A 72,089-nucleotide genomic window follows, 5' to 3' on the forward strand; every position below is an offset into this window, starting at 1 on the left:
ATCGATCAGAAATAATAACTTTGAGGTGGTTCCGTATCCTACAATAATATCTTCGTTTGTTCTCCGCTATCAGTGACTTTGGAGTGACTCTTTGTTGCATGTTGAGGGATTGTTATATGATCTAATTATGTTATTATTGTTGAGAGAACTTGCACTAGTGAAAGTATGAACCTTAGGCCTTGTTTCCTAGCATTGCAATACCGTTTGTGCTCACTTTTACCACTTTCTACCTTGCTGTTTTTATATTTTCAGATTACAAAAACCTATATCTACCATCCATATTGCACTTGTATCACCATCTCTTCGCTGAACTAGTGCACCTATACAATTTACCATTGTATTGGGTGTGTTGGGGACACAAGAGACTCTTTGTTATTTGGTTGCAGGGTTGCTTGAAAGAGACCATCTTCATCCTACGCCTCCCACGGATTGATAAACCTTAGGTCATCCACTTGAGGGAAATTTTCTACTGTCCTACAAACCTCTGCACTTGGAGGCCCAACAACGTCTACAAGAAGAAGGTTGTGTAGTAGACATCAAGCTCTTTTCTAGCGCTGTTGCCGGGGAGGTGAGTGCTTGAAGGTATATCTTTATATCTTGCAATCGAATCTTTTAGTTTCTTGTTTTATCACTAGTTTAGTTTATAAAAGAAAACTACAAAAAAATGGAATTAAGGTTGCCTCATATGCTTCATCTTTTTAATGTCTTTCGTGAAAATAAGGATTCCGATAATTGTGCCAAAGTGTTAGAAGAAGAATGTATTAAAATGTTTGGCACTAAATCTTTGGATGACGAGCATGATTGCAATGTTTTTAGTATGAATTCTTTGAATACCCATGATGCTAATGATATGCAAAACCACAAGCTTGGGGATGCTATGTTTGATGAAGATGATATTTTTTGTCCCCCAAGTTTTGATGAGAAAATTTATTATGATAGCATGCCTCCTATTTATGATGATTATATTGGTGAAAGTGGGTTTGGAAGAGTGTCAACTTTAGGAAGTAATGATCCCACTATTTTGGAGGGTGTTGAATCTTATTGTGATAATTATGAAAGTGGATTTGGAGAGGTCATGGCTTTATTTAGTGATGAATCCACTATTTTGGAAGAGGTTCCAATTGATTATGTGAACAAAGTTGCTATCTATGATGATTATTGTGATGACATGTATGCTATAAAGAATAAGGATAACCATGAAACTTATCATCTTGATTTTAATTCTCAATTGGATTATGCATTACATGATAGTTATTTTGTTGAGTTTGCTCCCACTATTATCCATGACAATAAATTTGCTTATGTGGAGAGTAATAAAATTTCTATGCTTATGCATCATGAAAATAATGATTTATGTGATAGTTATATTGTTGAATTCATTCATGATGCTACTGAAAATTATTATGAAGGAGGAATATATGCTTGTAGGAGTTGCAATAATATCAAGTTTCCTCTATGTGTTGAAAATCTTGGAGATCTGCTTATTTTACCTTCCTATGCAAGTTGATTCTTGTTCCCACAAGTTGTTTGCTCACAAAATCCCTATGAATAGGAAGTGGGTTAGACTTAAATGTGCTAGTAATATTTTTCATGATGCTCTCTTTATGTTTCAATTCTTATCCTTTATGTGAGCATCATTGAAATCATCATGCCTAGCTAGGGGCGTTAAACGATAGTGCTTGTTGGGAGGCAACCCAATTTTATTTTTGTTCCTTGCTTTTGGTTATGTTTAGTAATAAATAATTCATATAGCCTCTGTTTATATGTGGCTTTATGCTTTTAATTAGTGTTTGTGCCAAGTAGAACCTTTGGGAAGACTTGGGGGAAGTTTTAGCGATCTTGCTGTAAAAAACAGAAAATTTAGCGCTCACGAGATTTGCTGCCATTTTTTACTGGAGAGTGAGATTAGGTTGATTATTTTTTCAGATGATTAATAGAAAAATTACTCACGTCCACCATTTTATTTCAGAATTTTTGGGGTTACCGAAGTATTTGAAACCTACAGATTACTATAGACTGTTCTGTTTTTGACAGATTCTGTTTTTCGTGTGTTGTTTGCTTATTTTGATGCATCTATGGCTAGTATCGGAGGGTATGAACCATAGAGAAGTTGGAATAAAGTATTTTTAACACCAACATAAATAAATAATGAGTTCATTACAGTAACTTAAGTGGAGGTTTGTTTTCTTATACTAACGGAGCTCATGAGATTTTCTGTTGAGTTTTGTGTTGTGAAGTTTTCAAGTTTTGGGTAAAGATTTGATGGATTTTGGAATAAGAAGTGGCAAGAGCCTAAGCTTGGGGATGCCCAAGGCACCCCAAGTTAAAATACAAGGACAACCAAAAGCCTAAGCTTGGGGATGCCCCAGAAGGCATCCCCTCTTTTGTCTTCTTCTATCGGTAACTTTACTTGAGGCTATATTTTTATTCACCACATGATATGTGTTTTGCTTGGAGCGTCTTGTATGATTTGAGTCTTTGATTTTTAGTTTACCACAATCATCCTTGCTGTACACACCTTTTGGGATAGACACACATGAATTGGAATTTATTAGAATACTATATGTGCTTCACTTATATCTTTTGAGCTAGATAATTTTGCTCTAGTGCTTCACTTATATGTTTTAGAGCACGGTGGTGGTTTTATTTTATAGAAATTATTGATCTCTCATGATTCACTTATATTATTTTGGGAGTCTTAGAACAGCATGGTAATTTGCTTTGGTTATAAAATTAGTCCTAATATGATAGGCATCCAAGATGGATATAATAAAAACTTTCATATAAGTGCATTGAATACTAAGAGAAGTTTGATACTTGATGATTGTTTTGAGATATGGAGATGGTGATATTAGAGTCATTCTAGTTGATTAGTTGTGAATTTGAGAAATACTTGTTCTAAAGTTTATGATTCCCGTAGCATGCACGTATGGTGAACCGTTATGTGATGAAGTCCGAGCATGATTTATTTATTTATTGTCTTCCTTATGAGTGGCGGTCGGGGACGAGCGATGATATTTTCCTACCAATCTATCCCCTAGGAGCATGCGCGTAGTACTTTGTTTCGATAACTAATAGATTTTTGCAATAAGTATGTGAGTTCTTTATGACTAATGTTGAGTCCATGGATTATACGCACTCTCACCCTTCCACCATTTCTAGCCTCTCTAATACCGCGCACCTTTCGCCGGTATCATACACCCACCATATACCTTCCTCAAAACAGCCACCATACCTACCTATTATGGCATTTCCATAGCCATTCCGAGATATATTGCCATGCAACTTTCCATCGTTCCATTTATTATGACACGTTCCATCATTGCCATGTTGCCTTGAATGATCATGTAGTTGACATCGTATTTGTGGCAAAGCCACCTTTCATAATTCTTTCATACATGTCACTCTTGATTCATTGCATATCCCGATACACCACCTGAGGCATTCACATAGAGTCATATTTTGTTCTAAGTATTGAGTTGCAATCTTTAAGTAGTAAATAAATAAAAGTGTGATGATCATCATTATTAGAGCATTGTCCCAAGTGAGGAAAGGATGATGGAGACTATGATTCCCCCACAAGTCGGGATGAGACTCCGGACGAAAAGAAAAAGAAAGAAAGAAAAGAGGCCAAAAAAAGAAGAAGACCCAAATAAAAAAAATGAAAAAATAAGAGAAAAAGAGAGAAGGGACAATTCTACTATCCTTTTACCACACTTGTGCTTCAAAGTAGCACCATGATCTTCATGATAGAGAGTCTCCTATGTTGTCACTTTCATATAATAGTGGGAATATTTCATTGTAGAACTTGGCTTGTATATTCCAATGATGGGCTTCCTCAAAATGCCCTAGGTCTTCGTGAGCAAGTGAGCTGGATGCACATCCACTTAGTTTCTTTTTGAGCTTTCATACACTTATATCTCTAGTGCATCCGTTGCATGGCAATCCCAACTCACTCACATTGATATCTATTGATGGGCATCTCCATAGCCCATTGATACGCCTAGTTGACGTGAGACTATATTCTCCATTTTGTCTTCTCCACAACCACCATTCTATTCCACCTATAGTGCTATGTCCATGGCTGACGCTCATGTATTACGTGAAGATTGAAAAAGTTTGAGAACATCAAAAGTATGAAACAATTGCTTGGCTTGTCATCGGGGTTGTGCATGATTTAAATATTTTGTGTGATGAAGATAGAGCATAGCCAGACTATATGATTTTATAGGGATAGCTTTCTTTGGCCATGTTATTTTTAGAAGACATGATTACTTTGTTAGTATGCTTGAAGTATTATTATTTTTATGTCAATATTAAACTTTTGTCTTGAATCTTATGGATATGAATATTCTTGCCACAATAAAGAGGATTACATAATAAATATGTTAGGTAGCATTCCACATCAAAAATTCTGTTTTTATCATTTACCTACTCGAGGACGAGCAAGAATTAAGCTTGGGGATGCTTGATACGTCTCCAACATATCTATACTTTTTGATTGTTCCATGCTATTATATTATCAACCTTGGATGTTTTATATGCAATTGTATATGATTTTTGGGACTAACCTATTAACCTAGAGCCCAGTGCCACTTTATGTTTTTTCCTTGTTTTTGAGTATCGCAGAAAAGGAAAATAATACGGAGTCCAATTGACCTGAAATTTCACGGAGATCATTTTTGGACCAGAAGAAGCCCATGGAGTACCAGAGATGGGCCAGAAGAGTCCCGAGGCCACCACGAGGGTGGGGGGCGCGCCCTACCCCCTGGGCGCGCCCCCTACCTCGTGGCCGCCTCGGGGACCCCCCGACTTGTTCCTGACTCCAACACCTCTTATATAACCCCAAACTTCCAGAAAGAAACCTAGATCGGGAGTTCCGCCGCCGCAAGTCTCTGTAACCACCGAAAACCAGTCTAGACCTGTTCCGGCACCCTGCCGGAGGGGGGAATCCCTCTCCGGTGGCCATCTTCATCATCCCGGCGCTCTCCATGATGAGGAGGGATTAGTTCACCCTCAGGGCTGAGGGTATGTACCAGTAGCTATGTGTTTGATCTCTCTCTCTCTCTCTCTCTCTCGTGTTCTTGATTTGGCACGATCTTGATGTATCGCGAGCTTTGCTATTATAGTTGGATCTTATGATGCTTCTCCCCCTCTACTCTCTTGTAATCGATTGAGTTTTCCCTTTGAAGTTATCTTATCGATTGGGTCTTTAAGGATTTGAGAACACTTGATGTATGTCTTGCATGTGCTTATCTATGGTGACAATGGGGTATCACGTGATCCACTTGATGTATGTTTTGGTGATCAACTTGCGAGTTCCGTGACCTCGTGAACTTATGCATAGGGGTTGGCACACATTTTCGTCTTGACTCTCGGGTAGAAACTTTGGGGCACTCTTTGAAGTTCTTTGTGTTGGTTGAATAGATGAATCTGAGATTGTGTGATGCATATCGTATAATCATACCCACGGATACTTGAGGTGACATTGGAGTATCTAGGTGACATTAGGGTTTTGGTTGATTTGTGTCTTAAGGTGTTATTCTAGTATGAACTCTATGATAGATTGAACGGAAAGAATAGCTTCGTGTTATTTTACTACGGACTCTTGAATAGATCGATCAAAAATAATAACTTTGAGGTGGTTTCATACCCTACATTAATCTCTTCGTTTGTTCTCTGCTATTAGTGACTTTGGAGTGACTCTTTGTTGCATGTTGATGGATTGTTATATGATCTAATTATGTTATTATTGTTGAGAGAACATGCACTAGTGAAAGTATGAACCTTAGGCCTTGTTTCCTAGCATTGCAATACCGTTTGTGCTCACTTTTACCACTTGCTACCTTGCTGTTTTTATATTTTCAGATTACAAAAACCTATAACTACCATCCATATTGCACTTGTATCACCATCTCTTCGCCGAACTAGTGCACCTATACAATTTACCATTGTATTGGGTGTGTTGGGGACACAAGAGACTCTTTGTTATTTGGTTGCAGGGTTGCTTGAGAGAGACCATCTTCATCCTACACCTCCCACAGGTTGATAAACCTTAGGTCATCCACTTGAGGGAAATTTGCTACTGTCCTAGAAACCTCTGCACTTGGAGGCCCAATAACGTCTACAAGAAGAAGGTTGTGTAGTAGACATCATCTGCCAAGTTTACTGAACATGATAGAGCAGAATGTGCGGTGAACGTCAATATTTGCATAGATAAAACTCAACAGCCAGACTGATGATAATAATACTTCAACTCTGCATATTTAGCCCCCAAGGGTCGGTTTAACAATTTATGTTAAGCCAGGACTTTTGAATATTAGAGATAAACATTGCATCCCTGACCAGACTTTTGATGGACCGGAGGGGAGAGTGTGTCCACGTACCCTCGTAGACCGAAAGCGGAAGCGTTAAGTAACGGGGTTGATGTAGTCAAACATTTTTGCGATCCAACCGATCAAGTACCGAACACACGACACCTTCGTGATGTGCACACGTTCAGCTCGATGACGTCCCTCAAACTCTAGATCCAGCTGAGGCCAAGGGAGAGTTTCGTCAGCACGATGGCGTGTTGACGGTGATGATGAAGTTATCGACGCAGGGCTTCGCCTAAGCACTACGACAATATGATCGAGGTGGAAATCTGTGGAGGGGGGCACCGCACATGGCTAATATCAACTTGTGTGTCTATGGGGTGCCCCCTCCCCCATATATAAAGGAGTGGAGGAGGGGGAGGGCCGGCCTCCTAGGGCGCACCCCAAGGGGGTATTCCTACTCCCACTAGGAGTAGGTTTCCCCCTTTTCCTAGTCTAACTAGGAGGGGGAAGGAAGGGAAGAGGGAGAGAAGGAAAGGGGGGGGGGCGCCCCCCAAACCCTACCCCAATTCGGTTTGGGCCTAGGGAGGGCACGTGCCACACCTGGCCGCCTCCTCCTCTCTTCCACTATGGCCCATCAAGGCCCATTAACTCCCCGGGGGGTTCCGGTAACCCCCCGGTACTCCGGAAAATACTCGATACACCTCAAAACCATTCCAGTATCCGAATATAGTCATCCAATATATCACTCTTCATGTATTGACCATTTTGAGACTCCTCGTCATGTCCGTGATCTCATCCAGGACTCCGAACTAACTTTGGTACATCAAAACACATAAACTCATAATACCGATCGTCATCGAACATTAAGCGTGCGGAACCTACGGGTTCGAGAACTATGTAGACATGACCGAGACTCATCTCCGGTCAATAACCAATAGCGAAACCTGGATGCTCATATTGGTTCCTACATATACTATGAAGATCTTTATCGGTCAAACCGTATAACAACATACGTTGTTCCCTTTGTCATCGGTATGTTACTTGCCCGAGATTCGATCGTCGGTATCATCATACCTAGTTCAATATCGTTACTAGCAAGTATCTTTACTCGTTCCGTAATGCATCACCCCGCAACTAACTCATTAGTCACATTGCTTGCAAGGCTTATAGTGATGTGCATTACCGAGAGGGCCCAGAGACACCTCTCCGACAATCGGAGTGACAAATCCTAATCTCGATCTATGCCAACTCAACAAACACCATCGGAGACACATGTAGAGCATATTTATAATCACCCAGTTACGTTGTGACATTAGATAGCACACTAAGTGTTCCTCCGGTATTCGGGAGTTGCATAATCTCATAGTCATAGGAACATGTATAAGTTAAGTAGAAAGCAATAGCAATAAACTAAATGATCATAGTGCTAAGCTAACGGATGAGTCAAGTCAATCACATCATTCTCTAATGATGTGATCCCATTCATCAAATGACAACTCATGTCTATGGCTAGGAAACTTAACCATCTTTGATTAACGAGCTAGTCAAGTAGATGTATACTAGTGATAGTTTCTTTGTCTATGTATTCACACATGTACTAAGTTTCCGGTTTATACAATTCTAGCATGAATAATAAAAATTTATCATGATATAAGGAAATATAAATAACAACTTTATTATTTCCTCTAGGGCATATTTCCTTTAGTCTCCCACTTGCACTAGAGTCAACAATCTAGATTACATTGTAATGATTCTAACACCCATGGAGTCTTGGTGCTGATCATGTTTTGCTCGTGAGAGAGGCTTAGTCAACGGGTCGGCAACATTCAGATCCATATGTATCTTGCAAATCTCTATGTCTCACTCCTTGACTTGATCGCGGATGGAATTGAAGCGTCTCTTGATGTGCTTGGTTCTCTTGTGAAATCTGGATTCTTTTGCCAAGGCAATTGCACCAGTATTGTCACAACAGATTTTCATTGGACCCGATGCACTAGGTATGACACCTAGATCGGATATGAACTCCTTCATCCAGACTCCTTCATTTGCTGCTTCCGAAGCAGCTGTGTATTCCGCTTCGTAGTAGATCCTGCCACGATGCTTTGCTTAGAACTGCACCAATTGATAGCTCCACCATTCAATAAAAATACGTATCCGGTTTGTGACTTAGAGTCATCCGGATCAGTGTCAAAGCTTGCATCGACGTAACCATTTACGACAAGCTCTTTGTCACCTCCATAAACGAGAAACATATCCTTAGTCCTTTTCAGGTATTTCAGGATATTCTTGACCGCTGTCCAGTGATCCACTCCTAGATTACTTTGGTACCTCCTTGCTAAACTAATAGCAAGGCACACATCAAGTCTGGTACACAACATTGCATACATAATAGAACCTATGGCTGAAGCATAGGGAAATACTTTCATTTTCTCTCTATCTTCTGAAGTGGTCGGGCATTGAGTCTGACTCAACTTCACACCATGTAACACAGACAAGAACCCTTTCTTCACTTGATCCATTTTGAACTTCTTCAAAACTTTATCAAGGTATGTGCTTTGTGAAAGTCCAATTAAGCGTCTTGATCTATCTCTATAGATCTTGATGCCCAATATATAAGCAGCTTCACCGAGGTCTTTCATTGAAAAATTCTTATTCAAGTATCCTTCTATGCTATTCAGAAATTCAGTATCATTTCCAATCAACAATATGTCATCCACATATAATATTAGAAATGCTACAGAGCTCCCACTCACTTTCTTGTAAATACAGGATTCTCCAAAAGCCTGTATAAAACCATATGCTTTGATCACACTATCAAAGCGTATATTCAAACTCCGAGATGCCTGCACCACTCCATAAATGGATCGCTGGAGCTTACACACTTTTTTAGCACCTTTTGGATCGACAAAACCTTTTGGTTGCATCATATTCAACTCATTCTTTAAGATATCCATTAAGGAATGCAGTTTTGACATCCATTTGCCAAATTTCATAATCATAAAATGCGGCAATTGCTAACATGATTCAGACAGACTTAAGCATCGCTACAGGTGAGAAGGTCTCTTTGTAGTCAACTCCTTGAACTTGTCGAAAACCTTTCGCAACAAGTCGAGCTTTGTAGACAGTAACATTATCGTCAGCATCAGTCTACTTCTAGAAGATCCATTTATTCTCTATGGCTTGCCGATCATTGGGCAAGTCAACCAAAGCCCACACTTTGTTCTCATACATGGATCCCATCTCAGATTTCATGGCGTCAAGCCATTTTGCGGAATCTGGGCTCATCATCGCTTCCTCATAGTTCGTAGGTTCATCATGGTCAAGTAACATGACTTCCAGAACAAGATTACCGTACCACTCTGGTGCGGATCTTATTCTGGTTGACCTACGAGGTTCGTTAGTAACTTGATCAGAAGTTTCATGATCATCATCATTAGCTTCCTCACTAATTGGTGTAGGGATCACTGGAACTGATTTCTGTGATGAACTACTTTCCAATAAGGGAGCAGGTACAATTACCTCATCAAGTTCTACTTTCCTCCCACTCACTTCTTTCGAGAGAAACTCCTTCTATAGAAAGGATTCATTCTTAGCAACGAATATCTTGCCTTCGGATCTGTGATAGAAGGTGTACCCAACAGTCTCCTTTGGGTATCCTATGAAGACACATTTCTCCGATTTGAGTCCGAGCTTATCAGGTTGAAGCTTTTTCACATAAGCATCGCAGCCCCAAACTTTAAGAAACGACAACTTGGGTTTCTTGCCAAACCACAGTTCATATGGTGTCGTCTCAATGGATTTCAATGGTGCCCTATTTAACGTGAATGCAACCGTCTCTAAAGCATAACCCCAAAACGATAGCGGTAAATTAGTAAGAGACATCATAGATCGCACCATATCTAATAAAGTGCGGATACGACATGCAGACACACCATTACGCTGTGGTGTTCCAGGTGGCGTGAGTTGCGAAACTATTACGCATTGTTTCAAATGAAGACCAAACTCAAATATTCTCCTCCACGATCAGATCGTAGAAACTTTATTTTCTTGTTATGATGATTTTCCACTTCACTCTGAAATTCTTTGAACTTTTCAAATGTTTCAGACTTATGTTTCATTAAGTAGATATACCCATATTTGCTCAAATCATCTGCGAAGGTAAAAAAATAATGATACCCGCCACGAGCATCTACACTCATCAGACTGCATACATCGGTATGTATTATTTCCAATAAGTCTGTTGCTCGTTCCATTGTTCCGGAGAACGGATTCTTTGTCATCTTGCCCATGAGGCATGGTTCGCAAGCATCAAGTGATTCATAATCAGGTGATTCCAAAAGCCCATCAGCATGGAGTTTCTTCATGAGCTTTACACCAATATGACCTAAAAGGCAGCGCCACAAATAAGTTGCACTATTATTATTAAACTTATATCTTTTGGCTTCAATATTATGAATATGTGAATCACTACTATCAAGATTTAGTAAAAATAGACCACTCATCAAGGGTGCATGACCATAAAAGATATTACTCATATAAATAGAACAACCATTATTCTCTGATTTAAATGAATAACCGTCTCGCATCAAACAAGATCCAGATATAATGTTCATGCTTAACGCTGGCACCAAATAACAATTATTCAGGTCTAAAACTAATCCTGAAGGTAGATGTAGAGGTAGCATGCCGACGGCAATCACATCGACTTTGGAACCATTTCCCACGCGCATCGTCACCTCGTCCTTAGCTAATCTTAGCTTAATCCGTAGCCCATGTTTCGAGTTGCAAATATTAGCAACAGAACCAGTATCAAATACCCAGGCGCTACTGCGAGCATTAGTAAGGTACACATCAATAACATGTATATCAAATATACCTTACACTTTGCCATCCTTCTTATCCGCCAAATACTCGGGGCAGTTCCGCTTCCAGTGACCAGTCCCTTTGCAGTAGAAGCACTCAGTCTCAGGCTTAGGTCTAGACTTGGGCTTCTTCACTTGAGCAGCAACTTGCTTTTCTTCTTGAAGTTCCCCTTCTTCCCTTTGCCCTTCTTCTTGAAACTGGTGGTCTTGTTGACCATCAACACTTGATGCTCCTTCTTGATTTCCACCTCCACAGCTTTTAGCATCGCGAAGAGTTCGGGAATTGTCTTATCCATCTCTTGCATATTATAGTTCATCATGAAGCTTTTCTAGCTTGGTGGCAGTGATTGAAGAACTCTGTCAATGACACTATCAATTGGAAGATTAGCTCCCAGCTGAGTCAAGTGATTGTGGTACCTAGACATTCTGAGTATGTGTTCACTGACATAACTATTCTCCTCCATCTTGCAGCTATAGAACTTATTGGAGACTTCATATCTCTCAATCCAGGCATTTGCTTGAAATATTAACTTCAACTCCTGGAACATCTCATATGCTCCATGACGTTCAAAACGTCGTTGAAGTCCCGGTTCTAAGCCGTAAAGCATGACACACTGAACTATCTAGTAGTCATCAGCTTTGCTCTGACAGACGTTCTTAACGTCATCAGTAGCATCTACAGCAGGCCTAGCACCTAGCGGTGCTTCCAGGACGTAATTCTTCTATGCAACAATGAGGATAATCCTCAAGTTACGGACCCAGTCCGTGCAGTTGCTACCATCATCTTTCAACTTATCTTTCTCTAGGAACGCATTAAAATTCAACGGAACAACAGCACAGGCCATTTATCTACAACAACATAGACATGCAAAATACTATCATGTACTAAGTTCATGATAAATTAAAGTTCAATTAATCATATTACTTAAGAACTCCCACTTAGATAGACATCCCTCTAATCATCTAAGTGATCATGTGATCCATATCAACTAAACCATCTCCGATGATCACGTGAGATGGAGTAGTTTTCAATCGTGAACACCACTATGTTGATCATATCTACTATATGATTCACGCTCGACCTTTTGGTCTCAGTGTTCCGAGGCCATATCTGCATATGCTAGGCTCGTCAAGTTTAACCTGAGTATTCTGCTTGTGCAAAACTGGCTTGCACCGTTGTATGTGAATGTAGAGCTTATCACACCCGATCATCACGTGGTGTCTCGGCACGACGAACTGTAGCAACGGTGCATACTCAGGGAGAACACTTATGCCTTGAAATTTAGTGAGAGATCATCTTATAATGCTACCGCCGTACTAAGCAAAATAAGATGCATAAAGGATAAACATCACATGCAATCAATATAAGTGATATGATATGGCCATCATTATCTTGTGCCTTTGATCTCCATCTCCAAAGCACCGTCATGATCACCATCGTCACCGGCTTGACACCTTGATCTCCATCGTAGCATCGTTGTCGTCTCGCCAACTATTACTTCTACGACTATCGCTACCGCTTAGTGATAAAGCAAAGCAATTACATGGTGATACATCCCCGTCGTATCTACTTTTCCAAACACTTTTGCCCTTGTTTTGGACTCTAACTTGCATGATTTGGATGGAACTAACCCAGACTGACGCTGTTTTCAGCAGAATTACCATGGTGTTATTTATGTGCAGAAACAAAAGTTCTCGGAATGACCTGAAACTTCACGGAACACCTTTTCGAAAAATATAAAAAATCCTTGCAAAAGATGAAGGCCAGGGGCCCACCACCTGTCCACGAGGGTGGGGGGCGCGCCCCCTACCTCGTGGGTCCCCTGGAGCTCCTCCGACCTCAAGTCCAACTCTATATATTTGGTTTCGGGGAGAAAAAAAATCAGAGAGAAGAAATCATCATGTTTTACGATACGGAGCCACCGCCAAGCCCTAAAACCTCTCGGGAGGGCTGATCTGGAGTCCGTTCGGGGCTCCGAAGAGGAGAATCCGTCGCCATCGTCATCATCAACCATCCTCCATCACCAATTTCATGATGCTCACCGTCGTGCGTGAGTAATTCCATCATAGGCTTGCTGGACGGTGATGGGTTGGATGGGATCTATCATGTAATCGAGTTAGTTTTGTTAGGGTTTGATCCCTAGTATCCACTGTGTTCTGAGATTGATGTTGCTATGACTTTGCTATGCTTAATGCTTGTCACTAGGGCCCGAGTGCCATGATTTCAGATCTGAACCTATTATGTTTTCATCAATATATGAGAGTTCTTGATCCTATCTTGCAAGTCTATAGTCACCTACTATGTGTTATGATCCGTTAACCCCGAAGTGACAATAATCGGGATACTTACCGGCGATGAACGTAGTTTAAGGAGTTCATGTATTCAGTATGTGTTAATGCTTTGTTCCGGTACTCTATTAAAAGGAGGCCTTAATATCCCTTAGTTTCCGTAAGGACCCCGCTGCCACGGGAGGGTAGGACAAAAGATGTCATGCAAGTTCTTTTCCATAAGCACGTATGACTATATTTGGAATACATGCCTACATTATATTTGGAATACATGCCTACATTATATCAATTAGAGAGAAGAAACCATAGACCAACTTAGGCCAAAAGCCTAAGCTTGGGGGAGTACGTATTTCCCACCGACATTACATTTATGTTCACACACTCATTGCTAGATGTCGGTGCTCATACTTTTTCATTGTATCATCCATGCTAGTTTACTTTCCTTTTTGTAGCGACCAGACCTCAAACAGTCTGATCTCTGTGCTCCGGTGTCATCCCTGGATCAGTAATGCTGACACCACACAGTACTCGAAGGATTTATAGCAGAGTAGCAATCACACACTTATTACATCGAGTGCCTCAAAAGAGAACTTATTACAATAAATATGGCTTAAGGCCATCTAATAACGATAACAGCGGAAGGCTTGGAAGATAAGTGAGTCCATCAACTCCAACGGCATCACTGAGTATAGAAACACGACCTAAAAACTCCTTAATCGTCGTCTGAAAAGTCTGCAACATTAACGTTGCAGCCCGAAAACGGGTCAGCACATGGAATATGCTGGCAAGGTAACACATAGAGAGTAATGGAATGCAACAACTATACTATATGCATATTTGGCTGGTGGAAAGCTCTATGGTTACAGTTTTTGCGTAAAGCCAATTTTTCCCTACTTCAAAGGAATAAATTTAATTACTATCATGGTGGTTGTTAAACATTGAGAATGGTTGATAGCATTCTCAATCCCAATTAAAGTAACATCATTAAACCCAACAAAATTTACTTTAGAGTAACATGTTGGGATTCACATGATAATCCAGGTACTAGATACTCAAGATGTCCATAACCGGGGACACGGCTAACCATGATTAGTTTGTTACACTCTGCAGAGGTTTGCGCACTTTTCCCCACAAGACTCGATCGCCTCTGTTGGATTTCTCGCACTACATGGTGTTTGAGAAACGGATGACCGAGACATAGTCTTTCAGAAGCACTAGCACCTTACGATCGGGTAGACCGTACCACCTACATCCCCTACATCTGCTAGCCTACCCTGTAAGAGTTCGCACGACTTAATCAACTATGCCAGAGCCCATAATGGCTTGTGGCTGCACACGGAAGTTTCTAGTATGAATAATCTCATGATCCCTTTGAGTCTGGGTGGCGGTCCAAAAGAAAAACTGGCAAGTCCTGGAATACCCAGGTGCCTCAATCCACCCAGATGTGTGTTTAAGTTGCCACCTTAGATAAACCATTAATTAACCATCTCACATCTGTCATGGATATCACTCACCCAATCCACGTCTACTAGCATAGCATGGCATAATAAGCAAATGTAGAAAATAACTCCCAAAGATTTGATAATAAACAGGTAATAGGTACTACCTCATCTACTTCCCATCCCACAATTTAATTAGATCCTAATCATGCAAGGTGTGAGGATTGATCTAATGCAATAAAACTGGGTTGTAGAAAAGGTATGATCAAAGTGTTACTTGACTTGCTGATGATCCGCGAAACCTAGAGATTCAAAGTAACAGGCGGTGCACTCCGGGTATTCTATCGCAGACAAACAAACAAGCATACAATAAGTACTCATCTAATGCACAGGTAAAACTCAAATAGAAGATCTAACCAGAAAGTTCAACTTAAGAACCCTGGTTTGCAAAAAGAATCAAATCGAACGAAGCAAAAGAAATCAAACGGCGAAAGAAAACAACTTCGTTCTAGTAATCTGGATCTAAGTCAAATTTTACAGTAGCAAAAACTTGTTTAAGTTGATTATTCAGAAAGAGGGTTTCGAGACGAAACTCCAGGCGCTTGAATCGCCTGATTCCGATAAACGAGCGAAAAGTTATACTAAAACGAAAATCGGATCAGAAAATAACCGCGGAAAAATTCGAGGAAAAAGAAAAACGACGAACGGAATTTTTTTCCTCAAAAAATGGCACGGATTTCGAGGGCGGCGAACCTCGGGCGACGCGCGGCTCCGTTGGATCGGCGGCGGCGGCGGCTGGCGGCGGCTGGGCTGGCGGCGGCTGGGCCGGCGGCGGCTGGGCCTAGGGTTTCGGGGCGGCTGGCCTTTGGGCTGGCTTGCCCCGGCTTATAAAGGCCCCGGCCAGGGGAGTCCTAGCCGAGTACGGCCCATAGTCGGTTCCGCTCTTTTTTTTTAAATAATTACGCTCGTAAAAAAATAAAAAGAAATACTAAACGGACTCCAAAAATCCTGAAATAAATTTTCCTGGGTTTCTAAAATCAAGCCCGATAAAGTGAACATTTATTTTGGCCCTAAATGAAATTTTGAAAAACGTGCATTTTTCCTAAATTCAAATAAAAAATACCGAAAAACTCCGAAATAAATCTTATTTGATTTTTTTATTAAATCCTCAATATTTCTATATTTTGGGAAAGTCATTTTATTCCCTCTCTCATATTTTTGTAATAGAAATAATTGATGATAAAATAAATAAAATCAAATGATCCAGTTTACAAAATTTGAGAAAACTCAAATATGTAAATAACGAAATCCCCAACTCTCCGTGGGTCCTTGAGTTGCTTAGGATTTTGTAGGATCACAACCAAAAGCAAAAATAAAATATGATATGCATGATGATCTAATGTATAACATTCCAAATTGAAAATTTGGGATGTTACACTTTTTATGCTTTCTTCTTGTGTGTTTAATAAACCTTAAGAAAAAAAAGAAAATTAGTTATAGCTTTTAATTAGTTTACTTTCCATGCTTGTAGTAGTAATTAGAAAGAAAACCCAAAAAGATTTCCTGTTCTTCTTTTTCTTGTTGGGAACTTTCTCGTGTAAATAGTTTTATTTCTTTTCTTTTCTTTAGGGGTCGATAGGAGAAGACCATGATTAAATTGTTGAAGTGACTCTTATTTGCATTATTGTTGATCTGACAAAAAAGCTCATATTGCCTTGTCTTCTCCTGTTTATTGAATGCTTGCAGATTCCAGCTTAGTCCAATGCACGCGCACTATTATTATTATTCACATCGTTCGGCCGTGCAAGTGAAAGGCAATTATGACGATATATGATGGACTGACTGAGATGAGAAAAGCTGGTATGAACTCGACCTCTTTTGTTTTTGTAAATATGATTAGTTCATCGTTCCTGATTCAGCCTATTATGAATAAACATGTTTGCAATGACAACTAGAGATCATAGTTTCTTGTGCCATGCTTGATTAACTATGAGTTGTAATGGTTTACCTTGCATGCCAACATGCTATTAAAATGGTTATGATGTGGTATGATAGGGTGGTATCCTCCTCTAGATGATTTAAGTGACTTGACTTGGCGCATGTTCACGCATGTAGTTGAAACAAAATCAACATAGCCTTCACGATATTTATGTTCATGATGGATTATATCCTACTCATGCTTGCATTTGGTGTTGATTAATTTTAATGCATGTTCATGACTGTTGTCGCTCTCTAGCTGGTCGCTTCCCAGTCTTTTGCTAGCCTTCACCTGTACTAAGCGGGGATACTGCTTGTGCATCCAACTCCATAAACCCCAAAGTTATTCCATATGAGTCCACCATACCTACCTATATACGGTATCTACCTGCCGTTCCAAGTAAATTTGTATATGCCAAACTCTAAACCTTCAAATAAATATCCTGTTTTGTATGCTTGAATAGCTCACTTATCAACTAGGGCTGTCCGTATCTTCCATGTTAGGCGGGTTATTCTCAAGAGGAGTGGACTCCGCTCCTCACTCACGAGAAAGTGGCTGGTCACTGGGATGCCCAGTCCCATGCTTTATGCAAACTAAATCAAAATAATTGCAAACAAAACTCCCCCTGGGACTCTTGTTAGTTGGAGGCACTCGTTGTTTCGAGCAAGCCATGGATTTATGCTTGTTGGTGGAAGGGGGAGTATAAACTTTACCATTCTGTTTGGGAACCGCCTATAATGTGTGTAGCATGGAAGATATCGCCATCTCTTGGTTGTTATGTTGACAATGAAAGTATATCGCTCAAAATATTATTCACCTCTATTTCAAAACCGAGCTCTGGCACCTCTACAAATCCCTGCTTCCCTTTGCGAAGGGCCTATCTATTTATTTTATGCTGAGTCATCATCCTCTTATTAAAAAGCACCAGTTGGAGAGCACTGCTGTCATTTGCATTCATTATTGTTAGTTTACATTGAGTATGACTTGACTGGATCTCTTTTACCATGAATTACAATGTCTAGTCGGTCCTTGATCTTTAAAGGTGCCCTGCATTTATGTTTTGCGGTCTCAGAAAGGGCTAGCGAGATGCCATCTTGTTATATCATATTATGATTGTTTTGAGAAAGTGTTGTCATCCGAGATTTATTATTATTGCTCGCTAGTTGATTATGCCATTGATATGAGTAAACTTGAAACCTAAGCGTTATTGTGAATGTGGTTAGTTATAATCTTTGCTGAAAACTTGAATGCTGGCTTTACATATTACAACAACAAGAGCAAACAGAGTTTGTAAAAGTTTTTCTTTATCATTTTCAGTTTGTCAACTGAATTGCTTGAGGACAAGCAAAGGTTTAAGCTTGGGGGAGTTGATACGTCTCCGTCGTATCTACTTTTCCAAACACTTTTTCCCTTGTTTTGGACTCTAACTTGCATGATTTGAATGGAACTAACCCGGACTGATGCTGTTTTCAGCAGAATTACCATGGTGTTATTTATGTGCAGAAACAAAAGTTCTCGGAATGACCTGAAACTTCACGGAACACCTTTTCGGAAAATATAAAAAATCCTTGCAAAAGATGAAGGCCAGGGGCCCACCACCTGTCCACGAGGGTGGGGGGCATGCCTGCCCCCCTAGGGTGCGCCCCCCTACCTCGTGGGCCCCCTAGAGCTCCTCTGACCTCAAGTCCAACTCTATATATTTGGTTTCAGGGAGAAAAAAAACCAGAGAGAAGAAATCATCGCGTTTTACGATACGAAGCCGCCGCCAAGCCCTAAAACCTCTCAGGAGGGCTGATCTGGAGTCCGTTCGGGGCTCCGGAGAGGGGAATCCGTCGCCATCGTCATCATCAATCATCCTCCATCACCAATTTCATGATGCTCACCGCCGTGCGTGAGTAATTCCATCGTAGGCTTGCTGGACGGTGATGGGTTGGATGGGATCTATCATGTAATCGAGTTAGTTTTGTTAGGGTTTGATCCCTAGTATCCACTATGTTCTGAGATTGATGTTGCTATGACTTTGCTATGCTTAATGCTTGTCACTAGGGCCCGAGTGCCATGATTTCAGATCTGAACCTATTGTGTTTTCATCAATATATGAGAGTTCTTGATCCTATCTTCCAAGTCTATAGTCACCTATTATGTGTTATGATCCGTTAACCCCGAAGTGACAATAATCAGGATACTTACCGGTGATGATCGTAGTTTGAGGAGTTCATGTATTCACTATGTGTTAATGCTTTGTTCCGGTACTCTATTAAAAGGATGCCTTAATATCCCTTAGTTTCCGTAAGGACCCCGCTGGCACGGGAGGGTAGGACAAAAGATGTCATGCAAGTTCTTTTCCATAAGCACGTATGACTATATTTGGAATACATGCCTACATTATATCAATGAACTCGAGCTAGTTCTATGTCACCCTAGGTTATGACTGTTACATGATGAACCGCATCCGGCATAATTCTCCATTACTGATCCATTGCCTACGAGGTTTCCACATATTGTTCTTCGCTTATTTACTTTTCCGTTGCTATTGCTATCATCACTACAAAATACTAAAAACATTACTTTTGCTACCGTTACCTTTTGCTACCGCTACCACTACTATCATATTACTTTGCTACTAAATACTTTGCTGCAGATATTAAGTTTCCAGGTGTGGTTGAATTGACAACTCAACTGCTAATACTTGAGAATATTCTTTGGCTCCCCTTGTGTCAAATCAGTAAATTTGGGTTGAATACTCTACCCTCGAAAACTGTTGCGATCCCCTATACTTGTGGGTTATCACATGGCGATTGCATTTCTTACAATAAAGCGACAACCATATGGCTCCTGCCAGTTGCCGATAATTGTGTTACAAAACATGGTCATCTCATACAACAATTTATATAATCACGTCTTGACCATATCACATCACAACATGCCCTGCAAAAACAAGTTAGACGTCCTCTACTTTGTTGTTGCAAGTTTTACGTGGCTGCTACGGGCTTAGCAAGAACCGTTCTTACCTACGCATCAAAAACCACAATGGGGGTATAGTGATTGCTTTTTGATCTTCAGAAAGAACCCCGTTCATTAAATCCGATTCAACTAAACTTGGAGAAACTGACACCCGTCAGCCACCTATGTGCAAAACACGTCGGTAGAACCAGTCTCATGAACGCGGTCATGTAATGTCGGTCCGGGCCGCTTCATCCAACAATACCGCCAAATCAAGAAACAACTAGTGACAACAAGCAATATGTATATACCCATGCCTACAACTCCTTTGTGGTCTACTTGTGTATATAACATCTACGCATAGACCTGGCTCTGATACCAATGTTGGGGAACGCAATATTTCAAAAAAATTCCTACGATAACGCAAGATCTATCTAGGGATGCATAGTAACGAGAGGGGAGAGTGTGTCCACGTACCCTCATAGACCGAAAGCGGAAGCGTTAAGTAAAGCGATTGATGTAGTCAAACGTCTTCGCGATCCAACCGATCAAGTACCGAACGCACGACACCTCCACGATCTACACACGTTCAACTTGATGACGTCCCTCGAACTCTAGATCCAGCTGAGGCCGAGGGAGAGTTTCGTCAGCACGACGACGTGTTGACGGTGATGACGAAGTTACCGATGCAGGGCTTCGCCTAAGCACTAAGACAATATGATCGAGGTGGAAATTTGTGGAGGGGGGCACCGCACACGGCTAAGATCAACTTGTGTGTCTATGGGGTGCCCCCTCCCCCGTATATAAAGGAGTGGAGTAGGGGGAGGGCTGGCCTCCTAGGGCGCGCCCCAAGGGGGGATTCCTAATCCTACTAGGAGTAGGTTTCCCCCCTTTCCTAGTCCAACTAGGAGGGGGAAGGAAGGGAAGAGGGAGAGAAGGAAAGGGGGGGGGGGAGGGGCGGCCCCCCAAACCCTATCCCAATTCAGGTTGGGCCTAGGGGGGGCATGCACCACACCTGGCTGCGTCCTCCTCTCTTCCACCATGGCCCATCAAGGCCCATTAACTCCCCGGGGGGTTCCGGTAACCCCCCGGTACTCCGGAAAATACTCGATACACCTCAGAACCATTCCGGTGTCCGAATATAGTCATCCAATATATCAATCTTCATGTCTCGACCATTTCGAGACTCCTCGTCATTTCCATGATCTCATACGGGACTCGAACTACCTTCGGTACATCAAAGCACATAAACTCATAATACCGATTGTCATCGAACGTTAAGCGTGCGAACCCTACAGGTTCGAGAACTATGTAGACATGACCGAGACTCATCTCTAGTCAATAACCAATAGCGGAACCTGGATGCTCATATTGGTTCCTACATATTCTATGAAGATCTTTATCGGTCAAACCGTATAACAACATACGTTGTTCCCTTTGTCATCGGTATGTTACTTGCCCGAGATTCGATCGTCGGTATCATCATACCTAGTTCAATCTCGTTACCGGCAAGTCTCTTTACTCGTTTCGTAATGCATCATCCCGCAACTAACTCATTAGTCACATTGCTTGCAAGGCTTATAGTGATGTGCATTACCGAGAGGGCCCAGAGATACCTCTCCGACAATCGGAGTGACAAATCCTAATCATGATCTATGCCAACTCAACAAACACCATCAGAGACACCTGTAGAGCATCTTTATAATCACCCAGCTACGTTGTGATGTTTGATAGCACACTAAGTGTTCCTCTGGTATTCGGGAGTTGCATAATCTCATAGTCATAGGAACATGTATAAGTTATGAAGAAAGCAATAGCAATAAACTAAACGATCATAGTGCTAAGCTAACGGATGGGTCAAGTCAATCACATCATTCTCTAATTATGTGATCCCATTCATCAAATGACAACTCATGTCTATGGCTAGGAAACTTAACCATCTTTGAATAACGAGCTAGTCAAGTAGAGGCATACTAATGACAGTCTGTTTGTCTATGTATTCACACATGTACTAAATTTCTGGTTAATAAAATTCTAGCATGAATAATAAACATTTATCATGATATAAGGAAATATAAATAATAACTTTATTATTGCCTCTAGGGCATATTTCTTCACAGCGCCATACAACATCGCGAGTCCAACCGTCATCCTGTAGAACTTGCCTTTTAGCTTTTGTGGCACTCTCTTGTCACAAAGAATGAGAGACACTTGGCGCCACTTCATCCATCCAGCTTTGATTCGATGGTTCACATTTTCATCAATACCCCCATCCTCCTGCAGCATTGACCCCAAATATCCAAAGATGTCCTTCCAAGGCACCACCTGCCCATCAAGGCTAACCTCCTCCTCCTCACACCTAGTAGTACTGAAACCACACATCATGTACTCGGTTTTACTTCTACTTAGCCTAAACCCTTTCAATTCCAAGGTTTGTCTCCATAACTCTAACATCTTATTTACCCCCGTCTGACTATCATCAACTAGCACCACATCATCCGCAAAGAGCATACACCATGGGATATCTCCTTGTATATCCCTTTTTGTGATCTCATCCATCACCAAGGCAAAAAGATAAGGGCTCAAAGTTGACCCTTGATACAGTCCTATCTTAATCGGGAAGTCATCAGTGTCGACATCACTTGTTCGAGCACTTGTCACAACATTATCGTACATGTCCTTGATGAGGGTAATGTACTTTGCTGGGACTTTGTGTTTCTCCAAGGCCCACCACATGACATTCTGCGGTATCTTATCATAGGCTTCCTCCAAGTCAATGAACACCATATTCAAGTCCTTCTTTTGCTCCCTGTATCTCTTCATAAGTTGTCGTACCAAGAAAATGGTTTCCATGGTCGACCTCCCAGGCATGAAGCCAAACTGACCTTTGGTCACGCTTGTCATTCTTCTAGGCATAGTTTCAAGTATTGTAACAAAAATGAGGGAGATCATCCATGCTCATCTCATAATCCCTTCTTTCAGCATCAAGGTTCCTTTGGGTTAAGCAAAAGTAATCAAAAGGACTAAATTTAATAGGGCAAGGATCCGTAAGATCAAGTTTAGAAGGAGGAGGTTCCTCTTTTGGCCCCTTATAAGTGATGACAATTTCTTCGTCTTCATATCCTATATAATCTTTCACTTCTTCAAATACTTGCAAAAATTCCTACCATTTTATATCAATAATCAACTGGCACAACAACGCGTGCCGACATGATCAGTTAGCTATATAAGCAACATTGTTTGGGCTGGGCCAATTGTTACTCACGAGAACACTAACTTATTAGCCTAAATTACAAAAGTATAACATAGACTTACGTGATGGGAAATCATTCTGTTCAATCGACCGATCATGCGGAGCGTTCTGCCACCCACGCAGCCGCTGGATCTCATCTGATCCAACCACACGTTCACATCAGTTTTTGCATCTGCTGCGCGCCTACGCCACAGGGTGATGTTTATGCAATAAGACCTATGTTGCAAAAACAAATCTGCAACAATACTTCTGTTACAAAAGAATCAATAAATAGACTTATGTTATAAAAAATCCTCTAAAAATTTCTGCAACACGACCACTATTGCAAAAAGAAAACTACAATGCAACCTTTGTTGTACATATTTTTGCAATAAGACATATGTTGCAAAAGGGTTCTCGCAACACGAGTTCTGTTGCAAAAGTGAGGACGATGCTCGGTCACAAGATCCTGTAAGATCCGACAGCTCCGTACCCAACGGATTTTTAAAAACATCCACCGGCCGACGCGTAGCAGGCCGCTTACATAATGGCCCATGATTACAAATTCCATGGCCCAACTACGGTTTAGCTGGTTTGCTACAATTCAATACCTTATACGCTCTAGTTTCCTTTCCTAAATATTATTTCTTTAACCTAATTTTCTGCGGCCGCCACCTTCCCGGGCGGCCTCAACCCCACCCAACCCCGTCTTCCGTGGTATATATATATCTCTACCATCTTGAGATTCTTGGCACTTCTGCATCGCAAATGACCCATGTCCTTCATAGGCTTCTGCTAACCTAATTATTTACGGCCGCCACAACCTCCAATTGACCCCATCCACCCAAGCCATATCCTGTAATATACACTGTTCAGCTTGAGATTATTTTCAATAGATAGCTAGCCCATGGCACCTCTACAATGCGATAACTCATATCATTCGGAGGCATTGCACCTCCATTCCAAATATCATTCTAGAATTTGGCACCATCCATGATAACCTCCAGTTGAAATCTCGATATAGGTCATATCGTTGCCCTTGTTTCACCAATTGTTCTTTCAATCAATCATTATACTCTCTAATTCAAGTAGCATGGGTGATGGCATGTCTCGCAGCGAGATCAAAGATCTAGAAAGAATGAGCTGAGATCCAGAAAGAAAGAAGCCACCGGGCCCTTTGGAATTGGTTCTTGATGAACACCATGGAGAGGATTTGATGATGTAAGTCTTAATTTTTCTGAAAGTTATCTATTGCTGTCGATCCCTTGTTACCTCACCTAGATAGTACATTTAGATTATTGTATCGGCAAAAGGCACAATGATCGGAACCGACCCTAGAGAAAACCTCTGGCTGGGCTAATCCTCTCCTTGGGCCCAGGCTTATATACTTTTGAATTTATAGTGAATTATAGATATACACATCTTTGGGTTCGTTTTCCTAGGCCTAGAGTGAAGACCTGCGAGTCGTGGGTTAAGATTCGTACTTGCGCGAGACCACTCATGCGATGCTCGGGAGATGCAAAATATTTGATAACCAAGACTGAGCCATCAACAGAGCCCGCCCAAGGCTAGGCCGACTCTTGTTGGACTTAAGCTTATATACTCTAGAGAGTTCTCTTTGTCAAAATTTATTTGTATACCCGTGTTTCAAATTCATGTAAGCGTCACTAATGAATATATACTTTATTAGAACTCCTATAGAACATTACTATTGTAGAAACATCTATTTTGTGTGTTTGCAATGAGGGCCTCTTGTGTACATACATAAAAAAAGGATCATAATAAGTCTCACACGTGTGCAGGGGCGGACGCAGGATTTGACCAAGCCTAGGGCCCTAGGCTGCTACAGTGGAGCTACGGTGCTGCTACAGTGAACAATATGCCGCAGTCAACAAAACAATTCATGCTCACGCCCCAGGCCCAGCCCCCCCCCCCCCCCCCCCCCTCGGCCTGGGTCCTGGATCCGCCACTGCACTTGTGGCACGAAGCAATTCTGTCTTAACGTTTTTTGATGGCAACTTTAGTTACCCGGAGATGGCAACTTTTTGTTTGGATGGCAAGTTTCAATTTTTTTTTTGGATTTCATTTTTTGGATGATAATTTTAGTTGTAAAAACACCAGGATGATGTTACTTCGTGCCACACGTGTGACACTTATCATTTGAGTAAAAAATATTACATTTTTAAACAAATTAAACCTCAATTTATCCATACAAAATAAAAGCAATTAACTCTTGGACGGAACACATATTTTTTAGGAAAGAAACGCAACACATAACACATATATAATTTGGTCCAATTGATGCACGCATATATACGGAATGCAGTTAAAGACGCCGAATTAGTTAAGGAAACTTGATCTGGGTAATCGATGGAATTAGCTAACATATTAATGCTGAGTCTGGAGTACACTGGATGCAATATACTACGATGAATGCAGTTAAACAAATTCGAAGTACGTCTGGTTTTCCTGCCATAATTAAACAAATAATTAATTGCGGCAATCTATTTGATCTCGAGATGAACTACCACCCGCACATTGTCGATTGCAAATTACACAAGGAATTAATTTTAATCCCGTTGTGGTGATCGGGAAAGATATGCTATAGACGCCATAATCGGCAGGCTTTGACGCCACCGTATCTCTGCTCTGTATGCATGTAAGCAAAACAGCGGCGGCAAGTAGAAACTTCTTTCCAGAAACATGAAGATACTTTGATATATGCATGGGTGGCTCATTTAAATATTTATTTAATCACAAAAGATACGCCAGCCAACACAATATTTGATTTTTTTTCTGGTGGAATTAGAAAGCGGTGCAAGCTCGATATTTGCATGTGTGAAGCAGCACCTGATTACAAATGGACGGTGGAGATCGACCGGCAACCCCTATAAATACCCCTGTACCTTGGCCAGGTACAAGGCGCACACCACCACCAAAGCCTCAAGCTGCAAGCAACAGAGCTAGCTAGATACATCCTCCACCATAAACTAGCTCTAAGGTTCAAAGCTACTCTCCTTCCTCTGTTTCTGCCTTTTTCATTTTTCTCTCGATTGCCATGCATCTTCTACTAGTTGCATGCGCGCACGATTGATCAAGATTTGCTAGAGGCGATATACATGTGAAACTAGTGCACCTTGATAGGTTTTGATCTATGCAGCACAGTTTTTGGTTGTTGTTGGCAGCTATGTATATGCATCCATTTTTGCCATTTCCTTTCTTGCATTCTTCGCTTTTTCGTGCTGTTTTCGGTGCTACGTACATGTGGCAAAAAGAAAACATGGAAATTATCCATCCATGTCCATGTACTGTGCAGCTCTCTGTTACATGCTGTTGCCATCCAAAGTACACCATAGGCTCACATAAGCTATGTTCTTTTGTTCCTTTTCTTTTTTCCATTTTCCTTTTCCAAAGTATCTATGTCTTTCCTTTTTCTCTTATTCTTGATGTTTCTTTTGTCCTCATAGGCTCACATATGCAATCTACAATTTTCTTTTTTCTTGTCCCATCATTTCATAAATTACTAGATACCAATTAAGAAAGTGTTCTTGTTGCACTGGTGGTTGTTAGCCGAAGCCATGAATATGGATCTAACATGACATTGCAGATTTTTTTTTTCTGTGTGGAGAAATTATCCATCCATGTGTGGAACAATCTCTGCCATTGTTGTCATCGATCCAAATTAATTCTTTGTGATTTTTTTTCATGTTCTTTTATCCTCATATGTAATCTAGGTGAAAAATCACCATCTCTTCCCCTCATAAAGGATTCAATAAACTAGTAAATAGAAATAATTTAAAAAGTGTACAGACCTCTGATCTCCGCTTAATCTGCATGCATGCATGATTTTGCAAAACAAATCTTTTACTATATATCATCTGAGATCAATGAAACGTGTGGATCAGAAACAACTAATCTCTTTATAAATTATGTTTTTTTTGCAGTTCTTTTAGCTAGCTGATCATGGCATCCTCCCTCAAGGCATTGCTTGTTGATGATATGTCAGTTGAACGCATGGTTGTCTCCTCCATGCTGCGCAAGTTCCACTGCGAGATCACCCTGGCGAAGAATGGGAAAGAAGCTGTTGATATGTTTCTTGAGGGCAACGAGTTTGATATTGTTGTGTGTGATAAGGACATGCCCATAATGACCGGTCCCGAGGTACGTACTTTAGCTAACTTTTTTGCTTTGACGTAACACATATTGGATGGTCACCTCATCGACACAATATTTCTTGTACATGTGCTTAACAGGCCATTGTGAAGATCCGTGCTATGGGAGCCACTGATGTGAAGATCGTCGGGGTGTCCGCTGATGATAACGCCATGGAGGCGTTCATGGGCGCCGGTGCTGATGACTTTGTGCCCAAACCAGTGAGGCCTGAGATTCTGCAGCCTATGGTTCAGGAGGTCATCAACAAGAAGAAGAATTAACGATGGTCTACGGCAATCTTGCTTGCTTGATCCAGCCATCAAGAAAATGCTAAATGTTCTGCTAGCTCATGTCCGCACTATATTATAATTGTGGTATTATCTTTAGTTTCGAGGTCATGTTAAAGGTCGGACGCCATTAGCAAGAAGAACAACAGAGTCTGCCAACAATTATATGCATGGGATTGATGTAATCTGTAGCACTTCCTGTTAATTTATGCTTCATGGCGAGGGACACGTGCCTGTATGTGTTCCTTTCCAGAGGAAAATTATTCGGCTACCAACAAGTGTTTGATAATTATTTTATTGGTTGGATTTCTTATATATGTGGTGTACACCAACGTATAAAGCTAACCAGTGGCCGCATGTAATGCTCTTTCTGTAAACATGGGAAAATATATACTATACCATTAATCACAAAAGATATGCCAGCCAATATTTGAATTTTCCGGTGGAAAATCACCAGCGTGATTTCAAATGGACTGTCAACTTTGAACATCGATCTGCCATGCATCAAGCAACCCGAGCTAGCTAGGCGCATCCTCCACCACAAGCTCTAAGATTCATTGTTGGTGAAGGCTCTTGAAATTGGTGCAGGACAGACCCACAATCTATATCATTGCTCATGAGTTTACCCAGATGATCGCCAGGTCAATGTTGTGAAAATTAGCAGAGAGGATTTTTCTTTTTGCGAATGAATTTTGTTTAGCAGAGAGGATAATGAGTCTCCTCATTCGTTAGCTCAGTTTGATGGCAGTTTGCTGGGTCAATTTATTTTCATGTGGCTCTTCCAACGTAATCAATAAAGGCCCGAGTTTCTTTTTTAAAAGGCGGCCATCTAGCCTTATACCATTGTTTGGGCACCTTTCTTAAACTTAAGAAAATACATGAATTGGTCCTCACTTTACCCCGAGAGAAGATGGCGTATTATCTGTCTTTGATTTATAAATTGAAGTGGTTATCACCTACGGTAGGCGATGATACTATATTGAATTTCTTATTTATGAACAATGGAAGATACATGTAGTAGAATGGCAATGATTGTCCCTCCTACACCGATAATGCTTTTCTGACCACTAAAAATGTAACATAAACAAATAAACTGTTCAGGTGAGAAAATCAATTAAAATAAAGATCGCATTAAAATGCCACCTCCTCGAACTACTCCCATTTCATTGTGCTATGCACATTAACAATAGAGTTACTCCACTTAGATTAATTTTCATGCATAAAAACAGTATTTACTAGATGCTATGTTAAATGCGTCCTCTTGACGATGACACATTTTCATATTGTTAATATCCCTCTTTTGTAACCATAGCATTAATCTACCCACTGGTTATAAGGGCCTATTTGGGACTGCTTCACTGTCTAAAATTCAGCTCCGCTCTAGAAACCACAATACAAATGAAGTAGCTTCATGATATGCCGCTCCGTAAAAACATTAAAATCTAGGGTACAACTCCCTGTTTTTTGTGAAGCTCTTTAGGGGTTGCTCAAAAAACTGCAGAAGCTGTTCATTACCATTGATACGAAAAGTGACATTGCTTTTGTTGCAATCAATAATAGCCCCTGCAGTATTTAAAAATGTTCTACCAAGGATAATTGACATTTTGTCGTCCTCGAGCATATCAAGCATAACAAAGTCTGTTAAGATAGTAACATTTGCAACTACAACGGGCACATCCTCACAAACACCGATAGGTATGGCAGTTGATTTGTCAGACATTCGCAATGATATTTCAATGGGAGTGAGTTTATTCAAATCAAGTCTTTTATATAAAGAGAAAGGCATAACACTAACACTGGCTCCTAAATCACACAATGCTGTTTTGACATAATTTCTTTTAATGGAGCATGGTATAGTTAGTATTCCTGGATCTCCTAGTTTCTTAGGTACTCCATCCTTAAAAGAATAGTTTGCAAGCATGGGGGAGATTTTAGCTTCAGGTATTTTTCTTTTATTAGTGACAATATCTTTCATGTATTTAGCATAAGGGGCCATCTTTAAAACACCAGTCAAACAAGTACGCAAAAAGATTGGCCTAAGCATTTCAGGAAAGCATTCAAATTCTTCCTCATCCTTATTCATAGATGGTTTAGGTGGGAAAGACATGGGTTTCTGAACCCATGGTTCTCTTTCTTTACCATGTTTTCTAGCAACAAAATCTCTCTTACCATAATGTTTATTTTTGAAAGGTGGGTTATCAAGATCAACAGTAGGTTCTATTACAACATCATTATCAGGTTCTTTATCATTGTCTGGTTGAGCATCTACATGAACATCATCATTGTCATTATCACTAGGTGAATGTTCATTGCTAGATTGTGTTTCAGCATCGGAAATAGAAACATCATTACTATCCTTAGAAGGTTTTTTTACACCAGGTTCACTAGAAGTATGCAAAGTCCTATCATTTTTCTTTTCCTTTTTCTTTTAGATGGCTAGGTGCATCAATATTAATTCTTTGAGAGTCTTGTTCAATTCTTTTAGGGTGACCTTCAGGATAAAGTGGCTCCTGAGTCATTCTACCCCCTCTAGTCATTACTCTAACAACATGATCATTCATATTATTATCCATTTCATTGAGCAATTCACTTTGAGATTTAGCAACTTGTTCTATCTGAGTTTGAACCATAGAAGCATTTTTACCTACACCTTTGACATCATTAATATTTCTAAGCAATAGGTCACTCAAGAGATCAATCATGCAAGCATTTCACTTCAATTGTTTCATAACATTTGCATTGAAATGATCTTGCTTAATAATGTAATTTTCAAATTCATACAAGCATTGACTAGGAGATTTATTATAGGGAATGTCACCTTCACAAAACTTTGTAAGAGAATTTACCTCTAACACCCATGGTGGTGTGTCAAGACCATGTATTTCTTCAATAGGTGGTAAATTATTAACATCTTCAGCTTTAATACCTTTTTCCATCATACATTTCTTTGTTTCTTACATATCTTCAAGACTGACAAATAAAATACCCCTCTTCTTCAGAGTGGGTTTAGGCTGTGGTTCAAGAAGAGTCCAATCATTATCATTCTTCATTATATTATTCAATAGTTCTTTAGCTTGTTCAATAGTTCATTCCCTGAAAACGCAACCAGCACAACTATCTAGGTAGTCCCTAGAAGCATCGGTTAGTCCATTATAGAAGATATCAAGTATTTCGTTTTTCTTAAGAGGATGATCACGCAAAGCATTAAGTAATTGGAGAATCCTCCCCCAAGCTTGAGGGAGATTCTCTTCTTAAATTTGCACAAAGTTAAATATTTCCTGTAAAGTAACTTGTTTCTTATGAGAAGGAAAATCTTTTTTAGAGAATTAATAAATCATATCCCGGGGACTATGCACACAACCAGGAGCAAGAGTATTATACCATATCTTAGTATCACCCTTTAATGAGAAAGGAAATAACTTAAGAATGTAGTAATTGCGATTTTTTCCTCATGAGCAAAAAGGGTGGCTATATCATTTAATTTAGTAAGATGTGCCACAACAGTTTCAGTTTCACAGTCATGGAAAGGATCAGATTCAACCAAAGTAATTAACCCAGGATCGACAGAGAATTTATAATCCTTATCAGTAATAAAGATAGGTGAAGTAGTAAACTTAAGATCATATTTCATTCTAGCATTCAAAGATTTTTCTTTCAACTTAGTAACTTCTTAAGATCATCTCTGTCCTTACAAGTAATAAATTCCCTAGATACCTCTCCAGCCATAACATAGCCCTTAGGTATCTTAGGCAATTCATGTCTAGGAGAGCTAGATCGATTAGGTGTTCCATAATTTTCAGTTTTAATAACTTCATCAATTTCAGTAATTTCATCAGTTTCAGCATTCTCAAATTCTTTAGCTCTAGCAAGTTTTTCATCAAGAAATTCACCTAGTGGCACATTCTTATCAGGCAAAGTACTAGCATCATCAATAGCATCGTTCATAGCGGAAGTCGCATCATCAATTACTTGCGACATACCAGGATTAATAGCAGGTGGTGGTGTTGCAAGCTTACTCAAAACATAAGGTGAATCAAGTGCAGAGCTAGATAACAGTTCCTTACCCCCCTCGTCTTAGAGGGAACGATCTTGGTTCTATCATCCTTAAGATTATTCATAGCGATTGAGGGAGTCCTGGATTAGGGGGTGTTCGGGTAGCCGGACTCCTGGACTATGAAGATACAAGATTGAAGACTTCGTCCCGTGTCCGGATGGGACTTTCCTTGGCGTGGAAGGCAATCTTGACGATGCGGATATTCAAGATCTCCTCCCATTGTAACCGACTCTATGTAACCCTAACCCTATCCGGTGTCTATATAAACCGGAGGGTTGTAGTCCGTAGGCAATCAACTCCATACACAACAATCATACCATAGGCTAGCTTCTAGGGTTTAGCCTCCTTGATCTCGTGGTAGATCTACTCTTGTACTACCCATATCATCAATATTAATCAAGCAGGAGTAGGGTATTACCTCCATCGAGAGGGCCCGAACCTGGGTAAAAACATCGTGTCCCTTGTCTCCTGTTACCATCCAGCCTTGACGCACAGTTCGGGACCCCCTACCCGAGATCCGTCGGTTTTGACACCGACATTGGTGCTTTCATTGAGAGTTCCTCTGTGTCGTCGCCTTTAGGCCCGATGGCTCCTTTGATCATCAACAACGATGCGGTCCAGGGTGAGACTTTGCTCCCCGGACAGATCTTCGTCTTCGGCGGCTTCGCTCTGCAGGCCAATTCGCTTGGCCACCTTGAGCAGATCGAAAGCTACGCCCCTGGCCATCAGGTCAGGTTTGGAAGCCTAAACTACACGGCTGACATCCACGGGGACTTGATCTTCGACGGATTCGAGCCACAGCCAAGCGCGTCACACTGTCTCGATGGGCATGATATAGCTCTGCCGCCGAACAGCGCCTTGGAGGCCGCACACGCATTGGTTCCGACCCCTAACTCGAAGCCTATTGCGCTAATCGAGGATGAGTAGTTGGACGTCACCTCGGGGGCTGCGATCCCGAAAGCGATCGAGCCGAACTCCATCCCCGCACTCCGCATGGCCCGTGACTCCAAGGAGCCGGATTCCTCTCCGAACTCCGAACCCCCCGCGCCCCTGCCGATCGAATCCGATTGGGCGCCGATAATGGAGTTCACCGCCGCAGACATCTTTCAGCATTCGCCTTTTGGCGACATCCTGAATTCTCTTAGGTCTCTCTCTTTATCAGGAGAGCCCTGGCCGGACTACGGTCAACGAGGGTGGGATACGGACGATGAGGAAATTCAAAGCCCACCCACCACCCACTTTGTAGCCACTGTCGACGATCTAACTGACATGCTTGACTTCAGCTCCGAAGACATCGACGGCATGGACGACGATGTAGGAGACGAACAGGAACCAACACCTATAGGGCGCTGGAAGGCCACCTCGTCATATGACATATATATGGTGGATACTCCAAAAGATGGAGATGGCGATGGAACAGTGGGGGATGACACCCCCAAGAAACAGCCAAAGCGCCGACGTCAGCGGCGCCGCTCTAAATCCCGCCAAAGAAAAAACGGTGATTCCGGCACGGGAGATAATACTACCCCGGATAGCACCGAAGAACACCCACCTCGGCAAGATTCGGCACAGGAAGATGGAGAAGCCAGCCCTCATGAGAGAGCGGCAGACCGAGAGGTCGAGGATGATAACTATACGCCTCCCTCCGAAGACGAGGCAAGCCTCGATGACGACGAATTCGTCATACCATCAAACCCCGCCGAACAAGAGCGTTTTAAATGCAGGCTTTTAGCCACGGCAAGCAGCCTCAAGAAAAAGCAGCAATAGCTTAGAGCTGCCCAAGATTTGCTAGCTGACAGATGGACTGAAGTCCTTGTGGCCGAAGAGTATGAACTCGAACGCCCCTCCAAGAGTTACCCGAAGCGCAGGCCGCTACCCCGATCAGAGGAGGAAGCACCTACATCACCAGCGCATGACATGGCAGACCGGCCACCTCGCGACCGCGACAGAGAGGCCTCTCGGCCCTCCACTCAAGCCATGCCCCGACGCCGCTCAACTAAGGCACGGGAAAATGCGCCCGACCTGCGAGACATATGGAGGATAAGGCAAGACAAACAAGATCGATCTACGGATCGCGCAGGCGCCCTACGACATGTGACAATGATCTTCACTCCGGATACAACAAATCCGGCCGGGCCGAACACAACAGACATAGCTCTTCCGAGCTGCGTCGTGATATAGCCCAGTACAGAGGCGCCGCACACCCGCTATGCTTCACGAATGAAGTAATGGATCATAAAATCCCAGAGGGTTTCAAACCCATAAACATCGAATCATACGATGGCACAACAGATCTGGCGGTATGGATCAAGGATTATCTCCTCCACATCCACATGGCACGCGGCGATGATCTACACGCCATCAAATACCTCCCGCTCAAACTTAAAGGACCGGCCCGGCATTGGCTTAACAGCTTGCCAGCAGACTCAATCGGTTCTTGGGAGGACCTGGAAGCCGCATTCCTCGACAACTTCCAGGGCACTTACGTGCGACCGCCGGATGCCGACGACTTAAGCCACATAATTCAGCAGCCAGAGGAATCGGCCAGACAATTCTGGACATGGTTCCTAACAAAGAAAAACCAGATAGTCGACTGTCCGGACGCAGAGGCCCTAGCAGCCTTCAAGCATAACATCCGCGACGAGTGGCTTGCCCGGCACCTGGGACAGGAAAAGCCGAAATCCATGGCAGCCCTCACGACACTCATGACCCGCTTTTGCGCGGGAGAAGACAGCTGGCTAGCTCGCAGTAACAACTTATCAAAGAACCCTGGTAATTCGGATACCAAGGACAAAAGTGGCAGGACACGTCGGAATAAGCAAAAACGCCGTGTTAACAGCGACAGCAATGAAGACATGACAGTCAATGCCGGATTCAAAGGCTATAAATCCGGTCAGCGGAAAGAGCCATTCAAAAAGAATACTCAGGGCCCGTCCAGTTTGGACCGAATACTCGATCGCTTGTGCCAGATACATGGCACCCCCGAAAGGCCAGCCAATCACACTAACAGGGATTGTTGGGTGTTCAAGCAGGCAGGCAAGTTAAGGGCCGAAAACAGAGACAAGGGGCTGCACAGCGACGACGAGGAGCCCAAGCCGCCGAACAACAATGGACAGAAGGGCTTTCCCCCACAAGTGCGGACGGTGAACATGATATACGCAACCCACATTCCCAAGCGGGAGCGGAAGCGTGCGCTACAGGACGTATACGCGATGGAGCCAGTCGCCCCAAAGTTCAACCCATGGTCCTCCTGCCTGATCACTTTTGATCGAAGGGACCATCCCACTAGCACCCGTCATGGCGGCTTCGCCGCATTGGTTCTCGACCCAATCATCGACGGATTTCATCTCACAAGAGTCCTCATGGACGGCGGCAGTAGCCTGAACCTGCTTTATCAGGATACAGTGCGGAAAATGGGCATAGATGCTTCAAGGATTAAGCCCACAAGAACGACCTTCAAAGGCGTTATACCAGGTGTAGAAGCCAACTGTACAGGCTCAGTAACACTTGACGTGGTCTTCGGATCCCCGGACAATTTCCGAAGCGAAGAGTTAATCTTCGATATAGTCCCGTTTCGCAGTGGCTATCACGCCCTGCTCGGACGAACCGCATTCGCAAAGTTCAATGCGGTGCCGCACTACGCATATCTCAAGCTCAAGATGCCAGGCCCTCGAGGAGTAATTACGGTCAACGGAAACACCAAACGCTCCCTCCGTACGGAGGAGCATACGGCGGCTCTCGCAGCGGAGGTACAAAGTAGCCTTCTCAGGCAATTCTCCAGTTCGGCCATTAAAAAGCCAGACACTGCCAAGCGCGCCCGGAGTAACCCACACCAGGACCGCCTAGCACACTCTGAGCAAGCGTAGCAATGCGGCCCCAACCCCAGCTTTCGCGACATAGCGAAACCAGTACCTCGCGTACATAACTACGCCCTTGAAATACCATGGGCACAGGGGAAGAGGCACAATAATGGCACGCCCAAAATACGGCTTAAAACGTACTAGGGGTTGCCGATTTTTTTTTTAATTTTTTCTTACTTTCAGGACTCCATACTTCGGACGACCTGTTCGGCAATTCGACTGCCGCACAAACGATGCAAGATCCAGGGAGGCAGACAAGCCATGCCGCATTATGGAACTCCCATGTGGTCTCTGTTACGAGCGGTATACCTGTTTTGAATACAATTCCGCGGCCTGCCCCTGATCAGGACATGTTAAATAGTCCGATATCTTTTTGCTTATCGCACTACTTGTATCGTTCGGCTTTGATAAATAGCCTCTCTATAAACAATGCATAGCTTTTTGTCTATTTTTTTGCATTATCCTCTTTTCATATATATGTTTATTAAATGACATGATTGCACCCGTACACCATGGTACGACAAACACGCCAGGGGCTTCAGTACCCCTCATAATGGTGTGAGAAGTTCGTACACTTTCACAAGTGCGGCACCCCGAACTTATAGCACTATATGAATCGGCTCCGAATCATGATTTGGGTCAATAGTTGGGTTTGCCCGGCTCCTATGTTTTGGTGCCTTATGTTCCGCTCTATCAGCTAAGGTAGCACTAGGAGAACCACTGCGATTGTGCCCTGGTTCAGCTGGGTTAAGCACCTCAGTGGAGAAAGCTAAAACTGACTATCATGAGGTTTTTCGAGTCCCTAAAGACTTATGCCGCTTCGAGCGAGGAGCTGGCTTTGTCCGGCCAAGGCGTGGATAGCGCCCCGAACTCGGTCTTCCGAACTAGGGGCTCCACCGAAATTTAAAATTATAAAGTTCTATGGCTAAGTGAGAGTGTTCAAGCATTATAGTCCGATTGCCTTGTTCGTTGTGCTGAGCGCCTCCCTCGACGGACCCAATCATGGGAAAAAGAGCGCTCAGGTTTATCCTGAACACCCCAGCACTAGTGGCATGGGGGCAGAAGCCGACGACTGGCCATCTCTCAATTTTTTGATAAATGGCCGCACAAAAAGTAATATTTTAAATTCAAGCATTGCTTAGCGCATATGAACAAGTTTTCAGCGCACAGGATAAACACGAGCGAGTTCATTCAAATATTACATCCTTGGTACATTCATCCGCCACAAGGCGGGCACCCGCAAGAACATCCTTATAGTAGTTCTCGGGCTTGCGATGCTCCTTCCCCGGCGGCGGCCCGTCCCTCACAAGCTTTTCACCGTCTAGCTTACCCCAGTGCACCTTTGCACGGGCAAGGGCCCTACGGGCACCTTCGATGCAGACGGAGCACTTGATGACCTCGAGCCTTGGACAAGCCTCCACCAGCTGCCGCACCAGCCCGAAGTAGCTCCCAGGCAGGGCCTCTCCGGGCCACAGCTGAACTATGAAGCCCTTCATGGCCTGTTCGGCCGCCTTGTGGAGCTCGACCAGCTGTTTCAGCTGGTCGCTCAAGGGCACAGCGTGTCCGGCCTCAGCATACTGAGACCAGAACACCTTCTCCGTCGAGCTGCCCTCTTCAGCTTGGTAGAATGCGGCGGCGTCGGATACGCTGCGGGGAAGATCTGCGAATGCCCCTGGAGAGCTCCGGATTCGGGTAAGTAACAAGTAGTTTACTTTTATATTTCTGCTTTGCATAAAGAATGCCTTACCCGCTGCAATCTTCTTCATCTCCTCCAATTCTTGGAGGGCCTTTTGGGCTTCGGCCTTGGCAGTCTCCAGGGCCGCCGCGAGCTCGGATGCTTGCGTCTTTGACTCAAGCTCCAAACTCTCATGTTTTTTCATGAGAGCCTGAAGCTCTTGCTGCACCTCGCCGACCTGGGCCTCAAGTTTCTCTCGCTCGGTGCGCTCCGCGGCCGCTTTCTTTTCGACCTTGGACAACGCCTGCTTGAGGGTCGCCACCTCAGTCGTGGCCCCTACAATAAGCAGTACAATCCTGTTATTTTTTGCAATCACGTCTTTTTATAGGCACTTTTTTCTGTAAGGTATTTCTTACCTTCTTTCTCCTCGAGCTGCCGCTTGGCAAGGCCGAGCTCTTGCTCGGTCCGCTCGAGTCCATGTTTCAGGGCATCCACCTCCGCAGTCAGTGCGGCGGTGGCTAGCAGCGAAGCCTGCATACGCATATTCACTCTTTGTTGTTAGACTCCTGCGAAATTTAATAGACCTCTATTCGGCTTTTCTTTCCGAACGCCAAACAGAGCATCAGGGGCTATTGTCTATGCGGTTATATTCTTACATATTTTTTACTTACCTCGAAGCCTGTTAGAAGGCTAGCGCAAGCTTCACTCAGTCCGCTCTTGGCGGACTGAACCTTCTGGATCACCGTACTCATAATAGTACGGTGCTCCTCGTCGATGAAGGCGCCGTCAAGCACCTCTAGCAGATTGTCCGGCACCTCTGGTTGGACGGAGGCCGCCGGCTCAGAAGGCTTGCTCCTCTTGGAAGGAGTTCGCCTACCGCGGTCCGGAACTGTTGAAGATTCCGGTGTGGTGTCCGGCACAAAGCCGGACTTGGAACCCTGGGGGGTCTTGTCCCCTTTACTTCTGGGGTCCGGGAGGTCGCCTTGCGGCTCCTCCAGGACCACCTCCTCCTGCCCCGGAGCTCGTTGCGACGCCACTTCGGCGTCATCCGCAGTGCGGGGGGAGACAACGGGCAAAACTGAGTTCACGTCCGATGAATCCAGGGGGCCGCTCGATGACTTGTTGAGTTCGGCCCGGGGCGGGCTGCATAATTATGTTCGACATTAGGGAAAGTTGTGCAACAAAGGAACGTCATGAGTTACTCTGATATCCGAATACTTACGATTTTGCCAGACGCTTGGCCCTATCTGTCCACTCCTCTTCATCCTCTTCGGCGTCGGGAGAGTAGTTTGGTGGAGGGGTCTTCCTCTTCCTGGACCCTTCGGCCTCCCCCGTTGGGGAGGCCTTCCTTTTCTTTCCGCCCCCCGCTGGAGGGGGAGAGTTTTCTTCTTCCTCCTCCTCGTTCTCACGGGAGGAGAGCGTCTCGGACTCGTCGGCTGACGAGTCTGACACCACCACATTACGGGCACTCTTTCGAGTCCCGTGGCCTTCTTCTTCTTGGCCTTCTTCTCCGTCACCACATAAGGCGCCGGAACCAGTAGCTTCACTAGGAGAGTAGGGGCTGGGTCTTCGGGCAAGGGAGCCGGACAGTTAATCGATCCGGACTGCGCCTGCCAAGCCTGTCAAAGGTGAGGGAGTTTAGATCCCGCATAGAGTCAAACTATGAAAAAACTTAACATCCTGTAAAAGGTGAAAATTGAAGGAAATATGCCCTAGAGGCAATAATAAAGTTATTATTTATTTCCTTATATCATGATAAATGTTTATTATTCATGCTAGAATTGTATTAACCGGAAACATACTACTTGTGTGAATACATAGACAAACAAAGTGTCACTAGTATGCCTCTACTTGACTAGCTCGTTAATCGAAGATGGTTATGTTTGCTAACCATAAACAAAAGAGTTGTTATTTGATTAACGGGATCACATCATTAGGAGAATGGTGTGATTGACATGACCCATTCCATTAGCTTAGCACCCGATCGTTTAGTATGTTGCTATTGCTTTCTTCATGACTTATACATGTTCCTATGACTATGAGATTATGCAACTCCCGTTTGCCGGAGGAACACTTTGTGTGCTACCAAACGTCACAACGTAACTGGGTGATTATAAAGGAGCTCTACAGGTGTCTCCAAAGGTACATGTTGGGTTGGCGTATTTCGAGATTAGGATTTGTCACTCCGATTGTCGGAGAGGTATCTCTGGGCCCTCTCGGTAATGCACATCACATAAGCCTTGCAAGCATTGCAACTAATGAGTTAGTTGTGAGATGATGTATTACGGAACGAGTAAAGAGACTTGCCGGTAATGAGATTGAACTAGGTATTAAGATACCGACGATCGAATCTCGGGCAAGTAACATACCGATGACAAAGGGAACAACGTATGTTGTTATGCGGTCTGACCGATAAAGATCTTCGTAGAATATGTAGGAGCCAATATGGGCATCCAGGTCCTGCTATTGGTTATTGACCGGAGACGTGTCTCGGTCATGTCTACATTGTTCTCGAACCCGTAGGGTCCGCACGCTTAAGGTTTCGATGATAGTTATATTATGAGTTTTGATGTACCGAAGGAGTTCGGAGTCCCGGATGAGATCGGGGACATGACGAGGAGTCTCAAAATGGTCGAGACGTAAAGATTGATATATTGGACGACTATATTCGGACATCGGAAAGGTTCCGAGTGATTCGGGTATTTTTCGGAGTACCGGGTAGTTACGGGAGAAGCAATGGGCCTTGATGGGCTTTAGTGGGAAGAGGAGAAAGGGCCAAGGGGCTGCTGCGCCCCCCCCTCCCCTCTAGTCCGAATTGGACTAGGGAAAAGGGGGCCGGCCACCTCTCCTTCTCCTCCACTTCCTTCTCCCTTCCTCCCCTCTTGGTGGACTCCTACTAGGACTTGGAGTCCTAGTAGGACTCCACATCCTGGCCGCACCAACCTTGGCCGGCCTCCTCCTCCTCCATCCTTTATATACTGAGGCAAGGGGCATCCCAAAGAAACAAGTTGATCCACGTGATCTTATTCTTAGCCGTGTGCGGCCCCCCCAGCCACCATAGTCCTCGATAATATTGTAGCGGAGTTTAGGCGAAGCCCTGCAGCAGTAGTACATCAAGATCGTCACCACGCCGTCGCGCTGACGGAACTCTTCCCCGACACTTTGCTGGATCGGAGTTTGGGGATCGTCATCGAGCTGAACGTGTGCTAAAACTCGGAGGTGCCGTAGTTTCGGTGCTTGATCGGTCGGGCCGTGAAGACGTACGACTACATCAACCAAACGCTTCCGTTGTCGATCTACAAAGGGTACGTAGATCACACTCTCCTCTCGTTGCTATGCATCACCATGATCTTGCGTGTGCGTAGGAAAATTTTGAAATTACTACGTTCCCCAACAGTGGCATCCGAGCCTAGGTTTTATGGTTTGATGTTATTTGCATGAGTAGAACACAAGTGAGTTGTGGGCGATATAAGTCATACTGCCTACCAGCATGTCATACTTTGGTTCGGCGGCATTGTTGGACGAGACGACCCGGACCAACATTACGCGTACGCTTACGCGAGACCGGTTCTCCCGACGTGCTTTGCACATAGGTGGCTTGCGGGCGACTGTCTCTCCAACTTTAGTTGAACCAAGTGTGGCTACGCCCGGTCTTTGCGAAGGTTAAAACGGAGTCAAATTGACAAACTATCGTTGTGGTTTTGATGCGTCGGTGAGATTGGTTCTTGCTTAAGCCCGTAGCAGCCACGTAAAACTTGCAACAACAAAGTAGAGGACGTCTAACTTGTTTTTGCAGGGCATGTTGTGATGTGATATGGCCAAGACATGATGCTAAATTTTATTGTATGAGATGATCATGTTTTGTAACCGAGTTATCGGCAACTGGCAGGAGCCATATGGTTGTCGCTTTATTGTATGCAATGAAATCGCGATGTAATGCTTTACTTTATTACTAAACGGTAGTGATAGTCGTAGAAGCATAAGATTGGCGAGACGACAACGATACTACGATGGAGATCAAGGTGTCGCGCCGGTGACGATGGTGATCATGACAGTGCTTCGGAGATGAAGATCACAGGCACAAGATGATGATGGCCATATCATATCACTTATATTGATTGCATGTGATGTTTATCCTTTATGCATCTTATCTTGCTTTGATTGACGGTAGCATTATAAGATGATCTCTCACTAAATTATCAAGAAGTGTTCTCCCTGAGTATGCACCGTTGCCAAAGTTCGTCGTGCCCAGACACCACGTGATGATCGGGTGTGATAAGCTCTACGTCCATCTACAACGGGTGCAAGCCAGTTTTGCACACGCAGAATACTCAGGTTAAACTTGACGAGCCTAGCATATGCAGATATGGCCTCGGAACACGGAGACCGAAAGGTCGAGCGTGAATCATATAGTAGATATGATCAACATAATGATGTTCACCAATGAAAACTACTCCATCTCACGTGATGATCGGACATGGTTTAGTTGATTTGGATCACGTAATCACTTAGAGGATTAGAGGGATGTCTATCTAAGTGGGAGTTCTTTAAGTAAATTAATTGAACTTAAATTTATCATGAACTTAGTCCTGGTAGTATTTTGCAAATTATGTTGTAGATCAATAGCTCGCGTTGTAGCTTCCCTGTGTTTATTTTGATATGTTCCTAGAGAAAATTGTGTTGAAAGATGTTAGTAGCAATGATGCGGATTGGATCCGTGATCTGAGGTTTATACTCATTGCTGCACAGAAGAATTATGTCCTTGATGCACCGCTAGGTGACAGACCTATTGCAGGAGCAGGTGCAGACGTTATGAACGTTTGGCTAGCTCAATATGATGACTACTTGATAGTTTAGTGCACCATGCTTAATGGCTTAGAATCGGGTCTTCAAAGACATTTTGAACGTCATGGAGCATATGAGATGTTCCAGGAGTTGAAGTTAATATTTCATGCAAATACCCGAGTTGAGAGATATGAAGTCTCCAACAAGTTCTATAGCTAAAAGATGGAGGAGAATCGCTCAACTAGTGAGCATGTGCTCAGATTGTCTGAGTACTACAATCGCTTGAATCAAGTGGGAGTTAATCTTCCAGATAAGATAGTGATTGACAGAATTCTCTAGTCACCATCACCAAGTTAGTAGAACTTCGTGATGAACTATGATATGCAAGGGATAACGGAAACGATTCCCAAGCTCTTCGTAATGCGGAAATTGACGAAGGTAGAAATCGAGAAAAACATCAAGTGTTGATGGTAGACAAGACCACTAGTTTCAAGAAAAGGGCAGAGGGAAGAAGGGGAACTTCAAGAAGAACAGCAAGCAAGTTGCTGCTCAAGTGAAGAAGCCCAAGTCTGGACCTAAGCCTGAGACTAAGTGTTTCTACTGCAAAGGGACTGGTCACTGGAAGCGGAACTACCCCAAGTGATTGGCAGATAAGAAGGATGGCAAAGTGAACATAAGTATATTTGTGTCGGTGTACTAGAGTAGGGGTACCCTAGTATCCCGAACTTGTGCACGGGCAGTCGCAGCATCCCGCGGCAGGGCCTGCCGGGTGACCGCCAAGGTCCTCCATGGTTCCTTTGGAGCCATTCAAGAACAAAGTATCCAAGTCAAAGAGACAAGACCCCGGCAAGAGGAGCTTGGCGGGAAGGCCAACCAAGGCGCCACAAGACCCCGGCAAGAGGAGCTTGCCGGGAAGACCACCCAAGGCATCTCAAGGAACTTGCCGCGGCGCACCACGCGTCCCGGCAAGGCCCGGCGAGCGACAAGCTCCCGGACGCGATAAGACAACGACCGCGGCAAGGCGCCTGCCGTGGCAAGCCACCACTCCGTGCCCGCGCTCCAGCACATCCACCAACGTGTCGCTCTGGGACCCTTCCAGGCGTGCGTGGCGGGAGGCTGTGCAGCCAGCGGTGCACGGTGGCGAGCGGCGCTGACAAGATTGCCATCGTGGCGAGCGGTGGCGTCCCTGATGGTCCCTTTTGCACTATTTAGGCGACACGGATGGGCATTTAATGCCCTTGTCCCCTGCCGTCAGGGTTAGGTATGATACACTGTAGTAGGTAGCTGTGCCTACCGCAGCACCTGTCCATTTTTACCCTTTGCCTTCGTTGCCACCTGTCGGTGACCCCTTGAGCATATAAAAGGAGGCCCATGCGCAACGTAGAGGGGGGTTCAGGAGAAACAGAACACTCACGCTCGGTCTCGTTAGCTGCTGGTGTGTACTTTGGCACACCGCGCTCCCGAGCAAGAACTCAATACAAACCACAAAGAAGGAGTAGGGTTTTACGCATCCGTGCGACCCGAACCTGGGTAAACTGCTCGTGTGTTTCGCCTCGATCCGCTCTTTGCACGATCTCCGCCCCCGCCGAACCGAAAGGGACTCGGCCCGCCGGTCCTATAGGTGTTCGTGGATCAGTCCCCCGACATCTTTGGCGCGCCAGGTAGCGGGCGTCGAGGTTGTGTGAACCAGATCCGGCGTTCACGCGAGCTAGATCTTCATCATCTTCATCAACATGCCGCCGAAGAAGAAGGCTTCGGAGGCAGCTGCTCCGTCCGCGCCTTACCCACCACCGTCGGAGCAAACGGCTGATGGGGCAGACGCCGACGGAAGAACGGGCGTCGACGAGGGAGCTCACGGTGCTGCCAGGTCCAAGGACAAGGCTGCGTTGCCCATCGGCGGCGTAACCGGCTCCCACAACGACCGGGCGCACTCCAAGACCTCGGCGTCCGTACATGCACCGCGCCCATCTCATGAGGCGCGGGACCGGCAGCGTCATGGTGCTCACGGTACCATGCGCTTGCTGGACCAAGATCGAGCTGGTGGATCTCGAAGTGCTCAAGACCACCATGCACGCCAACCTGCTGGCGCGAGTGAGGCACGGTCGCCTGGACGGGATACCGCTCCTTTTAACATAGTTAGAAGTCCGAGCATATCTCGCTCCTCGCACCGTTCGCCACTACCACCCGCCACTCCAGCAGAAGCTTTGGCGCGAGCTCAACTGCTCCTGGACTACCCTCCAACGGCAGACAAGATCGACGACTGGAGGTCCACCATTCAGAGTCTCATCGGCTTCGCCAACGGCGACACTCAACGGCAGCCGAGCACGTCGCAGCCGCAGCCAGTCAGCCAGGCACGAGCCGGTGGCGACAAGACCGGTGGGGGTGCAACCTCTGTGCACTCTCCACCCCGAAGGCCAAGATCGCCGACTCGCCGGATCCACCTCGGCAGCGACTCCACCGCGTCATCAGATCCATGAGCTCGCCGCGATCAGCGCCAAGTTCTTCACGAACGACAGCAAGAAGACGCTCGTACTCGCATCGAGCGCCGAAGAGAAGCACGACGTCAATCAGACCAGCGCGCTGGGCCCTCTGTCGACATGCATGCGCCAGGGGAACCAGGCGACTTGCCATACGCGGTAGGTTGCCCTGCGTTCACTCGTGAGCTGCGGCAAGTCCAGTGGCCCAGCATGAAAAACTTCAAGCCAGACGTACCAGAGAAGTACGACGGCAAGTCGCATCCGTCGGAGTTCCTCAGCATCTACACCATCGCGGTGCAGGCTGCCGGGGGACGGGACGACAAGATCCTTGCCAACTACTTCCCGCTGGTGCTCAAGCCCAACGTCAGGTCCTGGCTCATGCACTTGCCGGACAACTCCATATCCTCTTGGGCAGATCTATGCCACCAATTTGTCGGCGCCTTTACAGGCGGCCACAAAACCTCATGGCCAAGAGAGTGACCTTCATCTGCTCGCCCATAAGGAAGGAGAGCCCCCGCGCAAGTACATTCAGAGATTCAGCCGTGTACAGCACAATATCCCAGATGTCCACCCCGCCGCGGTCATCAGCGCGTTCCATCAGAAGTGCGTAACCGCAGGATGCGGGAGGAGATGGCGATGTGCAAGATCAGAGACGTCAGTGAGCTGTATGCCCTGGCCGACAAGTGTGCACGTGCTGAGGAAGGGAGGAAACTCCCTGGAGAGAATACAGGAGCAGGAGGATCTGACAGTGAGGATGCTGCCCCGACAAAGAAAAACCGGCGGCGGAACAGGAAGAAGAAAGGCAAAGATGTGCTAGTCGTTGAGCAGTCCGGCAACGAAGGTGGCGCCAAGAAAGCCAAGGTTGGTAGCTCCGGCAAGGAGATTGCCGCATGCTCCAACTGCCAGGCTGTGGCGGTCACCGACAAGCAGGACGGCACCGACAAGCAGTACTGCAAGATTCACCGCACCAAGGGCCACGACCTCCAGAGCTGCAAGAAGGTCGAGCAGCTTGTCCAGCAGCAAAAGGCTGAGTACGAGCGACGAGACAAGGAGAGGGCCCAAGGAGGCGCTGGAGAATCTGGCAAGAAGCGCCCCGGCCGGGGAGGACGCCGCGGCAAGGCCAAGCAGCGGCAAGGAGACAGACCTCCCCGCGGCCGCGACAAGGATGAAGACGACGACGACGACGAAGACATGGATGATGTTGAGACCAGTGAGCAGGAGTTCCAGAAAGCCACAGAAGTCTTGTGCGTTGACGGCGGTGCTTCTCTGCATACTTCGCACCGCCAACTCAAGTAGTGGGTGCGGGAAGTCAATGCAGCGGAACCACCTGTCGAATCACGCAAGCTTCTGAAATGGTCCAGCACGCCTATCATCTTTGACATTGAGGACCACCCTGATCGCACAACTGCGGTCGGGTGCTTGCCGATGTTGGTTTCACCAACTATCCGCAACCTCAAGGTCACTAAGATGCTAGTTGACGGCGGGGCCGGCTTGAACCTGATCTCCTCCGCTGTACTCCAGAAACTCTAGATCCCTGACAGCGAGCTTGAAGAGACCGGCACATTCCAAGGAATCAACCCGGGAAGGAGCAAGCCGAAGGGGAAGGTCACATTGCTGGTAACATTTGGCAGCGAGCTGAACTTCAGGACCGAGAGGGTCACTTTTGACGTTGCCGATATTCCATTGCCTTACAATGGGATACTTGGCCGTCCAGCACTCGCCAAGTTCATGGCAGCCTCTCACTACGCATACAACATGCTGAAGATGCCAGGCCCGATAAGCGTCATCTCTGTTCCCGGCGACAAGAAGGATGCTCTTATCTGTGCCGACAAGATCTACCGGGAAGCAGCAGCCGCAGCAGATCGCAAGTTACTTGCCGTTGAAGCTCCCGGGGGGAAGAAGAAGACCAAGTCCGGCAAGAGTTCTGATGCCCACTCCGGCAAGCGCACCTCTTCCGAGTGCTGCGCCGCCGTCGAGGACGCACCATCGAGCTCCACCGGCAAGTGTAAGAAGACAATGGCAGCTCCGCTAGAGACGAAGAAGGTGTCCGCCAAGGAGGACGGCACTGGTGGTACCTTCACCATCAGTGCCACTCTCGACCCTAAATAGGAAAGCGCGCTCATTGCTTTCCTGCGGGCGAATGTCGACGTGTTTGCGTGGCAACCGTCTGACATCCCCGGTGTTCCCAGGAAAGTAATTGAGCACCATTTTGCCGTTTGTCCTCATGCGCGGCCCGTCAAGCAGAAGGTCAGGAAGCAAGCAGTGGAGCGCCAAGAATTCATTGCAGAAGAGATCAAGAAGTTGGTAGTAGCAGGCCTTGTCAGAGGAGTGCTCCATCCTATGTGGTTGGCCAATCCTGTATTCGTGCGCAAGGCAAATGGGAAATGGAGACTTTGTATCGATTTTACCGATGTTAACAAAGCTTGTCCCAAAGACCCATTTCCTTTGCCGCGCATTGACCAGATTGTTGACTCCACAGCCGGATGTGATTTGCTTTCATTTCTTGACGCATACTCAGGATACCATCAGATCTTCATGGCAGAAGAAGATGAGGAGAAGACTGCATTTATTACTCCATGTGGCACGTACTGTTTCATACGGATGCCTTTCGGATTAAAAAATGCTGGTTCAACATTTGCAAGAGTAGTCCATGTCGCTCTTGAGCCACAAATACACAGAAATGTGGAAGCCTATATGGATGACATAGTGGTCAAGAGCAAGGACAAGGCAACTCTGATCCAAGATTTAGACGAGACCTTTGCAAATCTGCGCAAGATCAGCCTCAAGCTCAACCCAGAGAAGTGTGTGTTTGGAGTACCCTCCGGCAAGCTTCTCGGGTTCTTCGTGTCTCAGCGGGGAATTGAAGCCAATCCCGACAAGATCAAGGCCATTGAGCAGATCGAAGCACCAAAGCGCGTCAAGGATGTACAAAGACTTGCCGGTTGCGTGCCTGCTCTCAGCAGGTTTATCTCTAGGTCTGCTGAACGTGCCCTGCCATTTTTCAAATTATTGAAAAAGGTAGGTCCAATGAAATGGACTCCGGAAGCGGAGGCTGTGCTACAAGACTTGAAGAGATACCTGTCCTCCCCTCCAATACTTGTCGCACCTAAGCCACAAGAGAAGTTGCTGCTGTATATAGCGGCAACCAATCAAGTGGTTAGTGCTGCATTAGTAGCAGAGAGGGAGGCAGATGACGAGCCAGCAACCACGGCAAGTGCATCCAGCGACAAGCAAGGGGCTTCCCCGGCAAGCTCTGGTCCCGACAAAGATGGATCTGCGCAGATACGCGAGGAGATACAGAAGAAAATGGTGCAGCGCCCAGTTTACTTTGTCGGTTCCCTTCTGTAGGGGGCTAGATCAAGGTACTCTGGCGTGCAGAAATTGCTTTTCGGCCTTCTCATGGCCTCGAGAAAGCTGCGCCATTACTTCCAAGCACATGAGATTACAGTTGTCACTCGCTTTCCGCTGAAGAGGATACTACAGAATCCAGAAGCGACAGGCAGGATTGTTGAGTGGGCACTGGAATTGTCAAGCTTTGGCCTCAAGTTTGAGAGCACTTCAACTATCCAGAGCAGAGCATTGGCAGAATTTATAGCAGAATGGACGCCAACACCAGATGAAGAAATTCCAGAAATGAGCATCCCCGTCAAGGAAGCAGGCAAAGAGTGGCTGATGTACTTTGATGGTGCCTTTTCGCTGCAAGGTGCCGGCGCTGGCGTGCTGCTTGTCGCACCCGCCGGAGAGCACCTCAAGTACGTAGTCCAAATGCACTTTCCCAAGGAGCAAGCAACAAACAATACTGCAGAGTATGAAGGCTTGCTTGCCGGTCTCAGGATCGCGGCAGACCTTGGGATCAAGAAGATCATTGTCAGGGGTGACTCGCAGCTTGTCGTCCGCCAAGTAAACAAGAGCTATCAGAGTCCGTTGATGGAAGCTTACATCGACGAAGTGAGAAAGCTAGAAGAGCACTTTGACGGCCTACAAATGGAACATGTTCCAAGAGCTCAGAACGCCATTGCCGATGGCCTGTCAAAGTGCGCCGCACTTAAGTTACCTATGGAACCAGGGATCTTTGTGCTCAAGCTGACTCAACCGTCTGTAACGCCATCAACTGGACAGAGCAAGAAGAGGAAGTTGATTTCTGGTGACTATTTGCCGGCAGAGCTTCCCGAAGACGCCGCCAAGAAGGTCCCCAAGATCAATGCCAAGAGCGCTGAGGAGCAGTCTGCTCCGGCAAACCCTAGGGTTTGTTCCATTGAAGCAGAAGCCCCCGACAAGTTTTGCTCCGGCAAGCTTGCCGGGGAACGTCAAGCTCCGGCAGAGCCGCAGGTTCTCGCCGTAGAAGCGGATGTTCCCGCAGCAGTAGATTTGCCTTCAGTCCTTGTTGTCGAGCCACAAGCTCCAGCATGGGCACAGCAGATTGTCCGTTTCCTTCAGACAGGAGAACTTCCCGAAGAGCAAGAAGAAGCGGAAAGAGTAGCCCGGCAGTCAAGTATGTACCAGTTTGTCGACAAGACACTGTACAGAAGAAGACTGAACGGTGTGAAATTGAAGTGTATTCACCGGGAAGACGGACAAAAGCTGTTGGCAGAGATACATGGAGGCATATGTGGACACCACATTGGCGCAAGAGCACTTGTCGGCAAAGCATTCCGGCAAGGTTTCTTTTGGCCGACAGCCCTCCAGGATGCAACTGCACAAGTAACCAAGTGTGAAGCGTGCCAGTTCCATTCCAAGCAGATACACCAACCAGCTCAAGCTCTCCAGACGATCCCTTTATCCTGGCCATTTTCGGTCTGGGGGCTCGACATCCTCGGCCCCTTTCCCCAAGCTGTCGGGGGCTTTGAGTACTTGTACATTGCAATCGACAAGTTCACAAAGTGGCCGGAAGTGGAACCAGTGAGGAAGGTGACAGCACAGTCAGCAGTCAAGTACTTCAGGTCGATTGTTTGCCGCTTCGGGATCCCTAACAGGATAATCACCGACAACGGTACACAATTCACGAGCCGCACCTTCATGCAGTACGTCCAAGATCTTGGTGCCAACGTCTGCTTCACTTCTGTTGCTCACCCGAGAAGCAACGGTCAAGCGGAGAGGGCAAATGCTGAAGTGCTGCGCGGGCTCAAGACCAGGACTTTCGACAGGCTGCACAAGTGCGGAAAAAACTGGATTGAGGAGCTGCCGGTGGTTCTTTGGTCGATCAGGACGACGCCAAATCGAGCCACTGGCCAGACACCTTTCGCTCTAGTCTATGGAGCAGAGGCAGTTCTCCCCACGGAACTCGTATACGGGTCACCTCGAGTGCTCGCTTACGATGAGCTTGAGGAAGAGCAGCTGCGACAAGATGACGCGCTACTCCTTGAGGAAGACCGTCTTCAGGCTGCTGTGCGAGCTGCTCGCTACCAGCAAGCTTTGCGCCGCTACCATAGCCGCAAAGTTAACGCCAGAAGTCTCGAGGAAGGCGACCTTGTTCTTCGGCGTGTTCAGTCTGCCAAGAATTCCAACAAGTTGACGCCGAAGTGGGAAGGCCCTTACCGGGTGAAACGAGTCACTAGGCCTGGCGCTGTCCGCCTTGAGACCGAAGATGCCATTACGGTGAGCAATTCCTGGAACATTGAGCATCTTCGTAAGTTTTACCCGTAAGGCGCGGTTGCCGGAACCTGTTCCGGCAACCACCTTTTGTACAAGTCTTGCCGCTGTTGCATGTAATCCTTTGTACAAAGCCGGGCGCAGACCCCGTGCATAAGTAAAGCTCATGTGCTCCGCAAATTTTGTCAATTTCACGTTTTCTATTTCTTGCATATGTGATCTGACACTTTGTGCAGCACCTACTCCCCGGTAAGCGATAACGAGCCGTAAGGCTCCATATCTTTATTTTCTCTTCTTTCTTTTTTCTCATGGAAAGGAAGGTTCCCTCGCCCACAAGTTTGCCAGGGGGGAAAGGAGAACATAATGGTATGGACCAGGCATCGTTCAAGAAAGTTTCGCCTTACCGAGAAGCAAACAACAGAAAAGCTAAGTTACCAAAGTTTGAGCAATCAGATTTTTTTTAAATTTTAAGTTATCTCCCTTGAACGACCGCACTTTGTATGGAAAACCTGTGCGCGGAGGAACCAACTCGTAGCTAGTTGTGCCCTTATTTTGTTTCGAGTCCGCTCAACAACTTAAGTGAGCTGCAACTAGTTGCGACAAGGTTTCTTGTCGGTAGCAGCACCGCCAGCAGGCTGCTGACGTCCCGCACTCAGCGCTCGCGGCTCAGGTGCCAGCACCGGCAAGTTCCCTAAAAGCGTAGGGAAAGACATACAAAGGGAAGAATCAAGTAAAGGGAATAACGCTGCAATCATTACCCAGAATAAAGTTATATTACAAAGATAGCTTGATGCAGCTCTAACAGATTGTTTTCATAACATGATAAACAGCGACAAGAAAAGAAGACACAGGCGGCCTAGTCTACGCGATCGCCTTCGATCCTCTTGATCCCGCTCACCTTGTCCACAATGGGTGCGACAAGGGTCTTGAGCGCCTCCAGATCAGCATCCAGCGGCAGAGTCTTGAGGACATTGATGAGGTTGAGGCCCGGATTGCGGAAGGCCACCTTCACCAACACTTTCTGAAGAGCTCCCGCGCAGATCTTGCGCGACTCGTCGGCCAGCTGCTTTGGGACCCTCTCCCGGAGTCGCTGAAGGGCCGTCGCCACGCCTTTGAAGAACAAGACGAGCTTGGCGCTAGGTTGGAGGTTCTCGTCGGAGGGATACCCGAGATCCTCCATCCCCAGCTGCGCCAACTCCCTGTCAATGTCTGTGGCAGCATTCACAAGACTCTCCGTCCAATGCTCCACAGTCTCCCTGAAGGCGTTTTGGGTGGCGGCAACACTCTCTAGCAGCGCCTTGTCGGCCTTGATCTCCTCCTTCAAGGCCGCCTCCTGCTTCTTGGCGCCGTCTAGCGTCTTGGTCAAAGTGGTTAGCTTCGACTCAAGATCCGCGTTGGAGTCCTTGGCGGCGCTGAGCTCTTTGCCCTTCTCGGCGAGATCAGCCTCCAGCCGCGCCACCTTCGTCTCCAGCTCCTTCTTGGCGGCCTCGGCGGCTGCGGCAGCGTCCTCCGCCTGCTTAAGGGCTCCGCCGAATTGTTGCTCGCGCGCGGCAAGCTCCTCCTCGTGGGCGTCAAGATTGACCTTCCGCTGCGCCTGCTCGCCCTCTTCCGCGGACAGCTTCACAGCGGCAAGTCGCTGTTGCTCTTCGACTTCGGCCTTCTCGAGGAAGAAGACCTTCTGCGCTTCGACGAGCTGCTCCCGCTCCTCCGCCAGGGACCGAAGGGCTTCCCGGTGGAAACCCCCGAGCTCCTCTGCGCGCTTCTTGATGTCTGCTCCCGCCTTCGTGACAAGCGCCTCGCGGGATTCTATCTTGGCTTGTCGCGCGCGGTAGAGCGACACCAGCTTCCGCAGCAGCCGCTCCTCCTCAGACTCGTTGCTACTGCTGCTTGGCGCGTCAACCAGCGTTAGCCCCGCGGAGGCGAGCACCTCCCCGTCGAAGATCTCTCCCTCGACCGGCGCCCTGGAGCTTGATGCCCAGGGAAGGTTGATGAAGACATCGTCGCCGGCCTTCAAGTAGATGCCTGGCTGGGGATCTTTGGAGCCTGGCGCTGCGGCAGCGGCGGACGGGTCGGCGGTCGGTGTAGTGCCTGGCGCTCCTGCGGCCTCAGGGCCGTCAGTGCGATCGCCAGTACCCTCGCCAGTTGCTGCGGAGGCAGCCTTGGCGGCCTCTGCGCCGGCGGGATCGCCAGCACCGGCTGCTTCTTCGGCGGCAACCTCGGTCTCCATCGGCTCCGTAGTAGATGGTTCTGACAGCCGGAAAGGGGAGAAGAGTCAAGCAAAAATCCAACAAAAGGAAGATCAAGAGAAGAAGAACCCAAGGGAAATCTTGTAGCGAAAGGATTACCTGTACCGGGTTCTGCAGTCGTGGTCTCCGCCATCGGGGGGCCGCTGGTGCTGTCCCTTGCCTAAGAATCCTCCCTCGCCGGAGACTTCTCCCTTACCGGGAAGCCCCCCCTTGCCGGAGAGTTCTCCCTTGTCGGGGGATTCTCCCTTGGCTCCTGGTGGGGCTGCTCTGCTCCTACACAAATCAGCAATCAAATATCAGCAAAGACAGAATATCCATGCGCACCTCACAAGCGGAAAGCAAACCATATACTTACGCTGGGGGCTGCTCTGGAGAAAAGTTGCCGGGTCCGGCAAGGTTGTCTCGGGCGCACCTCCTACTGTCGCAGTAGGTTCGTCCTCGATGACACTCACCGGGACCTTGGCCCTCTTTGCTGCTCTCTGGGCCAGAGTCCTAAAGAGGAACAAGTTCAGAGAAAAGCAAATGAGATACAAGACAAACAGCAAGGATTGAAGAACTACAAGTACAACAAGGGAATCTTACTCTTCTTCTTCTTCCTCCTCGTCGGAGCTGAATGCGGAGAAGTCGGAGTCTGGCTCACGTCCGGCGCGAGGAGGCGGAGGAGTAGCTTCCCTTGGCCGCTTGGCGGGAGCAGTGGCGGTGGTCTGAGACGACCCCGCTCCGGCTGGAGTAGAAGCGGTGGTCCGGGAGGGCCCCGCTCCAGTTGCCGTTGCAGCGTGAGATGCTCCCGCGGCAACAGTGCTTGCCGCGGTGGAGCGTGTCGCGCGGCGCGGTGGCTGTTCACTCGCCTGCCGCTCCGCTACGTCACCGGCCTTGCGGAGACGCCTTCTTGGTGGAGATGGAGGCTCTGCTCGCGGCGAGCTGTCTGAAGATGAGGTGGAAGACGAGTTGATCTCCAACGAGCCGCTCGTATCCTTGGCGGGCTTGCTCGACTCGACGCCATGTCCGGCAAGTTCCTTCTCGCCGGCGGGCTTCCCTCGCTCGGCACGGCTTGCCGCCTCTGCTGCATCTGCCTCCTCCACGGTGAACCCGAATTCTCCCGTGGCTGCGGCTGCCGCTGCCTGTTCCAGCCTAGTGGCGATGAGTGCCATCTCCGCATCCGTGGTGTCGCGGGTGAGGCTATCCTTCTCGTCGGAGCGGATCGGCACTTCTACCAAGTCATCGAAGAACTGATGCACGACGTCGTCTGCAGGCTCCTGCCAAGTTGGCACAATTCCATGCGAGTCGCACTCCGGCATCATTGCATGGATGCGGTCGAGCGAGGAATTGTTGCACAGCGGAACGACGCCCCCCGGCAACCTGAAAACTCCAGGATGTTGGGAGTCATACTTGAAGAGCTCCTGGAGCATCGCGTTGAGCTCCAGAACTGTGAAGTTGAAGTTGAGGCCCGGCCGCAGCCTCATGATATCCGCCGCATTCTTGAACTCCCAAGTGGGTCTCCCCCGTTCCTGCAGGGGGGCGATGCGGCGGCGAAGAAAGTCTGCGCCAATAGCGCCAACAGTGAGCCCGACAAGCCTGAGGCACAGGATCCGGGTGACAGCAATCTTCAGCCTATCGTCTTCCGGGGCCACGTCACTCCAATCGCTGCCGCGTGCTACTGGGGTTTGGCGCCGAGTAGTGAATGGCTGCGGGTTCTCCTCGTCAATCCAGCACCAGTCTGCTCTCCACTCCTCCCACTTGTCGCGGAATTCTCCCTCCAGATAGGTTTCCTTCTTGCCGGCCCTCGAGATCCAGGCGATTCCGCCGGATAAAGGCTCTCCTCTCTCTACTCGGGGTATGAAGAAGTGGCGAAAGAGGGCTACGTTGGGATGGACTCCGACAAAGTTTTCACAGAGATGTGCGAAAACTGCCATGGTCAGAACGGCATTGGGGGTGAAGTCAAGGAGGTGGAATCCGTAGGTATTCATGATGTCGCAGAAGAATTCAGAGAAAGGCGGGCAGAGCCCGCAGTAGAAGAAGAAGGCGAAAAAAGGGTATCCGTTTGGGGCCTTCTTCCAAGCGGCGGCGGGAAGTACCTTCGTGCGTGGATGCGCTCGTGTCTCCGCCGACCAGAAGAGGTAATAGTTCTCCCTCAGCTCCTTCGCGGCAAGCTTGGGGGGGAAGACTGCTCGCTCCTTCCGCAGCGCCGCAAGCCGCTGCGCCTCGGTCGACTTCACGACCTTCCCCTTGTCGGCTTTTGGAGCCATGGCGGAAGTGGTGGAGGAGGTCGACGGCGTTGGTGGTGCTGGTGGCGATGGGGGGCGGAGCGCTGCTCTCTTTCGGCTTTGAGAAGACGAGGGAGCGGCGGAGATTTCTGAGATTGGAGCAGAAACGGGCGAATGGGCGAACTGCCCCTGTTTCCCCTGCTTATAAAGAGGGAGGGGGCGGACGTTCCGCATTTCCGAATAAAGAAACCACCCACGATCTATCCCACGACGCCGCATTCAACGCGTGCCGTTCGGGGAGGGCGCGGTGGATACGGAGAGAGATACGGCGTAACCTAGGCCACGCATGCCCGTGCCCTGTTTTGGGCCTGGCCCAACAGCGCTTGGCACCGTGTATGGCCCAGGCCCGGGGGCTCCTGTCGGTGTACTAGAGTAGGGGTACCCTAGTATCCCGAACTTGTGCATGGGCAGTCGCAGCATCCCGCGGCAAGGCCTGCCGGGTGACCGCCAAGGTCCTCCGTGGTTCCTTTGGAGCCATTCAAGAACAAAGTATCCAAGTCAAAGAGACAAGACCCCGGCAAGAGGAGCTTGCCGGGAAGGCCAACCAAGGCGCCACAAGACCCCGGCAAGAGGAGCTTGCCGGGAAGACCACCCAAGGCATCTCAAGGAACTTACCGCGGCGCACCACGCGTCCCGGCAAGGCCCGGCGAGCGACAAGCTCCCGGACGTGACAAGACAACGACCGCGGCAAGCCACCACTCCGTGCCCGCGCTCCAGCACATCCACCAACATGTCGCTCTGGGACCCTTCCAGGCGTGCGTGGCGGGAGGCTGTGCAGCCAGCGGTGCGCGGTGGCGAGTGGCGCTGACAAGATTGCCATCGTGGCGAGCGGTGGCGTCCCTGACGGTCCCTTTTGCACTATTTAGGCGACACAGATGGGCATTTAATGACCTTGTCCCCCCGTCAGGGTTAGGTATGATACACTGTAGCAGGTAGCTGTGCCTACCGCAGCACCTGTCCATTTTTACCCTTTGCCTCCGTTGCCACCTGTCGGTGACCCCTTGAGCATATAAAAGGAGGCCCATGCGCAACGTAGAGGGGGGTTCAGGAGAAACAGAACACTCACGCTCGGTCTCGTTAGCTGCTGGTGTGTACTGTAGCACACCGCGCTCCCGAGCAAGAACTCAATACAAACCACAAAGCAGGAGTAGGGTTTTACGCATCCGTATGGCCCGAACCTAGGTAAACTGCTCGTGTGTTTCGCCTCGATCCGCTCTTTGCACGATCTCCGCCCCCGCCGAACCGAAAGGGACTCGGCCCGCCGGTCCCATAGGTGTTCGTGGATCAGTCCCCCGACAATTTGATATACATGTTATTGATATGTACTTTACTAGTGTTTATAGCAACCCCTCAGTATTTGATACTAGTTCAGTTGCTAAGATTAGTAACTCGAAACGGGAGTTGCAGAATAAACAGAGACTAGTTAAGGGTGAAGTGACGATGTGTGTTGGAAGTGGTTCCAAGATTGATATGATCATCATCGCACACTCCCTATACTTTCAGGATTAGTGTTGAACCTAAATAAGTGTTATTTGGTGTTTGCGTTGAGCATGAATATGATTTGATCATGTTTATTGTAATACGGTTATTCATTTAAGTAAGAGAATAAATTGTTGTTCTATTTACATGAATAAAACCTTATATGGTTACACACCCAATGAAAATAGTTTGTTGGATCTCGATCGTAGTGATACACATAATCATAATATTGAAACCAAAAAATGCAAAGTTAATAATGATAGTGCAACTTATTTGTGGCACTGCCGTTTAGGTCATATTGGTGTAAAGCGCATGAAGAAACTCCATGCTGATGGAATTTTGGAATCACTTGATTATGAATCACTTGATGCTTGCGAACCATGCCTCATGGGCAAGATGACTAAGACTCCGTTCTCCGGAGCGAGCAACTGACTTATTGGAAATAATACATACTGATGTATGCGGTCCGATGAGTGTTAAGGCTCACGGCAAGTATCGTTATTTTCTGAACTTCACAGATGATTTGAGCAGATATGGGTATATCTACTTGATGAAACATAAGTCTGAAATATTTGAAAAGTTCAAAGAATTTCAGAGTGAAGTGGAAAATCATCGTGACAAGAAAATAAAGTTTCTACGATCTGATCGCGGAGACAAATATTTGAGTTACGAGTTTGGTCTTCAGTTAAAACAATGTGAAATAGTTTCACTACTCACGCCACCTGGAACACCACAGGATAATGGTGTGTCCGAACATCATAACCGTACTTTATTAGATATAGTGCGATCTATGATGTCTCATACCAATCTACCACTATCGTTTTGGGGTTATGCATTAAAAACAGCTGCATTCACGTTTAAAAGGGCACCATCTAAGTCCGTTGAGACGACACAATCTGAACTGTGGTTTGGCAAGAAACCAAAGTTGTCGTTTCTTAAAGTTTGGGACTGCGATGCTTATGTGAAAAAGTTTCAACATGATAAGCTCGAACCCAAATCGGAGAAGTAAATCTTCATAGGATATCCAAAGGAAACTATTGGATACACCTTCTATCACAGATCCGAAGGCAAGACTTTTGTTGCTAAATTCGGAAACTTTCTAGAGAAGGAGTTTCTCTCGAAAGAAGTGAGTGGGAGGAAAGTAAAAAACTTGATAAGGTAATTATACCTTCTCCCTTATTGGAAAGTAGTTCATCACAGAAATCTGTTCCTGTGACTACTACACCCATTAGTGAGGAAGCTAATGATGATGATCATGTAACTTCAGATCAAGTTACTACCGAATCTCGTAGGTAAACCAGAGTGAGATCCGCACCAGAGTGGTACGGTAATCCTGTTCTGGAAGTCATGTTACTAGACCATGACGAACTTGCGAACTATGAGGAAGCGATGATGAGCCCAGATTCCGCAAAATGGCTTGAGGCCATGAAATCTGAGATGGGATCCATGTATGAGAACAAAGTATAGACTTTGGTTGACTTGCCCGATGATCGGCAAGCCATAGAAAATAAATGGATCTTCAAGAGGAAGACGGACGCTGATAGTAGTGTTACTATCTACAAAGCTAGAATTGTCGCAAAAGGTTTTCGACAAGTTCAAGGTGTTGACTACGATGAGATTTTCTCACTCGTATCTATGCTTAAGTCTGTCCGAATCATGTTAGCAATTGCCGCATTTTATGAAATCTGGCAAATGGATAAACAAAACTGCATTCCTTAATGGATTTACTAAAGAAGAGTTGTATACGATACAACTAGAAGGTTTTGTCGATCCTGAAGGTGTTAACTAAATATGCAAGCTCCAGCGATCCATCTATGGACTGGTGCAAGAATCTCGGAGTTGGAATATACACTTTGATAAGTTGATCAAAGCATATAGTTTTATACAGACTTGCGGTGAAGCCTGTATTTACAAGAAAGTGAGTGGGAGCACTACATCATTTCTGATAAGTATATGTGTATGACATATTGTTGATCGGAAATAATGTAGAATTATTCTGCAAAGCATAAAGGAGTGTTTGAAAGGAGTTTTTCAAAGAAAGACTTCGGTAAAGCTGCTTACATATTGAGTATCAAGATCTATAGAGATAGATCAAGACGCTTGATAAGTGTTTCAATGAGTACATACCTTGACAAGATTTTGAAGTAGTTCAAAATGGAACAGTCAAAGAAAAAGTTTCTTGCCTGTGTTACAAGGTGTGAAGTTGAGTAAGACTCAAAGCCCGACCACGGCAGAAGATAGAAAGAGAATGAAAGTCATTCCCTATGCCTCAGCCATAGGTTCTATAAAGTATGCCATGCTGTGTACCAGATCTATTGTATACCCTACACTGTGTTAAGCAAGGGAGTACAATAGTGATCTAAGAGTAGATCACTGGACAGCGGTCAAAATTATCCTTAGTGGAATAAGGAAATATTTCTCAATTATGGAGGTGACAAAAAGGTTCGTCGTAAAAAGTTACGTCGATGCAAGTTTTGACACAGATCTGGATGACTCTAAGTCTCGATCTAGATACATATTGAAAATGGGAGCAATAAGCTAGAGTAGCTCCGTGCAGAGCATTGTTGACATAGAATTTTGCAAAATACATACGGATCTGAATATGGCAGGCCCGTCGACTAAATTTCTCTCACAAGCAAAACATGATCACTCTTTGGGTGTTAATCACATAGCGATGTGAACTAGATTATTGAATCTAGTAAACCCTTTGGGTGTTAGTCACATGGAGATGTGAACCAATCACATAAAGATGTGAACTATTGGTGTTAATCACATAGCGATGTGAACTAGATTATTGACTCTAGTGCAAGTGGGAGACTGAAGGAAATATGCCCTAGAGGCAATGATAAAGTTATTATTTATTTCCTTATATCATGATAAATGTTTATTATTCATGCTAGAATTGTATTAACCGGAAACATAATACTTGTGTGAATACATAGACAAACAAAGTGTCACTAGTATGCCTCTACTTGACTAGCTCATTAATCGAAGATGGTTATGTTTCCTAACCAGAAACAAAAGAGTTGTTATTTGATTAACGGGATCACCTCATTAGGAGAATGATGTGATTGACATGACCCATTCCATTAGCTTAGCACCCGATCGTTTAGTATGTTGCTATTGCTTTCTTCATGACTTATACATGTTCCTATGACTATGAGATTATGCAACTCCCGTTTGCCGGAGGAACACTTTGTGTGCTACCAAACGTCACAATGTAACTGGGTGATTATAAAGGAGCTCTACAGGTGTCTCCAAAGGTACATGTTGGGTTGGCGTATTTCGAGATTAGGATTTGTCACTCCGATTGTCGGAGAGGTATCTCTGGGCCCTCTCGGTAATGCACATCACATAAGCCTTGCAAGCATTGCAACTAATGAGTTAGTTGTGAGATGATGTATTACGGAACAAGTAAAGAGACTTGCCGGTAACGAGATTGAACTAGGTATTAAGATACCGATGATTGAATCTCGGGCAAGTAACATACCGATGACAAATGGAACAACGTATGTTGTTATGCGGTCTGACCGATAAAGATCTTCGTAGAATATGTAGGAGCCAATATGGTCATCCAGGTCCCGCTATTGGTTATTGATCGGAGATGTGTCTCGGTCATGTCTACATTGTTCTCGAACCCGTAGGGTCCGCACGCTTAAGGTTTCGATGATAGTTATATTATGAGTTTTGATGTACCGAAGGAGTTCGGAGTCCCGGATGAGATTGGGGACATGACGAGGAGTCTCGAAATGGTCGAGACGTAAAGATTGATATATTGGACGACTATATTCGGACATCGGAAAGGTTCCGAGTGATTCGGGTATTTTTCGGAGTACCGGGTAGTTACGGGAGAAGCAATGGCCTTGATGGGCTTTAGTGGGAAGAGGAGAAAGGGCCAAGGGGCTGCTGCGCCCCCCTCCCCTCTAGTCCGAATTGGACTAGGGAAAAGGGGGCCGGCCACCTCTCCTTCTCCTCCACTTCCTTCACCCTTCCTCCCCTCTTGGTGGACTCCTACTAGGACTTGGAGTCCTAGTAGGACTCCACATCCTGGCCGCACCAACCTTGGCCGGCCTCCTCCTCCTCCATCCTTTATATACTGAGGCAAGGGGCACCCCAAAGACACAAGTTGATCCACGTGATCTTATTCTTAGCCGTGTGCGGCGCCCCCAGCCACCATAGTCCTCGATAATATTGTAGCGGTGCTTAGGCGAAGCCCTGTAGCAGTAGTACATCAAGATCGTCACCACGCCGTCGTGCTGACGGAACTCTTCCCCAACACTTTGCTGGATCGGAGTCCGGGGATCATCATCGAGCTGAACGTGTGCTAAAACTCGGAGGTGCCGTAGTTTCGGTGCTTGATCGGTCGGGCCGTGAAGACGTACGACTACATCAACCAAACGCTTCCGTTGTCGATCTACAAAGGGAACGTAGATCACACTCTCCTCTCGTTGCTGTGCATCACCATGATCTTGCGTGTGCGTAGGAAAATTTTTAAATTACTACGTTCCCCAACAGTGGCATCCGAGCCTAGGTTTTATGGTTTGATGTTATTTGCATGAGTAGAACACAAGTGAGTTGTGGGCGATATAAGTCATACTGCCTACCAGCATGTCATACTTTGGTTCGGCGGCATTGTTGGACGAGACGACCCGGACCAACATTATGCGTACGCTTACGCGAGACCGGTTCTCCCGACGTGCTTTGCACATAGGTGGCTTGCGGGCGACTGTCTCTCCAACTTTAGTTGAACCAAGTGTGGCTACGCCCGGTCCTTGCGAAGGTTAAAACGGAGTCAAATTGACAAACTATCGTTGTGGTTTTGATGCGTAGGTGAGATTGGTTCTTGCTTAAGCCCGTAGCAGCCACGTAAAACTTGCAACAACAAAGTAGAGGACGTCTAACTTGTTTTTGCAGGGCATGTTGTGATGTGATATGGCCAAGACATGATGCTAAATTTTATTGTATGAGATGATCATGTTTTGTAACCGAGTTATCGGCAACTGGAAGGAGCCATATGGTTGTCGCTTTATTGTATGCAATGAAATCGCGATGTAATGCTTTACTTTATTACTAAACGGTAGTGATAGTCGTAGAAGCATAAGATTGGCGAGACGACAACGATGCTACGATGGAGATCAAGGTGTCGCGCCGGTGACGATGGTGATCATGACAGTGCTTTGGAGATGAAGATCACAGGCACAAGATGATGATGGCCATATCATATCACTTATATTGATTGCATGTGATGTTTATCCTTTATGCATCTTATCTTGCTTTGATTGACGGTAGCATTATAAGATGATCTCTCACTAAATTATCAAGAAGTGTTCTCCCTGAGTATGCACCGTTGCCAAAGTTCGTCGTGCCCAGACACCACGTGATGATCGGGTGTGATAAGCTCTACATCCATCTACAACGGGTGCAAGCCAGTTTTGCACACGCAGAATACTCAGGTTAAACTTGACGAGCCTAGCATATGCAGATATGGCCTCGGAACACGGAGACCGAAAGGTCAAGCGTAAATCATATAGTAGATATGATCAACATAATGATGTTCACCAATGAAAACTACTCCATCTCACGTGATGATCGGACATGGTTTAGTTGATTTGGATCACGTAATCACTTAGAGGATTAGAGGGATGTCTATCTAAGTGGGAGTTCTTTAAGTAAATTAATTGAACTTAAATTTATCATGAACTTAGTCCTGGTAGTATTTTGCAAATTATGTTGTAGATCAGTAGCTCACGTTGTAGCTTCCCTGTGTTTATTTTGATATGTTCCTAGAGAAAATTGTGTTGAAAGATGTTAGTAGCAATGATGCGGATTGGATCCGTGATCTGAGGTTTATCCTCATTGCTGCACAGAAGAATTATGTCCTTGATGCACCGCTAGGTGACAGACCTATTGCAGGAGCAGGTGCAGACGTTATGAACGTTTGGCTAGCTCAATATGATGACTACTTGATAGTTTAGTGCACCATGCTTAATGGCTTAGAATCGGGTCTTCAAAGACGTTTTGAACGTCATGGAGCATATGAGATGTTCCAGGAGTTGAAGTTAATATTTCATGCAAATACCCGAGTTGAGAGATATGAAGTCTCCAACAAGTTCTATAGCTAAAAGATGGAGGAGAATCGCTCAACTAGTGAGCATGTGCTCAGATTGTCTGAGTACTACAATCGCTTGAATCAAATGGGAGTTAATCTTCCAGATAAGATAGTGATTGACAGAATTCTCTAGTCACCATCACCAAGTTAGTAGAACTTCATGATGAACTATCATATGCAAGGGATAACGGAAACGATTCCCAAGCTCTTCGTAATGCGGAAATTGACGAAGGTAGAAATCGATAAAAACATCAAGTGTTGATGGTAGACAAGACCACTAGTTTCAAGAAAAGGGCAGAGGGAAGAAGGGGAACTTCAAGAAGAACAGAAAGCAAGTTGCTGCTCAAGTGAAGAAACCCAAGTCTGGACCTAAGCCTGAGACTAAGTGTTTCTACTGCAAAGGGACTGGTCACTGGAAGCGGAACTACCCCAAGTGATTGGCAGATAAGAAGGATGGCAAAGTGAACATAAGTATATTTGATATACATGTTATTGATGTGTACTTTACTAGTGTTTATAGCAACCCCTCAGTATTTGATACTAGTTCAGTTGCTAAGATTAGTAACTCGAAACGGGAGTTGCAGAATAAACAGAGACTAGTTAAGGGTGAAGTGACGATGTGTGTTGGAAGTGGTTCCAAGATTGATATGATCATCATCGCACACTCCCTATACTTTCGGGATTAGTGTTGAACCTCAATAAGTGTTATTTGGTGTTTGCGTTGAGCATGAATATGATTTGATCATGTTTATTGTAATACGGTTATTCATTTAAGTAAGAGAATAAATTGTTGTTCTATTTACATGAATAAAACCTTATATGGTTACACACCCAATGAAAATAGTTTGTTGGATCTCGATCGTAGTGATACACATAATCATAATATTGAAACCAAAAAATGCAAAGTTAATAATGATAGTGCAACTTATTTGTGGCACTGCCGTTTAGGTCATATTGGTGTAAAGCGCATGAAGAAACTCCATGCTGATGGAATTTTGGAATCACTTGATTATGAATCACTTGATGCTTGCGAACCATGCCTCATGGGCAAGATGACTAAGACTCCGTTCTCCGGAGCGAGCAACTGACTTATTGGAAATAATACATACTGATGTATGCGGTCCGATGAGTGTTAAGGCTCACGGCAAGTATCGTTATTTTCTGAACTTCACAGATTATTTGAGCAGATATTGGTATATCTACTTGATGAAACATAAGTCTGAAACATTTGAAAAGTTCAAAGAATTTTAGAGTGAAGTGGAAAATCCTCGTGACAAGAAAATAAAGTTTCTACGATCTGATCGCGGAGACAAATATTTGAGTTACGAGTTTGGTCTTCAGTTAAAACAATGTGAAATAGTTTCACTACTCACGCCACCTGGAACACCACAGCATAATGGTGTGTCCGAACATCATAACCATACTTTATTAGATATAGTGCGATCTATGATGTCTCATACCGATCTACCACTATCGTTTTGGGGTTATGCATTAAAGACAGCTGCATTCACGTTTAAAAGGGCACCATCTAAGTCCGTTGAGACGACACAATCTGAACTGTGGTTTGGAAAGAAACCAAAGTTGTCGTTTCTTAAAGTTTGGGACTGCGATGCTTATGTGAAAAAGTTTCAACATGATAAGCTCGAACCCAAATCGGAGAAGTAAATCTTCATAGGATATCCAAAGGAAACTATTGGATACACCTTCTATCACAGATCCGAAGGCAAGACTTTTGTTGCTAAATTCGGAAACTTTCTAGAGAAGGAGTTTCTCTCGAAAGAAGTGAGTGGGAGGAAAGTAAAAAACTTGATAAGGTAATTATACCTTCTCCCTTATTGGAAAGTAGTTCATCACAGAAATCTGTTCCTGTGACTACTACACCAATTAGTGAGGAAGCTAATGATGATGATCATGTAACTTCAGATCAAGTTACTACCGAATCTCGCAGGTAAACCAGAGTGAGATCTGCACCAGAGTGGTACGGTAATCCTGTTCTGGAAGTCATGTTACTAGACCATGACGAACTTGCGAACTATGAGGAAGCGATGATGAGCCCAGATTCCACAAAATGGCTTGAGGCCATGAAATCTGAGATGGGATCCATGTATGAGAACAAAGTATAGACTTTGGTTGACTTGCCCGATGATCGGCAAGCCATAGAAAATAAATGGATCTTCAAGAGGAAGACGGACGCTGATAGTAGTGTTACTATCTACAAAGCTAGAATTGTCGCAAAAGGTTTTCGACAAGTTCAAGGTGTTGACTACGATGAGATTTTCTCACTCGTATCTATGCTTAAGTCTGTCCGAATCATGTTAGCAATTGCCGCATTTTATGAAATCTGGCAAATGGATAAAAACTGCATTCCTTAATGGATTTACTAAAGAAGAGTTGTATACGATACAACTAGAAGGTTTTGTCGATCCTAAAGGTGTTAACTAAATATGCAAGCTCCAGCGATCCATCTATGGACTGGTGCAAGAATCTCGGAGTTGGAATATACACTTTGATAAATTGATCAAAGCATATAGTTTTATACAGACTTGCGGTGAAGCCTGTATTTACAAGAAAGTGAGTGGGAGCACTACATCATTTCTGATAAGTATATGTGTATGACATATTGTTGATCGGAAATAATGTAGAATTATTCTGCAAAGCATAAAGGAGTGTTTGAAAGGAGTTTTTCAAAGAAAGACTTCGGTAAAGCTGCTTACATATTGAGTATCAAGATCTATAGAGATAGATCAAGACGCTTGATAAGTTTTTCAATGAGTACATACCTTGACAAGATTTTGAAGTAGTTCAAAATGGAACAGTCAAAGAAAAAGTTTCTTGCCTGTGTTACAAGGTGTGAAGTTGAGTAAGACTCAAAGCCCGACCACGGCAGAAGATAGAAAGAGAATGAAAGTCATTCCCTATGCCTCAGCCATAGGTTCTATAAAGTATGCCATGCTGTGTACCAGATCTATTGTATACCCTACACTGTGTTAAGCAAGGGAGTACAATAGTGATCTAAGAGTAGATCACTGGACAGCGGTCAAAATTATCCTTAGTGGAATAAGGAAATATTTCTCAATTATGGAGGTGACAAAAAGGTTCGTCGTAAAAAGTTACGTCGATGCAAGTTTTGACATAGATCTGGATGACTCTAAGTCTCGATCTAGATACATATTGAAAGTGGGAGCAATAAGCTAGAGTAGCTCCGTGCAGAGCATTGTTGACATAGAATTTTGCAAAATACATACGGATCTGAATATGGCAGGCCCGTCGACTAAATTTCTCTCACAAGCAAAACATGATCACTCTTTGGGTGTTAATCACATAGCGATGTGAACTAGATTATTGAATCTAGTAAACCCTTTGGGTGTTAGTCACATGGAGATGTGAACCAATCACATAAAGATGTGAACTATTGGTGTTAATCACATAGCGATGTGAACTAGATTATTGACTCTAGTGCAAGTGGGGGACTGAAGGAAATATGCCCTAGAGGCAATGATAAAGTTATTATTTATTTCCTTATATCATGATAAATGTTTATTATTCATGCTAGAATTGTATTAACCGGAAACATAATACTTGTGTGAATACATAGACAAACAAAGTGTCACTAGTATGCCTCTACTTGACTAGCTCGTTAATCGAAGATGGTTATGTTTCCTAACCAGAAACAAAAGAGTTGTTATTTGATTAACGGGATCACCTCATTAGGAGAATGATGTGATTGACATGACCCATTCCATTAGCTTAGCACCCGATCGTTTAGTATGTTGCTATTGCTTTCTTCATGACTTATACATGTTCCTATGACTATGAGATTATGCAACTCCCGTTTGCCGGAGGAACACTTTGTGTGCTACCAAACGTCACAATGTAACTGGGTGATTATAAAGGAGCTCTACAGGTGTCTCCAAAGGTACATGTTGGGTTGGCGTATTTCGAGATTAGGATTTGTCACTCCGATTGTCGGAGAGGTATCTCTGGGCCCTCTCGGTAATGCACATCACATAAGCCTTGCAAGCATTGCAACTAATGAGTTAGTTGTGAGATGATGTATTACGGAACGAGTAAAGAGACTTGCCGGTAACGAGATTGAACTAGGTATTAAGATACCGACGATTGAATCTCGGGCAAGTAACATACCGATGACAAATGGAACAACGTATGTTGTTATGCGGTCTGACCGATAAAGATCTTCGTAGAATATGTAGGAGCCAATATGGTCATCCAGGTCCCGCTATTGGTTATTGACCGGAGATGTGTCTCGGTCATGTCTACATTGTTCTCGAACCCGTAGGGTCCGCACGCTTAAGGTTTCGATGATAGTTATATTATGAGTTTTGATGTACCAAAGGAGTTCGGAGTCCCGGATGAGATCGGGGACATGACGAGGAGTCTCGAAATGGTCGAGACGTAAAGATTGATATATTGGACGACTATATTCGGACATCGGAAAGGTTCCGAGTGATTCGGGTATTTTTCGGAGTACCGGGTAGTTACGGGAGAAGCAGTGGCCTTGATGGGCTTTAGTGGGAAGAGGAGAAAGGGCCAAGGGGCTGCTGTGCCCCCCTCCCCTCTAGTCCAAATTGGACTAGGGAAAAGGGGGCCGGCCACCTCTCCTTCTCCTCCACTTCCTTCTCCCTTCCTCCCCTCTTGGTGGACTCCTACTAGGACTTGGAGTCCTAGTAGGACTCCACATCCTGGCCGCACCAACCTTGGCCGGCCTCCTCCTCCTCCATCCTTTATATACTGAGGCAAGGGGCACCCCAAAGACACAAGTTGATCCACGTGATCTTATTCTTAGCCGTGTGCGGCGCCCCCAGCCACCATAGTCCTCGATAATATTGTAGCGGTGCTTAGGCGAAGCCCTGCAGTAGTAGTACATCAAGATCGTCACCACGCCGTCGTGCTGACGGAACTCTTCCCCAACACTTTGCTGGATCGGAGTCCGGGGATCGTCATCGAGCTGAACGTGTGCTAAAACTCGGAGGTGCCGTAGTTTCGGTGCTTGATCGGTCGGGCCGTGAAGACGTACGACTACATCAACCAAACGCTTCCGTTGTCGATCTACAAAGGGTACGTAGATCACACTCTCCTCTCCTTGCTATGCATCACCATGATCTTGCGTGTGCGTAGGAAAATTTTGAAATTACTACGTTCCCCAACAAAAATAGCTTACCTCGCTAGCGTGACGCCGCGAGCTGTATCCGCGGTCCTCAGAAGCGGATGTGGGGGCCTCGGCCCCTTTGGTTAGCACCTTCCAGACGTCTTCATACGTCGTGTGGAAGAGCCTGTTAAGGGTTTGGTGCTGCGCCGGGTCGAACTCCCACAGATTAAAGTCCCGTTGTTGACACGGGAGGATCCGGCGGACGAGCATAACCTGGACTACATTGACGATCTTGATCGGCTTGCTCACCAGGGACTGGATGCATGTCTGCAGTCTGGTCACCTCTTTTTCGTCGCCCCACGACAGGCCCATCTCTTTCCAGGACATAAGCCGCGTGGGGGGTCCGGATCGGAACTCGGGGGCTGCGATCCATTTCGGATCGCGTGGCTCGGTGATGTAAAACCACCACGATTGCCACCCCTCCAGGGTCTCCACGAAGGAGCTCTCGAGCCATAGGACGTTGGCCATCTTGCCCGCCATGGCGCCTCCGCACTCCGCCTAGCTGCCGCGCACCACCTTGGGCTTGACGTTGAAGGTCTTGAGCCAGAGGCCGAAATGGGGGCGGATGCGGAGGAAAGCCTCGCACACGACGATAAACGCCGAGATGTTGAGGACGAAGTTCGGGGCCAGATCGTGGAAATCCAGGCCATAGTAAAACATGAGCCCCCGAACAAATGGGTGGAGTGGAAAACCCAGTCCGCGGAGGAAGTGGGGAAGGAATACTACCCTCTCATGGGGCCTTGGGGTGGGGAGAAGCTGCCCCTCCTCGGGAAGCCGGTGCACGATGTCTTTGGACAAGTATCCGGCCTTCCTTAGCTTTTTGACATGGCCCTCCGTGACGGAGGAGACCATCCACTTGCCTCCCGCTCTGGACATTGCTGGTGAAGGTTGAGGTGGGAAGTGCGGGCTTGGGCGCTGGAGCTCGAGTGCGCATGAGATGGATAGGCAAAGGAGGAAGAAGGCATAGGTAAAAAGGTGGATCCTTATCCCCTTATATGGGCGGATGCGGTTGTGCGTCCCCACCAGCCTAGTAAAACTCGCTTGCCTCCCAAGCGCCATGATAAATGGCGCGGTTGGGTTACCCACGTCCGTATTGATGAGAATCCCGTTAAAGGGGGCACACGATCTCTGCTTTGACAAGACGTGCCAAGGAAGCCGCCTCACAAAACGTGCTGAGGTGGAAAAGTAAAAACGATTCGAGTAAAGGACTTGGCTGTAGTGTGATGTCACGCTGCGAAATACGTCAGCAGATTAGATTTGTGTTAACATTATTCTCTCTATGGCAATATGTGGAAACTTATTTTGCAGAACCGGACACTACTCTTGGTGTTTACAATCTTCTATGAAGGACTTGGAGGAGGAACCTGCCTTGCAATGCCGAAGACAGTTTGCGCGCCGGACTCGTCGTCATTGAAGCCTGGTTCAGGGGCTACTGAGGGAGTCCTGGATTAGGGGGTGTTCGGGTAGCCGGACTCCTGGACTATGAAGATACAAGATTGAAGACTTCGTCCCGTGTCCGGATGGGACTTTCCTTGGCGTGGAAGGCAAGCTTGGCGATGCGGATATTCAAGATCTCCTCCCATTGTAACCAACTCTATGTAACCCTAACCCTATCCGGTGTCTATATAAACCGGAGGGTTGTAGTCCGTAGGCAATCAACTCCATACACAACAATCATACCATAGGCTAGCTTCTAGGGTTTAGCCTCCTTGATTTCGTGGTAGATCTACTCTTGTACTACCCATATCATCAATATTAATCAAGCAGGAGTAGGGTATTACCTCCATCGAGAGGGCCCGAACCTGGGTAAAAACATCGTGTCCCTTGTCTCCTGTTACCATCCGGCCTTGACGCACAGTTCGGGACCCCCTACCCGAGATCCGCCGGTTTTGACACCGACAGCAATCAACTGATATAAATCCCAAGTGAGTGAACAAATATAGCTATGCTCCCCAGCAAAGGCGCCAGAAAAAGGTCTTGATAACCCACAAGTATAGGGGATCGCAACAGTTTTCAAGGGTAGAGTATTCAACCCCAATTTATTAATTCGACACAAGGGGAGCCAAAGAATATTTGCAAGTATTAACAGTTGAATTGTCAATTCAACCACACCCAGAAACTAAATATCACCAGCAGAGTGATCGGTAGCACAATAGTATGGCAATTTGATAGTGATAGTTGCAATAGTAGCGGTAACAATAATGGTAGCGGCAATAGTTTTGTAGAAATTGTAATAGAAGTAGCAACAGTAGTAACTTAGCAAAGATCAATATGTGAAAAACTAATAGGCATTGGATCGGTGATAACGTTGGATAATATTCATCATGTAATAGTCATAACCTATGGCGACACAGAACTATCTCCAATTCATCAATGTAATGTAGGCATGCATCCCGTATATAGTCATATGTGCTTATAGTAAGAACTTGCATGACATCTTTTGTCGTACCCTCTCGTGGCAGCGGGGTCCATAAGGAAACTAAGGGATATTAAGTCCTCCTTTTAATAGAGAACCAGAACAAAGCATTAACACATAGTGAATACATGAACTCCTCAAACTACGGTAATCACCAGAAAGAATCCCAATTATTGTCACCTTGGGGTATGCAGATCATAACACGTAGCAGGTGTATATAACTTGCAAGATCGGATCAAGAACACAAATATATTCATGAAAACATAAAGGGTTCAAATCTGAAATCATGGCACTCGGGCCCTAGTCACAAGCATTAAGCATAGCAAAGTCATAGCAATCTCAATCTCAAAACATAGTGGATACTAAGGATCAAGCCCTAACAAAACTAACTCGATTACATGATGAATCTCATCCAACCCATCACTGTCTAGCAAGCCTATGAAGGAATTACTCACTCCCGGCGATGAGCATCATGAAATTGGTGACGGAGGATGGTTGATGATGACGAAGACGGAAGATACCACTCTCTGAAGCCTTGAACGGACTACATATCTGGCCTCCCGATGAAGAACAGCAGGTGGCAGTGGATCCATATTGTAAAACGCGATGAAACTTCCTATCCGCGTGGAGCAGGCGATCTATGGGGCAGTGCAACCCCTTTTGCTCATTCGGCGAGGGGTCACAATCAACGCAGAGAGCAAACACAATGAGGAGCGCATTTACCCAGGTTGGGCCGCCTGGAGGCTTAAAACCCTACTCTTGCCTTTGGGTGTATTGGTGGTGTCGAGCACAAGTACATAGAGCGCTCTCCCTCGACAAGAGGCGGGAAGAGAGCAGCTGCACAATGCCCATGCGTGAGGGTTGCTAAGATTCAAACCCCTTCTAATGTTGCCCTGGCCCTCCTTTTATAGCTCAAGGGGTAACCAAAGTGGCAAAAAGGTCATTACAGGGGTGATTAGACTAATGTAGAACTATCATACCTAACTCTGGCAGTTTGGATAAAACACATTAAATACGCTGCTAGGTGTCATGTGGAGGTTGAAGCCTGGCAAGGCTACCACGCCGCTTATCCAGCTACCTCCTATTAGCATGACACACCATCAGGATAGGTGTTAAAAATGGTGTTTTCTCCCTCAGCAAGTTGGCACGCACGGGTTACATGCACCTAAGCACCGATGGGCTTGACACCTCATTGATCTAGCGATCAGCTGATGAAAGAGGCAGAGCGCTGGTGTTGGCAAGAAGCCCATGCCCGAAGGGGTTGTCGGGGCTTGACTTGCCGGCTCGTCCGGAGTTGGTTGCTTCCGTTGAGGTATTTGTAGCTTGTCCCAGTGCTTGGTCTTGTTAATGCTCTCCTTGATCTCACGGAGAGCGGCTTCTCTGGTCTAGTATCTGTCCCTGCCAAGGCACCCCACCGGGAAGGCTGCTACCGTTCGTGCACATGGCAGGAGTACTAGGGACTCCACTCCTAGTGCACCGACAGGAGCCCCCGGGCCTGACCCATATGTGCATTGGAGGCGTTGTTGGGTTAGGCCCAACAACGTGCACGGACACACGTGGAGGAGGAACTTAATATTTCACCATGATCCGTAATCATGGCGGTTCCTACCGACACATGTCCAATCCGAGCATTAATCGCGGGGCGTGGGAGCATGGGTGCTGTTGCAGTTACCCGTTGTGGCGCGCCTACGAGGGGCATGGCTAGGGGAGGCGACAAAGAGCCAGCCCCCTCACGTATTCCCCATAAAAAGGTAACCGTGAAGGGGCTGCTCATTTACTCGCGCCCTTCCCTGCTTCATCTTCTTCCTCTCGCCAAGAAAAGCCGCATTTGCTGCCACTTCCGCTGCTACCATCCGCCTCGAGTCCAAAGCTTTCTTTCTTCCTGAGCCCTTGATGGCACCCAAGGCAGCCGCCATGAAACGGAAGAAGGCGGCCAAGCCGATCGACCCCAAAGTGGAGCAGAAGAAGAAAGAGTTGGAGGAGTTGGAGAAACAGCGGCAAGAAAACATCGTCTTATCGCTGCTGGCCGTGTCCACCAAAACCTTGATCGAAAGGTATACGTACATGTCGGAGAAACATACCGGCATCCATGGAGCCCCAAGGTTTTCCCGTTCGGCCCCACGGTTCCAAGCAATTCCTATCCTTTCTTCTGTGTGTACTTTTACTACGGATTATCGCCACCATATCCAGACTTCTTTCGCAAGTTGATGTCGACCTATGGATTTCAGTTGCTCGATTTCACTCCCAATGCCATGACGTGTAGGGCGGTTTTTGCGCATTTCTGCGAGAACTTTGTCAGAGTAATGCCCAATGTAGATCTGTTCCACCATTTCTCCGTCCCTCGGGTGGAGCACGACGCGCTGTCGGAAAGTGTGACATGGTTCCCGAGGGGGGAGAAGGACCAGAGAGACTACATCCCTGGATAACTTCATGACAAGTGGGAGGAATGAAGGGGAACTTGGTGCTGGA

The 72,089-nt window shown here is 45.8% G+C and overlaps 1 protein-coding gene across 1 annotated transcript; it reads left to right on the forward strand.

Moving 5' to 3' along the window:
- The first annotated feature begins 25,990 nt into the window (after window positions 1-25,990).
- On the forward strand, window positions 25,991-27,770 carry LOC125540622 (two-component response regulator ORR42-like). Its single transcript, XM_048704226.2, has 3 exons — window positions 25,991-26,061; window positions 27,005-27,221; window positions 27,314-27,770. Exons 2-3 carry the CDS (start codon window positions 27,024-27,026, stop codon window positions 27,491-27,493), a joined length of 378 nt encoding a protein of 125 aa, XP_048560183.1. The 5' UTR covers window positions 25,991-26,061; window positions 27,005-27,023; the 3' UTR covers window positions 27,494-27,770.
- Window positions 27,771-72,089: the final 44,319 nt, after the last annotated feature.

The sequence above is a fragment of the Triticum urartu genome, chromosome 1A, assembly GCF_056163025.1.
Source record: "Triticum urartu cultivar PI428250 chromosome 1A, HENAU_Tu73, whole genome shotgun sequence".
Lineage (NCBI taxonomy): Eukaryota > Viridiplantae > Streptophyta > Magnoliopsida > Poales > Poaceae > Triticum > Triticum urartu.

Excerpts from the sequence above, each read along its gene's own strand:
- LOC125540622 (XM_048704226.2), top strand. The coding sequence starts at position 27,024 with ATGGCATCCTCCCTCAAGGCATTGCTTGTTGATGATATGTCAGTTGAA. Across the intron at positions 27,222-27,313 it reads CCATAATGACCGGTCCCGAG|GCCATTGTGAAGATCCGTGC; the intron begins GTACGTACTTTA and ends TGTGCTTAACAG.